Source organism: Desmodus rotundus, chromosome 2 (genome assembly GCF_022682495.2).
Source record: "Desmodus rotundus isolate HL8 chromosome 2, HLdesRot8A.1, whole genome shotgun sequence".
NCBI lineage: Eukaryota > Metazoa > Chordata > Mammalia > Chiroptera > Phyllostomidae > Desmodus > Desmodus rotundus.
The window spans coordinates 118,085,966-118,158,054 of record NC_071388.1 but is presented as its reverse complement, the minus strand read 5'-3'; the positions used below and the strand labels follow the sequence as shown (position 1 = coordinate 118,158,054).

The window sequence follows — 72,089 nt, the reverse complement described above, 5'->3', positions numbered from 1 at the left end:
GTGAGTCCTTCTTCTACACAGCCCCCAAAGCCAGACAACCTGCTGCTTGGAGCCAGGGGAGCATGTTAGCTGCTCAAGGGTGGTCCAGAGGACACAGTTGGTTGTGATCAGAAAGCTCTTGCTGCCTTATGTTCTGAGCCCTGGGATGCTGCCTGACAAATGAGCAATGAGACGTACCAGGATCTCTGCATCTAGGCCCATTTGCTCTAGCTGTCCTGAGGTTTGGTCTCTGGTACACACGAACTCACTGGATAAGAAAGACCAAGCACAGGGCTCTCTGGAAACACTGATCAGAAGTCTGCCCCAAAGATCCACAGTATCCCTGGGACTCAGATTCCAGAAGGATCTCTGACTACCTCCACTCCATCCAGCTGTGTTACCATTCCCTAAGCATTTGCTGTGTACCAAACACTTCACTCACACTTCACAATGATGACGACCATATGCTGAGTTCCTACTGTACGCCAGGTGCTGTATGAACAATTTTGCATGGTATTTCTAATCTTTCCACAGCCCTTCAAGGTTTCTGTTACCAAATAAAAAACCAGAGGCTCAGAGAGGTTCAGAAACCTGTCCATGTCCCTCAGCTTGTATGTACCCAAGACAGTATTCAAACCCGGGTCTGCTTGGCCCCCACATCACGATGACTCAGCATTTGAGACTCAGAACAGTCCCTCGAAATGAGAAGAGAGTCATAGATAGCAGTAATTTCCCAGATGAGGAAGCTGAGACCTACAGACACTGTGAATTGCCCAGGGCCTGGGCAGAATTGGAGCCCAGGCTTCCTAATGCCTCATACTTGTCCTTCTGAGGCTCTCCTTTAGAATGGCAGAACCAGGGAAGGTGTCATGCCCCTAAACCAGAGAGATGGTTCATGGAAGAAGTTGAAGAACAAATATCTGAATCAGGATAGAAATGACGCCTGAGGGCTCATCCAAGTTCCGGAATCTATCATTCTGTGCTGCTAATTATGCTTGGTACTGAAATAAAGAAGATCTGAGGGGTTTAAGCTGTGTCTAAGTGATACCAATTGGACACATGGAAATGTAAGCCACATAGTCAATTGTCTGGATGTTGATCAACACATTTTCAGGCACCAAACAATTAAAAATGATTTTGTGTTTTTATCCTGATGTTTGTTTTCTTATTGATGAGAAAGTAAGAAGGTCCAACTAAATCACTCTTGGCAGCAAGAATGCTCAACAAATTCAAGAATCCCTGTTTACATCCAACTGTGAACGAGATCTATTTATTATGAGACTCTCTCTTTTAATTAGTGGTGTTGGCTGATGCTTATGTTGGCTAAACCTCAGTTCCTGGTCTGGAGGCAAAATCTGTGTGAGAGGGACCAGCCCAGGCCAGATCAGATCAGCAGGACCTCACTTCCTTATTCCCAAAGAGTGCCAGACTCCACCTCAGTAAATAACATCTCAATAAATAACACTAAAAGTACATTTTGATTAAACTATATACCTACTGACAAAAGCATTTCAGTGCTTTATTTAACAATGCACATCATTTCAACATATTTAGCCATTTAGAAATGCACATTAAAACCATGGAAAGATACCACTACACAAATATTACAATATAATGGACAAAATAAAAAATACTGGCAATACCAAGTGCTGACGAGGATTTGAAGCAGCCAGAACCCTCATACACTGCTGGTGGGGATTCAAAATCTTACAGCCACTCTGGAAAATAGTTTGGCAGTTTCTTATGAAATTAAACATACACTTACCATAAGACTAATCAACCTCACTCCTGGGGATCTCAGAGAAATGAAAGTACATTATCCATATAAAGATCTGTATGCCAATGTTTGTAGTAGCTTTATTCATAATCACCAACAAAACCCAAATGTCCATCAAATGATAAATGGATAAATAATATTTGATCCATCCATACAATTACACAGTACTCAACAATAAAAATTGTTACAACAACTTGCATCTGACTTATATGACACTCTGAAAGGCATTATACTAAGCAGAAAAAAGTCTCAAAAGATTATAAACTGCAGGATTCCATTTATGTAACATTTTTGAGAAGACCAAAGTGTGATAATGAAGAAGTGGATCAGCGCTTGCCAGGGGTGAGGGATGGAACTGCGGAAGGACAGCACTGGGGAATTTTAGGAGGTGGTGGAGCTGTTTCGCATTCTGATTGTGGTGGTGGCAGTTATGCAAATCTATACATGTGTTAAAATTCACAGAACTGTACACCCCAAAGTCAGTTTTACTGTAATTTAAAGACTATCATTAATTTTTAAAAGAATAATATGTCTGACATAAGCAACATGTTAAGTATTTATAAAACAAACTAAGTCTCGGAAAATGAACTCATTTATGTTTTTAGGAAATGCCTGTGTGTAAGTTTACATAAGTTATGCAGAGAGTTTATAATATATAGAAAAAGGGTCAGGAAATATTAAAGCCACCTTTATTAACTGGTTAGATCTGGAGCTAGGAATGGACTATGAGGAGGATAAAAATGGACTTCCATCTTTTATTCTATATACATCTATATTTGAATTTTTTACTGACTAAGGCATGACTCTCATTAAATAAATAAATAATATAAAATGGGGAAAATGTACAGGTAGTCACTCACTGATTGTTTTAAAAATGAGTGTCATACAAGTCAGGATATATACAATACAAAGGTGGCCACTGAGAAGGGGCTCCTGGATTGGCAATGAAGGAAATGGCAGCCAAGAGAGTCCCACTGCAACTTCAAAGACCAAGAGCCAATGAATGCTATCTGCAAGCTGTGCACTGGGCTCCATGGGAAGCTAGAAGAGGCCTATGCATGTTCCTGACTGTGAAAACCTGAAAATCTCCTTGGAAGGATGACTTGAAGAATTCAAAATGAAAAGATGGAGGATGAAAAGGGTGGCAAGTGCACAGCAGCAATCTGGTGACCGTTTATCTAGACAATCATACAAGATAGCTGACATTTGTTCCGGTTTGGGGAGGAGGAATCCAGGGCTCAGTAAGGTTTAATATCCTGCCCACGGTCACACAGCCATCAAATAGAGGGACCTGTATTCAAACCAGCTCCGTCTGAGGCCAAAATCCATTCTGTTTACAAAGATTACTCTGTGACCCTTGATTAGCAGTTGATCAGCACAAAAGGCCTAGAAGACTAGGGCTGTACCCCCCACCCTTGTTGGTGGATGGAAAACAGCTGTCTGTGGGATAACTAAATGAACAAGAACAAAGACAAAGGAGACTTCCAGCCAAGATGGAAGCATAGGCAGACACACTGTACCTCCTTGCATAACCAAAAGAAGGACAACAATTTAAAAACAAAAAACAATCAGAACTGACAGAAAATTGAACTGTATGGAAGTCCGACAACCAAGGAGATAAAGAAGAAACACTCATCCAGACCAGTAGGAGGGACAGGCGGAGGGGCAGAGACAGGCAGCCGGGTGGAGAGGACTCACAGCAAGACAGTGGCTGTTGGACCCAGTGAGGCAGTGGATTGTGGAGCAGGGAGGGCAAGGCAGCAGCTGGCAGACCCAGCAACAGACAACGCAACCCAGGGATCCAGCTCAGAGAAATAAAGCCTCAAACCTCTGACTGAACACACCTGTGGGAGTTGAGGCGGCAGCAGGAGAAACTCCCAGCCTCACAGGAGAGTTCCTTGGAGAGACCCAAAGGGTCCTAGAAGGTACACAAACCCACCTACCCAGGAATCAGCACCAGAGGGACCCAATTTGCTTGTGAGTACCGGGGTAAGTAACTCAAATCCAGCAGAGAGTGGAGCAAGTGCCATTGTTCCCTATTGTACCCCTTCCCCACATAAATGCAGCAACCAGGGTTACCCCACCCTGAGGAACACCTAAGGCTCGGCCCCTTTACATAACAGGCATGCCAAGACAAAATAAAATACCCAAAAGAAAGAACAGATCAAAGCTCCAGAGAAAATACAACTAAGCAATGAAAAGAGAGCCAACCTATCAGATGCACAGTTCACAATGCTGGCAATCAACAAGCTCACAGAATTGGTTGAATTTGGTCACAAATTAGATGAAGGCTATTATTAGAAAAATGAGGGCTATGCTAGTGAAATAAAGGAAAATGCACAGGGAACCAATAGCGATGGGAAGGAAACTGGAACTCAAATCAATGCTGTGGACCAGAAGGAAGAAACAAACATCCAACCAGAAAAGAATGAAGAAACAGGAATTCAAAAAAATGAGGAGAGGCTTAGGAACCTCCAGGAAATCTTTAAATTTTCCAACATCCGAATTATAGGGGTACCAGATGGGGAAAAGGAAGAGCAAGAAATGGAAAACTTATTGGAACAAATAATGAAGGAGAACTTCCCTCATCTGGCAAAGGAAATAGACTTCCAGGAAGTCCAGGAAGCTCAGAGAGTTCCAAAGAAGCTGGAGCCAAGGAGGAACACACCAAGGCACATCATAATTACATTCCCCAAGATTAAGCAGAAGGAGAGAATCTTAGAAGCAGCAAGAGAAAAGGACACAGTTACCTAAAAGGGGTTCCCATAAGACTGTCAGCTGATTTCTCCAAAGAAACCTTACAGGCAAGAAGGGACTGGCAAGAAGTATTCCAAGTCATGAAAGGCAAGGAGCTACATCCAAGATTGCTCTGTCCAGCAAAGCTATCATTTAGAATGAAAGGGCAGATAAAGTGCTTCTCAGATAAGGTCAAGTTAAAGGAGTTCATCATCACCAAGCCCTTATTATATGAAATGTTAAAGGGACTTATCTAAGAAAAAGAAGATAAAAAATAGGAACAGTAAGAATGACAGCAAACTCACAGTTATTAACAACCACACCTAAAACAAAAAAAAAAGCAAACAACTAGAACAGGAACAGAACCACAGAAATGGAGCTCACATGGAGGGTTATCAACAGGGGAGTGGGAGGGGGAGGGGGGGAAGTACAGAGAATAAGTAGCATAAATGATAGGTGTAAAATAGACAGGAGGAGGGTAAGAATAGTGTAGGAAATGTAGAAGCCAAAGAACTTATAAGTATGACCCATGGACATGAACTATAGGGGGGGAATGTGGAAGGGAGGGGGTGGGCAGCATGGAGTGGAGTGGGGAGGAAGGGAGGGAGGGGGTGGGCAGCATGGAGTGGAGTGGGGGGGAATGGGACAACTGTAATAGCATAATCAATAAATATATTTTTAAAATGTAAAAAAAACACTCTTTAAAAAAAAGAAAAGAAAAAGTATGCTACAAAGCTCTGTACAGCATAAGAGAAACACAGATCTCAAAGACAACTAAGAGCATCCACTATCCTTTTAGATGAGGATATTTGGCTCAGAGAGGGCAATTGTTTCATTTAAGCCACACAGAAAAGCAGTTGCAGACCTAGCACTGAAGACAAGCATCCAGAGTGCTGAGGGATCCTTGCACACCACTATAGACATCCTAGGACCACTCAGGGGTTTCCCTTCTCCCAGGCCCCAATCTTCCATCATTAACCTGAGTCCCTGCTTGCCAAATAACATTTCAGTTCTTTTTTTTGATATATTTATTGATTATGCTATTACAGTTGTCCCATTTCCCCCCCTTCACTCAACTCCATCCTGCCCACCCCCTCCCTCCCACATTCCCCCCTATAGTTCATGTCCATGGGTCATACTTGTAAGTTCTTTGGCTTCTACATTTCCTACCCTATTCTTACCCTCCCCCTGTCTATTTTCTACCTATCATTTATGCTACTTATTCTCTGTACCTTTCCCCCCCTCTCCCCCTCCCACTCCCCTGTTGATAACCCTCCATGTGATCTCCATTTCTGTGGTTCTGTTTCTGTTCTAGTTGTTTGCTTAGTTTTCTTTTGTTTTGGTTTTGGGTGTGGTTGTTAATAACTGTGAGTTTGCTGTCATTTTTACTGTTTATGTTTTTTATCTTCTTTTTCTTAGATAAGTCCCTTTAACATTTCATATAATAAGGGCTTGATGATGATGAACTCCTTTAACTTGACCTTATCTGAGAAGCACTTATCTGCCCTTCCATTCTAAATGATAGTTTTGCTGGATACAGTAATCTTGGATGTAGGTCCTTGCCTTTCATGACTTGGAATACTTCTTGCCAGTCCCTTCTTGCCTGTAAGGTTTCTTTGGAGAAATCAGCTGACAGTCTTATGGGAACCCCTTTTAGGTAACTGTGTCCTTTTCTCTTGCTGCTTCTAAGATTCTCTCCTTCTGCTTAATCTTAGGTAATGTAATTATGATGTGCCTTGGTGTGTTCCTCCTTGGCTCCAGCTTCTTTGGGACTCTCGGAGCTTCCTGGACTTCCTGGAAGTCTACTTCCTTTGCCAGATTAGGGAAGTTCTCCTTCATTATTTGTTCAAATAAGTTTTCAATTTTTTGTTCTTCCTCTTCTCCTTCTGGCACCCCTATAATTCGGATGTTGGAACGTTTCAAGATATCCTGGAGGTTCCTAAGCCTCTCCTCATTTTTTGAATTCTTGTTTCTTCATTCTTTTCTGGTTGGATGTTTGTTTCTTCCTTCTGGTCCACAGCATTGATTTGAGTTCCAGTTTCCTTCCCATCACTATTGGTTCCCTGTACATTTTCCTTTGTTTCTCTTGGCATAGCCTTCGTTTTTTTATCTAGTTTTTGAACAAATTCAACCAATTCTGTGAGCGTCTTAATGACCAGTGTTTTGAACTGTGCATCTGATAGGTTGGCTATCTCTTCCTCGCTTAGTTGTATTGTTTCTGGAGCTTTGAAGTGTTCTGTCATTTGGGCCATTTTTTTTTTTTTTTTGTCTTGGCACTTCTGTTACTTAAATGGGCGGAGCCTTAGGTGTTCACTGGGGGGGCGGGGTAATGCTGGTGGCTGTGCTGTGATGTTGTACGTGGGGGAGGGGCCGAGAGGGAGCAATGGCGCCCACTCCACTCTCCACCAGATTTCAGTCTTTCACTCCACTACCCATAATCAAATTTGGCCCCTCTGGTGCTGGTTCCTGAGTGGGCAGGCCTGTGCACACTCTAGGCCCCTGTGGATCTCTCCAACGACCTCTCCTGTGAGGCTGGGAGTCTCTCCTGCTGCCACTCCAACCCCCACTGGCGCTTTCAGTCAGAGGTCTGAGGCTTTATTTCCCCTGCGCTGGAGCCCTGGGTTATGCAGTCTGCTTGGCTCCACACCGTTTGTCTGGTTTTTCTGTGTACGAATGTGGGGCTGTGGGGTGCTACCTGCCGCTCTGCCTGCCCCGTTCTCCGCCACTCTGAGTCCGGCCCTCTTGGCTTATCTGTGCGAATGTGGGGCCGCAGGGTCTGCTAGTGGTCAGACTGCCTGCCCTGTTCGTCCCACACTCCGCCAGTCTCGGTCCCGCCACAGCAACGCGAGTCCTCTCCACCCCGGTGCCTGTCTCCACCCCTCCAGTCCGGATGTATGTTTCTTTTCTATGTACTTGGTGTCGGACTTCGTTGCTGTTCGATTTTCTGTCAGTTCTGGTTGTGCGAGGAGGCGCAGTGTGTCTACCTATGCCGCCATCTTGGTTCTCTCATTTCAGTTCTTGACATTTTGCTTAATCACCCTTGCGGTGTTGAGCAGGTGCCCAGCTGAGGCTTCTGATCTCAAAGATGGCTCCCAGAAAAGATGACATGTTGCATTAATGTAAATTTTTTTCATATAATCTCTTTGAAAAAATAAGAAACATGATCCTGGTGTTGTGCTGTTTATATGCTGGCGTGAACCCCAGAACCATGTATACATATTTCTATTCACTTCAGCCTCCTTATAGTCCCTCCCACAGCCAAAGTGAGAATCCATCTCTGGGACAGGAGCTACACCCTGTGGTCCCAACTGGCTGTCTGAAGCATAATGGAAAAGAGTCCATCCATGTGGCCACTCTGTCCACCAGAACGCTGCCAGCCTGGGAGGACAAAACCTTTTTGGTGTGGGTGTTTCATGAGCTGGATGTAAGGAGGGTCCCCAGACCATCAGAACCCCAGCTGAAGCAGAGTCCAGAAGGTGTAGCAGTCTGGGGTCCCCACTTTGGGTCTGGGTCTTTTCCCTCCAATATCTACTTACAAACACTGATTCTAAATCCAGAATCAGGCTCTTGAATGTAAGGAAAAAAGGTGAGTTCCCAGGTAAGTCCTGCTGGAAGAGGTAGACTATTCCCATTAGAACCTCTGAGCCATGGCCATCCACAGATGCTTCTGCTCCTTTTTGACCCTGTTTTGTTTTGACCCTGGTTACTCTGTATTCTGTAGACAGATCCATTTCTTTTGTTCCATTGTGTCCCATGTGAATACTGCCATTACCACCAGCATCTTCATCAGCAGCAGCATCATTAAAGGTTCTGGCCTTGGAAACTGCATGACCTGGCCTGGCTCTGTCTTGACTGCCACTCCCTAACTGTGCACCCTTGACCATTTCACATTACTGCTCAGCCTTCTCCTGGGGCTGTTAGAAGCCCATAGCCCTATTCAAAATGCCACAGATTATTAGCAGTCATCTCAGACTGCCAGAACAAAAATACTCCAGACTAGGTGGCTAAAACAACAGAAATTTGTTTCTTACAGTTTTGGAGGCTAGAAATCCAAAGTGAAGATGCCAGCTGATTCCGTTTCTGGTGAGAGTCCTCCTCTTGGTTTATAGAGTGCCACCTTCTCACTGTGCACTCACATGGCAGAGAGATAAAAAGAGTGAGCTCTCTGGTGTTCTTTTCTTCTAAGGGCACTAATTCTATCAGATCAGGGCCCCACCCTTATGGCCTCATTTAATCTTAGTTATTTCCTTACAGGCTCTACTCCAAATACAGTCACATTGGGTGTTAGGGCTTCCATTTATCAGTGTTGAATGGTCACAATTCAGTCCTAACACTGATAAAAGAACCCTGGGGACTCTGTTGAGCCCTTGGTCTCCAGGAGGACTAGCATCTTCTTCCAGAGGCAGTCAGCGGCCTCCTGAACTCTCCTTTATAGGGCCAGACAGTTGTTAGTTCTTGGGCTAGGATTTGCTCAGAATTGGTTGCTTCATGACCAAAGAGAATCATTGTGGCCCAGGCTGGCACCCTTAGTTCTCTTCTCCCCCCTCACCCTCCCCACCAGCTTTATCCTTGGGAAGAAGACATGGGACAACCCCAAGTCCCCACCATTCCCTGCCCCAGAGAATTCTTGCTTGGGTCAGAGCCCAGATCACCGCCCTCACTCCAGGTCCTGAGTCCAGCTGCCCTTTCCACCTGCACTGCAATTCAACAAATACCCATCGAGCACCTGCTGTGTGCACAGGCCTGTCCCAGGCTCCATGATTCCTGGTCCCTGGCTGTGGTTTGAGCTGATGGCCCTTTCTACCTGAGCCTGGAGTGACTCTTGCTGGGGAAGTGAGTGAGGGGAGGCAGATCCACTCTCCCTCCCTGGCTACTCCAGTTTAGCATCTTAAGGAGAGTCTGCCCTGCAGCTAATTCCTAACAAGGACACGAATTTCCAAATATTGACTTGATAAATTGAAAAATAAAACAACTCAAAGCTAAGTAATTAACATATCCCTGCTTGGATTTACAGGATTAAGATTTAGAGATGAAACCATTCCTCCTCCCTTTCCGTCTCCCCAAATGTTGATATTGGCCTTGTCTTCTGAGCAGGGGCACAAAAGCCCTACATGTGATTCATGGCTTCTCTCATGCCTCCTACTTCCTGTCCAGATCATGAAACCTCCAGCCTGTGGGGTGCACTCATTCATTCACCCCTCCCTTCAGTCATTCATTCTCTTGGTGAGCACCTGCTGTGAGATGCCAGGCCCTAGCAGGCAGTAGTGAACTGAGCAAGCATGGCCCTGCCTTGAGGTGCTCCCAGTTCTGCTCTGTAATCATGCTGCCTCAGAACCCAGGAACTTGGATGCCAGAGGTGAGGGACACTCCAGCCCTCCTGACAAACAACTTGGGGGCTTGCCCCTTATCCCTGTCTCTCACTCCCACCCCCAACCCCCAAAAGCAATTTCTCTGTGGTCCTGGCAGAAAGTGTCAACATCTTCCATGCAGTCAGGTATAACTTCCTCACAGTCAGCTCTTCTCCTTGAGCTGGCAACCCACAGTGGCTGACTGAAGGAGACAGACCCCAGGAGGCATTTCCTATGACAGGAGCACTCAGGGCCTGCCTCCTTGATGTATTGTCAGCTCCATCAGACCTGGGACTTTGGCCTTTCAGTGGGGTAGGAGAAAAAAAGACATACATTTGAACTCCCACTCTGCCCTTATTAGTTATGTGCCCTGTGAAATAAGATAACAGTTACTCACCTGGTAGGGTAGTCATGGACGCTAAATGACATAATCCAGGCAAAGCACTAAGCACCAAGCCTGGTACACGCCAAGATAATGTGAGTGATCAGATAACGTAAGGCTTTTTTCTGCCTCTGGTACATGACCCCCTGGGCCTAACACAGACTTGAGCATTCAGCAGGTGCTCAGTACTAATGACTGAGTGGTCAGTGTGGGCTAGGATAGGTCTACAAGCCAAGTTGGCTGCAGCAGGCTTCAGGCAGATGCTTTTCAGGAAAGCTGCCTTTCTTAGCCTGCTCTCTGGGACACTTTCTGCCCACCAGAGCTCCTAAGACAGACAGCAAGAGCACCACTGGGCCTCTGGAAGCCTGGTGGAACCTGTATTCCCTTCACCTGTGGCACCAGTCAGATTTTGGCTCTGCCTATGCTCCCTTGGCTGAGTAAACCATCAGGAAATCAAAGGGGCAGGGTAGGGCTTTGATCTTCTTCATCTCAGGCCTCCTCTATCCCTCCCAGCCCTTCCCTGACCCTTTGATTTCCATTTCTCCCCTGCTTCCATGAAATGACTTTCCCCCTCCAGCCCCATGTGCCTAGAAGTGGGTAAATATTATTTTTAAAATCCAAAGGCAGCCCAGGGAAGTAAATACCCAAAGCCACAGAGCCCACACAGTCCCATGGCACAGACCAGGGAAAGTCAGTGCTGCTAGAGAAGAGTGGGTCCAGTCTGGTGGTCAAATAGCCCAGTATGGTGGAGGCAGGGGCTGGGAACCAGATGTGCCAGTGAATATGGTTTCATGGGGTAGGTGATGAAAGGCCACAGGAAGAAAGCAGCACCAAGGTGGTCCCTTCAGAAGATCTCTCTGCTCTGAGCCACACAACTAAAAGGGGGGGAGATTAAAAGAGAAGGAAAGTGGGAGCCACAAGGATCCAAGATGGCTGCAGAGTAGAAGGAAGCTACACTCACCACCTCCCAAGGCCAAACTGGAATTACAATTAATTATAGAACAATCATTCCAAATAACCAACTGAAGACTAACTGAAGAGAAGTCTTATAACCAAGGATTTACAGAAGACATAACAGAAATGGTAGGAAGGGTGGAGACACAAAAAGAGCTTGCCCTGCTCCTGTGGGCAGCAGCTGAGGTTCCAAAGGGATATCTCAGATGTGAGGATAGAGTTCTGCTGAAAAGTGTGGAGTCTCAACCCCAAGCCAGACTCCCCATCCCAGAGCACCAGAGCCAAAACGAAGCAACCACATAACATCTGGCTGTGAAAAGCAGTGGGGTTTCTGTCTGCCAGGGAGAGTCAGAGGCCACTGGAGATACAGGCACAATTTTAAAGGGCCAATGCACAAAGTTTCTTTTACAGCCACTCACTCTGAGCTCTAGTGGAGGGAGAGCAGAGAAGCCTAGAGTTGCATGAGAAGAGTCTGGGGTTTGAGGTTCTAGGAAGAGAGCTGAAGGGATGGACAGCAGCCAGGATTCCTGTAGCGAGTCATTCTCCAGCACCACAGACACTATCTTTCTTGGGTGGAGCACTCCCTTCAGTGTGGCATTAGCCTGGGTGAAAGCAACAGCTGCACTCCCTGGTCTCCCTGTCAATACATCCTGTGGAGCTAACATCCTGCTTAGAAGTAAAACCAGAAGCTCTTTTAGTGACTGAGCCTAATAGGCAACTGGCAGGTAGAGGAAGGGAGAGGTAATATTGTCCAGGTGCTTTGGGATTTTTCTGACCTGCTCCTGGGCCTGGTGCTGGTAAAAGTCAGCATTGATGTCCAGCTTGGTCCTTTTAATGTGAACCCAGGTCCAAAGGAGGCAATCACAAACTGTGGATCGCTGGTAGCTCCAAACAGATTGCCCACGGCCAGTCACTGGCAGTATCTGACATGGTCTGTGCTGGAGTCCCTCCCAAGATGACAATAACCAACACACCCAATGGCCAGGTTCAAACGAAAACAGAGCAAATTCCAATAAGCTTCACAAGCAGTATATTCAAAGGGAGATATTGACAAGCACCAAACCTTGCTGAAGTGAATTCAGCTTTGTGGAGTCAGCACCTACACAGCAGCTCACATGCTGTAGTTGAGGATGAGCCTCACAGTCAGCCAGCCTGAGAATGCACAAAGGAACCAATAGCAGTCAAGACTACATTACAAGAAGAGAGCCCACATAACCTACACAAGGGATATCCCGGAGCACCCAGCTCAGGTGATGAAGGAGATTGCACCACTGGACCCCACAGGACACTTACTATATAAGGCCACACCATGAATGCTGAGAGTCAAAGTAAAGTGTTCCAATACATAGAAACAAATACAAAGAGGCAACCAAAATGGGGAAACAAAGAAACAGTCCCCAAATGAGAAATCTCCAGAATAAGAGAGAACTCCAGAAAAAGAGCTAAATGAAGTGGAGGTGAGAATTTTTTAGATATGAAATTCAAAGCAATGGTTATAAGGATGCTCAGCAGCATGAAAAAGGACATAGAAGCCATAAAAATAACCAGTTAGGAATTAAGAATACAATATCTGAAATAAAGAATACACTGGAAAAAATAAACAGTAGGTTGGATAAAGCAGGGGATCAAATCAGCAATTTGGAAGACAAGGTAGAAAAAAATACCCAATCAGAGCAGCAGTTAGAAAAAACAATTTTAGCCCTGATTAGTGTGGCTCAGTTGGTTGAGTGTTGTTCAGAGAAATTAAAGATCGCTGGTTCAATTCCCTATCAGGATACATGCCTGGGTTGCAGGTCCAGTCCCTGGCACATATGAGAGGAAGCAATCGATGTTTCTCTCTCTCTTTTTCTTCTACCCTTACCATCTCTCTAAAAATAAATAAATAAAATCATTTTTAAAAAAGAATTTTAAAAAGTGAAGGTAGTTTAAGGGACTTTTGGGGCAATATGAAGCAAAACAACATCCACATCATGGAGTACTAGAAAGAGAAGAGAGAGGGCAAGGAATCAAGAACCTATTTGAAAAAAATAATGACTGAAAACTTCCTTAATCTGATGAGGGAAAAAGATACACGAGTCCAGAAAGCACAGGAAGTCCCAAACAAGATGGCCCAAGGAGACCCACACCAAGAAACAGCATAATTAAAATGGCAAAGGTTAAAGGCAAAGAGAAAATTTTAAAAGTCACCAAAGAAGAACAGAGCTACAATTACCAACAAAAGAGCTCCCTTAAGACTGTTAGCTGATTTCTTAACAGAAACATTTCAGACCAGAAGGGATTGGCATGAAATATTTAAAATGATGAAAAGCAAGGACCTACAACCAAGACTACTTTACCCAGCAAGGCTATCATTTAAAATTGAAAGAGAAATAGAGTTTTACAGACAAGAAACAGCTAAAGGAGTTTGTTACCACCAAAGGCAGTATTACAAGAAATGTTAAAGAACTTGCTTGAATAAGAAGGAAATGTCCCAGCCAGTGTGGCTCAGTTGGTTGAAGTGTCATACCATAACTGACTGGGTTTGATTCTCAGTCATGGCACATACCTAGGTTGTAGGTTCAATCCCTGTTCTGAACATGTATGATCCCCAGTTCGGAAGCATATAGGAGGTAACCAATTGATGTTTCTCTCTCTCCTTTGCTCTCTCCCTTCTTCTTTCTCTAAAAGCAATGAAAAAGTGTCCTCAGGTGAGGAGTAAAAAAATGAAAGAGAATAAGGAGGAGGAGGAGATGAAGAGAAAGAGGAAAAAGAAGGAGAAGAAGAAACAGAGGAATATTGTTAAAAGCATAAAGTGGCAATAAACTCATACTGATCAATAATCACCTTAAATGTAAATGGCTTTAATGCTCAAATCAAAAAACCTAGGATAGCTGAATGGATAAGAAAACAAGAGCCATATATATATGCTGTTTCCAAGAGACCCATCTCAGATCAAAAGATACACATAGACGAAAAGTAAAGAAATGAAAAAAGATATTTCATGCAAATTGAAAGGAAAAATGTTGGGTTAGCAATACTTATGTCTGACAAAATAGACTTTAAAACAAAGACTATAGTAAGAGACAAAGAAGGACACTACATAATGAAAAAGGGAGTGATCCAACCAAAAAATATAAGCCTTGTAAAATTTATGTACCTATGTAAACACAAGAGCACCTAAATATGTAAAGCAAATCTTAATGTACTTAAAGGAAGAATTTGACAGCAAAACAGTAAAATAGGAAATTTTAACACTTTGTTGACATCAATGGATGGATCTTCCAGACAGAAAATCAACAAGGAAATGGTGGCCTTAAATAATACAATATATTAGAAGGATTTAATTGATATCTTCAAAGCATTTCACCACAGTGCTGTAGAACATACATTGTTTTGAAGCACATATAGAACTTTACTAAAATAGACCACATTTTGGACACAAAACAAGTCTCAATAAATTTTAAAAAATTGAAATCATGTTCATCATCCCTTCTTACCATAATGGTATGGGACCGGAAATCAATCACAAGAAAAAATACTAAGAAACACACAAAGACATGGAGGCTAAATAACATGTTACTAAACAATAAATGGGTTAACAATGAGATCAGTAAATAAATCAAATGATACCTTCAAAAGATGCAAATGAAAATGAGAACACAACAATCCCAAATCCATGGACCCAGAGAAAGCAGTCCTAAGAGGGAAATACGTAGAATTAGAGGTGTATCTCAAAAAACAAGAGAAAATCTCAAATAAACAATCTAATTTTATGCTTAAATAAACTTGAAAAAGAACAACAAACAAAGCCCAAATTGAATATAAGGAAGGAAATAAAAATATCACAGCAAAAGTAAATAAAACAGAGTCTAAAAATATGATGCAAAAGATCAATACAACTAAGAGCTGGTTCTTTGAAAGGATAAACAAGATTGACAAACCCTTAACCAGACTCATCTAGAAAAAAAGAGAGAGGACTCAAATAAACAAAAGCGGAAATGAAAGATCAGAAATAACAACTGATACCAAAGAAATACAAAGGATTTTAAGAAATATCATGAACAAGTATATGCCAACAAATTGGACAATTTGGATGAAATGGATAAATTTCTAGAAACAAACAATCTTCCAAAATTGAATCAGAAAGAATCAGATAATCTGAATAGAGAGATTACACCAGTATTACCCTAATTCCAAAACAAGATAACAACATGACAAAGAAAGAAAATTATTGGCCAATATCCCTCAGAATGTAGATGCTAAAATCCTCAACAAAATATTAGCAAACTCAATCCAGCAATATATTAAAAAGATCATATGCTATAATTAAGTGGGATTTATTTCAGGGATTCAAAGTTGGTACAATGTTCACAAATCAATAAATGTGATACATCACATAAAGAAAACAAAGGATAAAAACACATGATCATATCAACAGATGCAGAAAAAGCATTTGATAAAATCCAATGTCCATTTATGATTTTTAAAAAACTCTGCAAAGTGGGAATACATGGAACATAAAGGCCATATATGACAAACCTACAGCCAACATCATACTCAATGGGCAAACATTAAAAGCATTTCCCTTAACATCAGGAACAAGACAAGCATGTTCACTCTCACCATTCTTATTCTACAGAATACTGGAAGTCCCAGACACAGCAACCAGACAAGAAGAAATAAAAGGCATCCAAATAGGAAAAAGTAAAACTGTCATTATTTGCTGATGGCAGGATACTCTATGTACAGAACCCCAAAGCTTCCATCAAAACAACTACTAGTACCAATAAATGAATTCAGGTCAGTAAAATAGCAGGGTACAAAATAAATATACAGAAATCAGTTGCATTTTTTCTATACCAATAATGAACTATCAGAAAGGGAGACTAAAAAACAATCCCATTCACAATTTTCAAGAAAAAAGAAAAAGAAAAGAATAAAATACCTTGGAATGAATTTAACCAAGGATGTAAAAACTTGTACCCAGAAAATTATGGCACTGAAGAAAGAAACTGAGGATGATACAGATAAGTGAAAGCATATACTGTGCTCACAGATTGGAAGAATTAACATCATTAAAATGTCCATATTACCCAAAGTAATCTATAGATTCAATAAAATTCCTATCAAGATACCAATAGCATATTTCACAGAACTAGAACAAATATTCCAAAAACTTATATGGAACTACAAAAGACCCTGAATAGTCACAGCATTCTTGAGAAAGAAGAACAAAGTTGGAGGAATTATGCTACCTGATAACAAACTATACTACAAGGCCATAATACTCAAAACAGCATGGTACTGGTATAAAAACAGACATATAGATTAATAGAACAAAATTGGGATGCCAGAAATAAACTCATGCTTTTATAGTCAATTAATATTTGTCAAAGGAGGCAATTGACAAATATTAATTGAAAAATACTAGTTGAAAATATTAATTTTAAAAAGAGGGTAAAGATAGTCAATTCCATAAGTGGTTTGGGGAACACTGGACAAATACATGCAACAAAAAGAAACTAGACCACCTTCCACCATACATAGGAATAAGCTCAAAATGGATTAAAGACTTAAGTGTTAGTCTCGAAAATAAATAAAAATCCTAGAAGAAAACACTCAGTAAAATCTGACACTTCTTTTTTTTAAGTATATTTTATTGATTATGCTATTACAGTTTTCCCAATTTTCCCTCTTTATCCCCCCTCCACCGCCAGCTCTCCAGCATCCCCCCACTTAGTTCATGTCCATGGGTTGTATATATAAGTTGTTTGAGTTCTCTGTTTCCTACACCATTTTTTACCTCTCCCCATCTATTTAATGCCTACCAATTATGCTTCTTCTTCCCTGTACCTTTTCCTTCCTATTATTCCCTTCCCCCTTCCCACTGAAAACCCTCCATATTGTGTCCATTTCTCTGATTCTGTTCCTGTTCTAGTTGTTTGCTTAGTTTATGTTTTCGTTGTTTTTCTTTATTTTTTTAGTTTCACTTGTTGATAGTTGTGAGTTTGTTGTCATTTTACTGTTCATATTTTTGATCTTCTTTTTCTTAGATAAGTCCCTTTAACATTTCGTACAATAAGGGCTTGGTGATGATGAACTACTTTAACTTGACCTTATCTGGGAAGCACTTTATCTGCCCCTCCATTCCAAATGATAGCTTTGCTGGATAGAGTAATCTTGGATGTAGGTCCTTACCTTTCATACTTGGAATACTTCTTTCTAGTCCCTTCTTGCCTGCAAGGTTTCTTTTGAGAAATCAGCTGAGAGCCTTATGGGCACTCCTTTGTAGGTAACTCTTTCCTTTCCTCTTGCTGCTTTTAAGATTCTCTCTTTGTCTTTAGCCTTGGGTAACTTAATAATGATGTGTCTTGGTGTGTTGCTCTTTAGGTCCAGCTTCTTTGGGACTCTCTGGGCTTCCTGGACTTCCTGGAAGTCTATTTCCTTCACCAGATTGGGGAAGTTTTCTTCCATTATTTGTTCAAATAAGTTTTCAATTTCCTGCTGTTGATCTTCTCCTTCTGGCACCCCTATACTTCAGATATTGGATGTTTCAGGTTGCCCCAGAGGTTTGTAAGACTCTTCACTTTTTTGAATTCTTGTTTCTTCCTTCTGTTCCAGTTGGATGTTTATTTCTTCCTTTTGTTTCAAACTGTTGATTTGAGTCCTGGTTTCCTTCCTGTCACTGTTGGTTCCCTGAATATTTTGCTTTACTTCATTTTTGGTATCTTTCATTTGTTCTTTCATTTTTTGACCAAGCTCAATCAGTTCTGTGAGCCTTTTGATTACCAGGGCTTTAAATTCTCCATCAGATAGGTTGGCTATATCCTCATCGCTTAGCTCTTTCTGAGGTTTTGCTCTGTTCTTTCATTTTGGCCCTATTTCTTTGTTTGGGGCCCCTGTTAAGTTGTAAGGGGGTGGGGCCTTAGGTATTCATCCAGGCAGGGAAATCTCCTTGCTGCACTGAGGCACTGCCTGTGGGGGAGGGGCCAGAGAGGGAACAGTGCAGCTCACCTGTTCTTCTCTAGTGCATTTTTCCACGAACTCTCATGTGAGACTGGGCGTTTCTCCCACCACGGCAACTGCAGTAGTCCACAGTCATCTCTGAATCTCAGTTTCCCCTTAAGTCAGCCCCTCCCTTGCAGCCTGCCACCTCACGGCAGCTGGCCCTGTCCACACGGCCTGCTGCCTCACCATGGTTTCTCTCCGTCCGTTGACTTACTGCTCTGGTTGTTTTGTTTGACTGTTTCTTTAATTGCATGGTTGTCAGAGTTCCATGCAGTTCGATTTTCTGGCACTTCTGGTTATTTATTGATTTTTGATTGGTTGTTATCCTCCTTTGGGTTGTGGGAGGAAGTGAAGGGTCTCTACCTACGCCTCCACCTTGGCTGGAACTCCTGAAATTTCTCATAGCAATATATTTTTCTGATATATCTTCTTTGTCAAGGGAAACAGAAAAAATAACAAATGGGGATACATCAAACTAAAAAGCTTTTGCAAAGCAAAGGAAACAATCATCAAAATGAAAAGACAACCCACTGAATATGAGAACATATTTGCCAGTATGTGTGATAAGGGGTTAATATTCAAAACTTAAGGAAAACTTATAAAACTCACCACCAAAACTATAAACAATCCAATTAAAAAAATGGGCAAAAGACCTGAATAGACGCTTCTCCAAAGAGGGCATATGAGATGGCCAATAGACATGAAAAGATGATCAATGTCACTAATCATCAGAAAAATGCAAATTAAAACCACAATGAGATATCACCTCACACCTGTCAGGATGGTTGACATCAATAAATCATCAAACAACAAGTTTGGCAAGGGTGTAGAGAAAAGAGAACTCTTGTACACTGGTGGTGGGAATGCAGATTGGTAGTCATTGTGGAAAGCAGTGTGGAGTTACCTCAAAAAATTAAAAATGAACCTGTCTTGTGACCTCAATTCTACTTCTGGGAATTTATCCAAAGAAACCTGAAGCACATTCAAAAGAACATATGCATCCCTATGTTCATCGCAGCATTATTTATAACAACCAGGATTTGGAAGCGGCCCAAGTGCCTATCAGTAGATGAATGGGTTAAAAAGCAGTGGTACATTTATACAATGGAATACTACTCTGCCATAAAAAAGGAAATCTTACCCTTTGCAACATCATGGATGCACCTGGAGAGTATTATGCTAAGTGAAATAAGCCAGCCAGTGAAAGAAAAGTACTACATGATTTCATCCACATGTGGAAATTGTCGGGGTTGGGCTAGTGTTCTGGGGAAGTGGAGGGACTGAGCAAAAAAGAGAAAGAACTCATGGACATAGACAACAGTGTGGTGACTGCTGGAGAAGGAGGTGGGGAGCTGGACGGGGAGGGTATGGGGATAAATGGTGATGGTCGGAGACTTGACTTGGGGTGGTGAGCACACAATACAGTGTACAGACGATGTGTTGTGGAACTGTGCACCTGAAACCTGTATAACTAATAAATTCAATTGAAAAAACAACAATGAAAGAAAGTCAGAGCCATCAGTCAGGTTTGAGTGAGAGAAGATTGGGGAGTTAAGAGACGGTGATGGGGTTGGAGAACCAAGATGGCGGCGTAGGTAGACGCACTGCGCCTTCTCGCACAACCGGAACTGACAGAAAATCGAATGGCAAGGAAGTCCAACACCAAGGAAATAAAAAATAAACAGTCATACAGACCGGTAGGAGGGGTGGAGATGGGCAGCCGGGGTGGAGAGGACTCGAGTTGCCCTGGTGGGACCGAGACTGGCGGAATGTGGGACGAACGGGGCAGGCAGTCGGACCACAGGAAGACCCTGCAGCCCCACATTCATGCAGATAAACCGAGAGGACCGAACTCAGAGTGGCAGAGAACCGGGCAGGCAGAGCAGCGGGTAGTACCCCGCGGCCCCACACTCGCACAGATAAACCGGGACGAACAGCAGGGAGTGAAGCAGACTGCGTGACCCAGGGCTCCAGCATGGGGAAATAAAGCCTCAAACCGCTGATTGAAAACGCCCGTGGGGGCTGGGGCGGCAGCAGGAGAGACTCCCAGCCTCACAGGAGAGGTCTTTGTAGAGATCCACAGGGGCCTAGAGTGTGCACAAGCCCACCCACTTGGGAACCATCACCAGAGGGGCCCAGTTTGATTCTGGGTAGTGGAGGGAGTGGCTGAAATCTGGTGGAGAGTGCAGCGGGCGCCATTGCTCCGTCTGGGCCCCTCCCCCACATACAGCATCACAGCACAGCCACCAGCATTACCCTGCCCCCCCAGTGAACACCTAAGGCTCCGCCCCTTTAAGTAACAGACCCGCCAATACAAAAAAAAAAAAAAAATGGCCCAAATGACAGAACACTTCAAAGCTCCAGAAAAAATACAACTAAGCGAGGAACAGATAGCCAACCTATCGGATGCACAGTTCAAAACACTGGTTATCAAGATGCTCACAGAATTGGTTGAATCTGTTCAAAAACCAGATGAAAAAATGAAGGCTATGCTAAGAGAAACAAAGGAAAATGTACAGGGAACCAATAGTGATGCGAAGGAAACTGGGACTCAAATCAACAGTGTGGGCCAGAAGGAAGAAAGAAACATCCAACCAGAAAAGAATGAAGAAACAAGAACTCAGAAAAATGAGGAGAGGCTTAGGAACCTCCAGGACATCTTGAAACGTTCCAACATCCAAATTATAGGGGTGCCAGAAGGAGAAGAGGAAGAACAAAAAAATGAAAACTTATTTGAACAAATAATGAAGGAGAACTTCCCCAGTCTGGCAAAGGAAATAGACTTCCAGGAAGTCCAGGAAGCTCAGAGAGTCCCAAAGAAGCTGGACCCAAGGAGGAACACACCAAGGCACATCATAATTACATTACCCAAGATTAAGCAGAAGGAGAGAATCTTAGAAGCAGTAAGAGAAAAGGACACAGTTACTTACAAAGGGTTCCCATAAGACTGTCAGCTGATTTCTCCAAAGAGACCTTACAGGCAAGAAGGGGCTGGCAAGAAGTATTCCAAGTCATGAAAGGCAAGGACCTACATCCAAGATTACTGTATCCAGCAAAGCTATCATTTAGAATGGAAGGGAAGATAAAGTGCTTCTCAGATAAGGTCAAGTTAAAGTAGTTCATCATCACCAAGCCCTTATTATATGAAATGTTAAAGGGACTTATCTAAGAAAAAAAGATAAAAAATATGAACAGTAAAAATGACAGCAAACTCACAGTTATTAATAACCACACATAAAACCAAAACAAAAGAAAACTAAGCAAACAACTAGAACAGGAACAGAACCACAGAAATGGAGATCACATGGAGGGTTATCAATAGGGGACTGGGAGGGGGAGAGAGGGGGGAAAGGTACAGAGAATAAGTAGCATAGATGATAGGTGGAAAATAGACAGGGGGAGGGTAAGAATAGTGTAGAAAATGTAGAAGCCAAAGAACTTACAAGTATGACCCATGGACATGAACTATAGGGGGGGAATGTGGGATGGTGGGGTGGGCAGGATGGAGTTGAGTGAAGGGGTGGAAATGGGACAACTGTAATAGCATAATCAATAAATATATCAAAAAAAACCAAAAACAAAGAGACGGTGATAGCTTTGGGGAGGGAGAAAAAGGGTAGTATCACGGAGTCTACAAGAAGAACCCACAGAATTGAGGATATTAGAAGGGAAGGCTCAAAGCTGTAGTGGCCAGCCATAGAGGCAGCAGAGGAGCAGGGAGTGGGAGCCAAGGGGGTTTGGAGAGAGAAAGTAGTAGTGCTGGGCTCCATACCCCCCCAAAAGCAATATCATTTCCATAGTGTCCCAATTTTCTCCAGTGAACATGTAGAACTTCAAAGATCCAGAGAAAAATCATAAAAGCCATTCTTAGTATAGGAAAATAAAGGACATCCTTGCCCCTTATTTGCTTATATAAGGGGAGACCCCCAGGAAAAAGGAATTATCTTCTGGAGGGCCAACCTCTTGTAGTACAGTCTTCCCCACGAGGTGAGTGTTCTAGGAACCCATCTGTGTCAGTGTACCATTTGGTATTGTTGTGAGAGGCTCCATTCAGTTTCAGTGAATTTTCTTTTGAAGACTCTTTCAATACATTTGCCCATTTCACGATGGGTGACTTATGAGCGCACCTGCCTACACCGCACTGAGTGTTCAGCAGCTTTTGACCAAAAACAGCATTACCTCATGCGTCACCCTCCCTATTCACCTGATCTTACCCCACCAACTTTTTTTTGTTTACCTGTATGAAAAAAGTCCTCAAAGAGAAATGTTTTGCCGATGCAGAAGGGGTGGAAAAAAATCAGAAGCACTAAAAGGCATCAGAATTGATGGGTTCAGGAGAGTCTCTAAGATGGCGGCGAGATAGGTGAGAGCGGAGTCCACTTTCCCTAAACACCAGTGAAACTCCTAGCTGATCTGAGGAGCAGAGCGAACAGTCAACGGTATTCCAGCATATATGAAGATCGGAGACCAAAGATAGAGGACATTGAAAGATCAGACGGTAAGAGGAGTGCTTAAGGACAATAAGGTCCCAGGGACCTGCTCGGGAACCAGGGCGGCTGAAGCCCCAGCCAGGGCGCAGGGTCTGCTGCAGGATTCTCGGGAGAGAGCCAGGCTGGGCTGTGTGAGCAGCCAGGTACTTGTTTGGACCAGGGGGGCTTGAATAGGAAAAATTTCTCAAAAAGAAAAAGAAAATAGAGGCACTCAGCGGCTAATTAGAGAACTCTCGGCATCAGCCGCGGCCTCTGGCGCCCCTCCCCCCTCAGCCCCTGGACGGTGAATGCAGATAAGCAGCCCCGGCGCTCACCTGAAGCCGGGTTGCCCAGGACCCAGATTAGCAGACTGGGGGCCCACACCTGAAACCTCGGGTGGGTGCGCACCGGGAGCAGAGGCTAGCTGCCCCACGCACAGGCCCAAGGCGGCAGACTGGCCAGCCCCACAACTCAGGCCCAGACCTGCGGACAGGCTGGCCGCACAACTGAAGCCCAGAGCGGGGGACCAGCCAGCCGAGCTCAACTCAGGCCCAAAGCAGCAGATCGGCTGATCAAAGGCCTGGCTGCCTGTGACGGACCACGCCTAAAAACACCGGTTCTGAACAACTCCTACCTAGCCCCTACCCACACAGCCATGCAGGGTCTACTGGCTCTCTAGGACTAAGGCAAAACACCCAGCAGAGAGGAGCTGCAGGGCTAGGGGAGACTGCATTCCCCCGAAAGACTCGACCCAGTAGGGGGCTGAACTACCCCATAGCAGCACCGAGAGCCCCTAGCATCTAAGACAGCAAAGAGCAAGAAGAAGGAGTGTGAGTTGCCCCTAACTGGTGCAGCTCAAGGACAGCACAACCGGTGAACTAAAGGCCTAGTGGGGAGCAGAAGGACCCTGAGGAACTGGACTGAAGGCTGAACAACAGCGAAGAGTGTGGCTCAGGAAGGGAGAAAAGTGAAACTAATCCTTCCAACCACCCCCTCCCATTCCACAAACAGGAAGACGAGCAGAACTAACCTGACCAGTTTAAAGCCAGCAGAAGACTTTTTTTTTTTCCTTTCCTACTTTCCCCCTGAATTCCTTCTTCCTTTCTGTCCTTCTTTCTTTTTTTATTCCTTCTTCCTTCCATCCTTTACCTTTTTTATTCCTTCTTCCTGCCTTCTTTTATTTATTCTTTTGTTTTAATTTTTGTTAAAATTCCTTCTTATCTTGCCTCCAATCTTTCTTTATTCCTTCTTCCTTCCTTCCTTTCCTTTTCTATTCCCTTTTTCCCTCCTTCCCTTCTTTTTTTTTCTTCTCCCCCGCCCTTTCTCTTTTTCCCACAGGTGAGACAAGAAAACCTGAAGTGCTGAAAAGACCAGAGGTAGACCGTGTTAAACCCATAAACGTCAGCTCAAGACCAGTGAGCACAGGAGATTAAGGAGACAGCACCACTGAATCCCATTGGTATTCTACCATAGAAGTTCATACCATAAACCCAGGGAGTCAGAATTGATCAATTTAAGAAGCAGAGGCTAACAAGAAGAGTCTCACAAACAAAGGGAAGACAAAGAAACAATCCCCAAATGAAAGGAAAGGAGGAAGCCTCAGAAAGAATTCTAACTGAAAAAGAGGCAAGTCAACTATCAGATACTGAGTTCAATGCAATGGTTATCAGGAAGCTCACTGAGCTCTCTGAGCTCACAAAGAAATATAAGAAACTACACGGAAACTACAATGAACTCACTGCAAAGTATATCAACATAAAAAAGGAAATAGAAACTATCAACAAGAGCCAAGAGGAAATGAGTAATACAATTTCTGAATTGAAGAAGACAGTAGAAGGAATGAAAAGCAGACTTGATGAAGCAGAGAATTGGAAGAGTGAGCTGGACGACAAAGTAGAAAAAAACACCCAGAAAGAGCAAGAAAAGGAAAAGAGGCTCAGAAAAAATGAAGATGGAATAACGGAAATGCAGGACAACATGAAACATAACATTATCTGTATAATAGGAATACCAGAAGGAGAAGAAGAAGAGCAAGGGATAGAAAACCTGTTTGAAAAAGTAATGATGGAAAATTTCCCTAATCTGAGGAGAGAAAAAGTCACACAAATTCAGGAAACACAGAGAGTCCCAAGCAAGAGGAACCCAAAGAGGCCCACTGCAAGACACATGATAATTAAAATGGCAAAATTCCAAGACAAAGAGAGGATCTTAAAGGTAGCAAGGGAGAAAAAGGAAGTAACATACAAGGGAGCCCCAATAAGGTTAGCAACTGACTTCTCAATGGAAACGCTCCAAGCCAGAAGAGAATGGCAAGAAATATTCCAAGTAATGAGAACCAGAGGCCTCCAACCAAGACTACTTTACCCAGCAAGGCTCTCAATCAAGATAGAAGGCCAAATAAAGAATTTCCCAGAAAAAAGAAGTCTAAAAGAATACACTTCCACCAAACCAGCTCTGCAAGAGATGCTAAAGGGACTGCTTTAAGGAAAGGAAAGGAAAGAGAAAGAGAGAGGAACACAGGTAGGAAAAAATGGCAATGAATAACTACCTATCGATAATAACCTTAAACGTAAATGGATTAAATGCTCCAATCAAAAGACATAGAATAGCTGAATGGATAAGAAAACATGACCCACACATATGCTGCCTACAAGAGACCCATCTCAGGACAAAAGACCTACACAGACTGAAAGTGAAGGGCTGGAAACAAATTTTCCAAGCAAACAGGGAAAAAAAGCAGGGGTAGCAATACTCATATCAGACAAAATAGACTTCCAAAAAAGGGCCATAAGGAGAGACCCAGAAGGTCACTTCATAATGCTCAAAGGAAGAATCCACCAAGAAGACATAAACATTGTATACATATATGCACCCAACATAGGAGCACCCAAATACATAAAGAAAATCTTGGAGGACTTCAAGAAAGATATTGACAGCAACACAATTATAGTAGGGGACTTTAACACCCCACTGTCAAAAATGGACAGGTCTTCCAAACAAAATATCAACAAGGATATTGTGTCACTTAACCATACCCTAGATGAAATGGACTTAACTGATATATATAGAGCTTTTCATCCCAAAGAAGCAAAATACACATTCTTTTCAAGTGTCCATGGAACTTTTTCAAAGATAGACCACATGATAGGACACAAAGCAAGCCTCAACAAATTCAAGAAAATTGAAATCATATCAAGCATATTTGCTGACCACAAGGGGCTGAAACTAGAAACCAACAACCAACCCCAAAGGAAAAAACCCAAAACACTCAAAATCATGGAGACTAAATAGCATGCTATTAAACAATGAATGGGTCAAGAACGAGATTAGGGAAGAAATCAAAAACTTTCTGGAAACAAATGAAAATGAACTCACAACAACCCAAAACCTATGGGACACAGCAAAGGCAGTCCTAACAGGGAAGTTCATAGCAATACAGGCCTACCTTAAAAAGATAGAAACATTTCAAACAAACAACCTAACCCTACGCCTACAAGAACTGGAGGAACAACAACAAAGACAGCCCAGAGCAAGCAGAAGGAAGGAAATAACCAAGATCACAGCAGAGTTAAATGACACAGAGACTAAAAGCACAATTGTAAGGATCAATGAATCCAGGAGCTGGTTCTTTGAAAAGATAAACAAAATCGACAAGCCTTTAAGTAGGCTCATCAAGAAAAAAAAGAGAGAGGATCCAAATAAACAGATTTAGAAATGAAAGAGGAGAGCTTACAACTGATACCACAGAAATACAAAGGATTGTAAGAAATTACTATGAAGAACTGTATGCCAAGAAATTTGAAAACCTAGGTGAAATGGACACATTTCTAGAAAAATATAATCTTCCAAAACTGAATGAAGAAGAAGCAGAAAACCTGAACAGACCGATAACAGCAGAGGAAATTGAAGCAGTCCTAAAAAAACTCCCATCACACAAAAGCCCTGACCAGATGGTTTCACAGGAGAATTCTTCAAAGCCTTTATGGAAGAGCTAATCCCTATCCTTCACAGACTATTCAAAAAAAATCCAAACTGATGGAATACTCCCAAACTCTTTTTATGAAGCCAGCATCATCCTAATCCCAAAACCAGATAAAGACACAACGAAGAAAGAAAACTTCAGGCCAATATCGCTGATGAACATAGACGCTAAAATTCTCAACAAAATATTGGCAAACCACATCCAGCAATACATTAAAATGATCATACACCGTGACCAAGTGGGATTCATCCCAGGGATGCAAGGATGGTACAGTATTCGCAAATCAATAAACATAATACATCACATCAACAACAGCAAAGACAAAAATCACATGATCACATCATAGATGTGGAAAAAGCATTTGATAAGATACAGCACCCATTACTGATAAAAACACTCAGCAAAGTGGGAATAGAGGGAGCATTCCTCAACATAATAAAGGCCCTATATGAGAGACCTACAGCCAACATCATACTCAATGGACAAAAACTTAGAGCTTTCCCACTAAGATCAGGAATAAGACAAGGATGCCCTCTCTCACCACTCCTATTCAACATAGAATTGGAAGTCCTAGCCACAGCAATCAGACAAGAAAAAGCAATAAAAGGCATCCAAATTGGAAAGGAGGAAATGAAACTGTCACTGTTTGCAGATGACATAATAGTGTACATGGAAAATCCTATAGACTCCACCAAAAAACTACTCGACCTAATAAATGAATTTGGCGAAACAGCTGGATACAAAGTCAATACTCAGAAATCAAAGGCATTCCTGTACACCAACAACGAAACTGCAGAAACAGAAATCAGGAAAAAAAATCCCATTTGATATAGCAACAAGAAAAATAAAGTACCTAGGAATAAACCTAACCAAGGAGGTAAAAGACCTGTACTCAGAAAACTACACAACACTGAAGAATGAAATTAAGGAAGATACAAGCAAGTGGAAGCATGTACCATGCTCATGGATTGGGAGAATTAACATCGTCAAAATGGCCATGCTACCCAAAGCGATTTACAGATTCAATGCAGTCCCTATTAGAGTACCCATGGCATATTTCACAGATATAGAACAAACATTTCAGAAATTCATATGGAACCATAAATGACCCCGAATAGCTGCAGCAATTTTGAGAAAGAAGAACAAAGCAGGAGGGATCACAATACCTGATATCAACCTGTATTACAAGGCCACTTTAATCAAAACAGCCTGGTAGTGGCATAAAAACAAACACATAGACCAATGGAACAGAACAGAGAGCCCAGAAATAACCTCAAGTCTTTACGGTCAATTAATATTTGACAAAGGAGGCAGGAGCATAAAATGGAGCAAAAACAGCCTCTTCAACAGATGGTGTTGGGAGACCTGGACAGCTACGTGCAAAAAAATGAAACTCGATCACCAACTTACGCCATACACAAAAATAAACTCAAGATGGATAAAAGACTTAAATATAAGTTGTAACACCATAAAAGTCCTCAAGGAAAACATTGGCAGGAAAATCTCAGACATTCCACGCAGCAACACCCTCACAGACATGTCCCCCAAAGCAAGGGACATAAAGGAAAGAATAAACAAATGGGACCTCATGAGAATAAAAAGCTTCTGCATGGCTAAAGAAAACAGCACCAAATTACAAAGAGAACCAACAGTATGGGAAAACATATTTGCTAATGATACCTCAGACAAGGGCCTGATCTCCAAAATATATAAAGAACTCACACAACTCCACTCCAGGAAGACAAACAACCCAATTAAAAAATGGGCAAACGACTTGAACAGACACTTCTCCAAGGAAGACATACAGAGGGCCCAGAGACATATGAAAAGATGCTCAGCATCACTAGCCATCAGAGAGATGCAAATTAAAACCACAGTGAAGTACCATCTCACACCAGTCAGAGTGGCCAACATAAACAAATCCACAAACAAATGTTGGGGAGAATGCGGAGAAAAGGGAACCCTCGTGCACTGTTGGTGGGAATGCAGACTGGTGAGGCCACTGTGGAAAACAGTATGGAATTTCCTCAGAAAACTAAAAATGGAACTGCCCTTTGACCCAGCAATTCCGCTGCTGGGATTATACCCTAAAAACCCTGAAACACCCATCCAAAAGAACCTATGCACCCCAATGTTCATAGCAGCACAATTTACAATAGCCAAGTACTGGAAGCAACCTAAGTGCCCTTCAGCAAACGAGTGGATCCAAAATCCATGGTATATTTACACAATGGAATTCTACGCAGCAGAGAGAAAGAAGGAGCTTATACCCTTTGCAACAGCATGGATGGAACTGGAGAGCGTTATGTCAAGTGAAATAAGCTAGATGGTGAGGGACAAATACCATATGATCTCACCTTTAACTGGAACATAATAAGTAGGAGAAAAAAGGAAACAAAATATAACCAGAGACATTGAAGTTAAGAACAATCTAACAATGGTCAAGGGGGAGTGGTGAGGGGACAGTGAGGAGAGGGGATTACAGGAACTACTATAAAGGACACTTGGACAAAACCAAGGGGGTGGGTGGAGGTGGGGGAGGGAGGGGTGTTCAGCTGGGGTGGGGTGGAGGGATGGGGAGAAAAGGCACACAACTGTAATTGAATAACAATACAAAATTAAATTTAAAAAAAGAAGAAAAGTATAGTAATTCTCAGATTATAGAAGTGATGTTACAAAAAATTTGAGAAATAATTTTTAACAAAAAATTTAATTATAACATCATAGTGCATTGGTAATATTCTAATTAGGTGTATGAATTAACTATAAATATTAATAAAGGATATATATTCTGGATACATGTTTATATTTTGAGATTATATATATGCATCTACCTAAAAATTTTACATTATAATGTGAAGTTTTTCTGATCTAGAATGTGTGTACCTTTCTCTTCATTATATGGATACACTTTAATTTACTGTACTGCTATTATCTGACTGCTGATATGTATTATGACATCTAGGGTGAAGATCCTGTTACATGATTTTATGTGTATTTTTATTTTTATTATTATTATTAGAATAAGATTCAAAAAGCTTGAAAAGCATATAGATAAGGTTTTATGTTTTGAAATAGTACCATTCTTTTTGCCAGCAATGTTCTATTAGTTTACATTTTAGTAGCAGGGTTTTATAGTTCCATTTTCAGCCAAACATGACAAACATTTGTTTTCTAATTTAATTGTTTACAAATTATGTTTTAATTTGTGTATTTGGAAACTAGTTGTTTTAGTGTCAAATTATAGCAATCTTTTACTTTTTCCTTCTGAATCAAATTTCATAACTTTTTAAAAATTAAATGTATTGCAGTGACATTATTTACTAACATCATATAAGTTTGAAGTGTACATTTCTACAATACATGATTTATATATTGAAAAAAAATTGATGAGCTCAAAAACTGTTTTGGGCAGTGGGAAAAATGTCTCAGTAGGTATATTGCATCATATGGAGAGTACTTTGAAGGTGACTGAAGTTTAAACTTGTAACAGTGAATACACAATTTTTTTCAAGTTCTGCAACTGCAAACATTTATTTTTTTAAATTATTTTACTCTTGTTCAATTACATTTGTCTGCATTTACCCCCCACCACTCCCCTCCACCCCAGCCAAACCCACCTCCCTCCCTTGCTTTCACACCCCTCTTGGTTTTGTCCATGTGTCCTTTATAGTTGTTCTTTGAATACACAATTTTTTATAAATAAATTCTGAGGGGTTGGGGTCCCCCTTCATACGTATTATCTAGAAAATGTCAGATACTAAGAAAAAATCCCCATAGGATTATAGGAAAAAACAGCAGGTTGAAAATATGTTTTATCTAATTTGTAACTAAAATATGCAAGTAAATACCTAGAAGGTACCAGGAGCAGAGTTGAGGAGTTCAGGCCTCTTTCTTCCCCATAGTGGATCTACAGCAGGCTCAGACAAGCCACAGGTGTCCACACCTGCTCTGCCAGATGGATGGAAGTCACTGAGTCATGTTTCACTGAATGTAAGTCACAAGTCCCAGCTGTGGCCAGCTGGGTATGAGCCTAGCCTGTGACTGGAGGTAGGGAAGAGAGGAGGGATGGAGGAAGTTATAGGTTCAGCATGGGGGCACCCCTCCCAGGTGGTGAAGGACATGAACAATATCTCAGTTCAGTCAGCACTGCAGCTGGGACAACACTATGGACTATGGAGGCAGGAACCAAGCCACAGGGCCAGCAGGGGAAGAACTTCTGGTCTGGCTTTAAGAAAAAGGGAAAGGTAATTCCCCAGCAATAGTGATTGATTTAGGACTAAGGCACTAAGGAGTTAGAGTGTGTAGCATGAGACGGGGGAAAATGAAAATGTCAGTGGTTTGGCTTGAGTGACATGTGGGGTGTGTGGGGACCTGGGAGAAAAGGACCCCACGGGCCAGCAGGTCCAGTCACAAGGTGCCAGCTCAAAGCCTCAGGCAACCCAGGTAAAAGGGAGCTGGAATGAAGTTTACAGGACAGAGAATGGGTGAGAGGAACATGAGTGGTTTGGTATTTGCAAAAGATTGTGGGCCACGGTCCTGAGCAGTTTTCTTAGCCACAGTGTCATGACCTACCTGGATTTACCAGATGGTCAAGATGAGTTGGGTGTGAGTACTAGTTTCCTATGGCTGCTGTAACAAATTAACACAAAACCAGTGGCTTTTAATAACCAAAACTCATTCTGTTACAGTTCTGAGGAATAGACATCTGAATTGAGTCTTGCTAGGGCTGGGGCCAAGGGCTAAAATCAAGGTGTCGGCAGGATTGATAGGTTTCTTTAGAGGACCCAGGGGAGTATCTGTTCCTGGCCTCTTCCAGCTGCTGGAAGCTGCCTGTGTTCCCAGGCTTGCAGCTGCATCATTCTCATCTCTACCTCCGTGATCACATGGCCTTTTCCTCTTTTGTTTCCTCCCTCTGCCTCACTCTTTTAAGGACCTTTGAGATTATGTTGGGCCCACCTAAATCCAGGATAATCTCCCCCCTCTCAAAGTCCTTAATTTAATCTGATCTGCAAAATTCCTTTTTCCATATAAAGTAACTTTCACAGGTTCTGGATTCCCAGAGACTAGGCTGTGAATATCTTTGGTGCATTATTCAACCAACCACAGTGCATCCACCTATCAAGAACCAACTGAGTGCCAGGCCTCAGGCTGGGGATTCAGCAATGAATAGGCAAGCATAGTGCCTGACATCAGGGAGTCTCAGAGCTGATGCAAGACCCTGGATCTGCCTTGTGTGTGTAGGTGTATGATGGGGTGGGGGTATGTCCATGACCGCCCCACCAGATGTTTCCTTGCACACCTGTGCTGATGGCATGCCATTTACATGCACTGGAGAGGAAGAGTAGGTTGTGGGTGTGAATAAGTAGCTTGGAGTAGGGGAGACAGTCAATATATTTAGAAACCCATTGGCATTGACACTGATCAGTCAGAAGAGACTTTCTCAAAGATTCTAATTGGGACGGTGGTTGACCCTTCAGTAACTGTCACATGGGGAGGTCCAAGGGTCCCAGAGGAGAGATCAGACCAGCTGGAGCCTCAGTGCAATGGCTATTTATTAATCAATATTAAAGCTTTTAATATGTAAGTATTTAAATAAAATATGTAAAAATATATAAATCAAATGTGTAAGTATTTTAACCCACAATTATAACCCTACTTTTATCTACTAGCTCGCCATCAGCTCTGGGTGAGGGGGTTCAGGAGTTTATTTTGAACTTGTTAAAATTGATGTGGCAGTTCAACAGCTGAGTGGAGCTGGGCAGGAACCTGAGAACAGAGGTTACCAGAGTTGGGTGTGGGTGGGGAATAGGTATAGTGAAGAGGCTTGCACCCCAGCCCCACCCCTGGAACAGTATGTCATTGAAATGAATTCTTCTTAGGCACTGATGGAATGTTTTAGTTGTGGTTGTTAATAACTGTGAGTTTGCTGTCATTTTACTGTTCATATTTTTGCTCTTGTTTTTCTGAGATAAATCCCTTTAATATTTCATGTAATAAGGGCTTGGTGGTGATGAACTCCTTTAACTTGACCTTATCTGGGAAGCACTTTATCTGCCCTTCCATTCTAAATGAAAGCTTTGCTGGATAGAGTAATCTTGGATGTAGACCCTTGCCTTTCATGACTTGGAATACTTCTTGCCAGCCCCTTCTTGACTGCAAGGTCACTTGTGAGAAATCAGCTGACAGTCTTATGGGAACTCCTTTGTAGGTAACTGTGTCCTTTTCTCTTACTGCTTCTAAGATTCTCTCCTTCTGTTTCATCTTGGGGAATGTAATTATGATGTGCCTTGGTGTGTTCCTCCTTGGGTCCAGCTTCTTTGCAACTCTCTGAGCTTACTGGACTTCCTGGAAGTCTATTTTCTTTGCCAGATTCGGGAAGTTCTCCTTCATTATTTGTTCAAATAAGTTTTCATTTTTTTTTGCTCCTCCTCTTCTCCTTCTGGTACCCCTATAATTCGGATGTTGGAACATTTAAAGATGTCCTGGGAGTTCCTAAGTCTCTCCTCAATGTTTTGAATTCTTGTTTCTTCATTCTTTTCTGATTGGATGTTTCTTTCTTCCTTCTGGTCCACACTGTTGATTTGAGTTCCAGTTTCCTTCCCATCACTATTGGTTCCCTGTACATTTTCCTTTGTTTCTCTTAGCATAGCCTCCATTTTTTCATCTAATTTGCGACCAAATTCAACCAATTCTGTGAGCTTCCTGATTACCAGTGTTTTGAACTGTGCATTTGATAGGTTGGCTATCTCTTCGTCTCTTAGTTGTATTTTTTCTGGAGCTTTGATCTGTTCTTTCATTTGGGCCATATTTTTGTCTTGGTGAGCCTGTTATGTAAAGGGGCAAAGCCTTAGGTATTCACTAGGGCGGGGTCCTGCTTCTCCCTGGGGTGTGATGCTATACGTGGGGGAGGGGTCCAATAGGGAGCAATGGCGCTTGCTCTACTCTCTGCAAGTTTTCATGCTCTCCCTCTGCTACCCACAATCAAATTGGGCCCTTCTGGTGCTGCTTCCCGAGTGGGTGGGTTTTTGTACCTTCTAGGACCCTGTGGGTCTCTCCAAGAAACTCTCCTGTGAGGCTGGGAGTTTCTCCTGCAGCTGCCTCAACCCCCACAGGTGTTTTCAATCAGTGGTTTGAGGCTTTATTTCCCCACGCTGGAACTCTGGGTTGCGCAGTCTGTTGCCAGGTCCACCAGCTACTGTCTCACCCACCAGCTGCAGCTTTGTCCACCCGGCTCCACAATCTGCCACCTCGCTGGGTCCGCCAGGCGCCGCCTTTCCACAAGTCCTTTCCACCCAGCTGCCCATCTTTGCCCCTCCTACTGGTCTTGATGAATATTTCTTCTTTATCTCCTTGGTTGTTGGACTTCCATACAGTTTCATTTTCTGTCAGTTCTGGTTATTTTTTGTTTTTAAATTGTTGCTGTCCTTCTTTGGGTTGTGGGAGGGGGCACAGTGTGTCTACCTATGCCTCCATCTTGGCCGGAAGTTGTATCTGCATTTTTGTTTTTTTCTTTTTTTTAAATATATTTATTGATTATGCTATTACAGTTGTCCCATTTCCCCCCCCCACTCCACTCCATCATGCCCAGCCCTTCCCTCCCACATTCCCCCCCTATAGTTCATGTCCATGGGTCATACTTATAAGTTCTTTGGCTTCTACATTTCCTACACTATTTTTACCCTCCCCCTATTTTCCACCTATCATCTATGCTACTTATTCTCTGTACCTTTCCCCCCTTCTCCCCCTCCCAATTCCCTATTGACAACCCTCCATGTGATCTCCATCTCTATGGTTCTGTTCCTGTTCTAGTTGTTTGCCTAGTTTGCTCTTGTTTTTGTTTTAGGTGTGGTCGTTAATAACTGTGAATTTGCTGTCATTTTTACTGTTCCTATTTTTGATCTTCTCTTTCTTAGGTAACTCCCTTTAACATTTCATATAATAAGGGCTTGGTGATGATGAACTTCTTTAACTTGACCTTATCTGAGAAGCACTTTATCTTCCCTTCCATTCTAAATGATAGCTTTGCTGGATACAGTAATCTTGGATGTAGGCCCTTGCGTTTAATCTTGGGTAATGTAATTATGATGTGCCTTGGTGTGTTCCTCCTTGGGTCCAGCTTCTTTGGGACTCTCTGAGCTTCCTGGACTTCCTGGAAGTCTATTTCCTTTGCCAGACTGGGGAAGTTCTCCTTCATTATTTGTTCAAATAAGTTTTCAATTTTTTGTTCTTCCTCTTCTCCTTCTGGCACCCCTATAATTTGGATGTTGGAACGTTTCAAGATGTCCTGGAGGTTCCTAAGCCTCTCCTCATTTTTCTGAGTTCTTGTTTCTTCATTCTTTTCTGGTTGGATGTTTCTTTCTTCCTTCTGGCCCACACTGTTGATTTGAGTCCCAGTTTCCTTCGCATCACTATTGGTTCCCTGTACATTTTCCTTTGTTTCTCTTAGCGTAGCCTTCATTTTTTCATCTGGTTTTTGAACAGATTCAACCAATTCTGTGAGCATCTTGATAACCAGTGTTTTGAACTGTGCATCCGATAGGTTGGCTATCTGTTCCTCGCTTAGTTGTATTTTTTCTGGAGCTTTGAAGTGTTCTGTCATTTGGGCCTTTTTTTTTTGTCTATTACTTTAAGGGGCAGAGCCTTAGGTCTTCACTGGGGGGACGGGGTAACGCTGGTCGCTGTGCTGTGATGCTGTACATGGGGGAGGGGCCGAGAGGGAGCAGTGGCGCCCACCTCACTCTCCTCCTGATTTCAATCTTTTACTCTGCTAACCACAATCAAACTGGGCCCCTCTGGTGATGGTTCCCGAGTGGGTGGGCTTGTGCAAACTCCAGACCCCTGTGGGTCTCTCCAACGACCTCTCCCGTGAGGCTGGGAGTCTCTCCTGCTGCCGCCCCAACCCCCACGGGCGTTTTCAATCAGCGGTTTGAGGCTTTATTTCCCTGAGATGGAGTTCTGGGTTGCGCAGTCTGCTTAGCTCCCCGCCGTTCATCCGGTTTATCTGTGCGCGAATGTGGTGCCGCGGGTGCTACCCGCTGCTCTGCCTGCCCCGTTCTCCACCACTCTGAGTCCGGCCCTCTTGGTTCACCTGCGCGAATGTGGGGCCACAGGGTCTGCTAGTGGTCAGACTGCCTGCCCTGTTGGTCCCACACTCTGCCAGTCTCGGTCCCGCCACGGCAACTCGAGTCCTCTCCACCCCGGTGCCCATCTCTGCCCCTCCTACCGGTCTGGATGAATGTTTATTTTTTATCTCCTTGGTGTGGACTTCCTTGCCGTTTGATCCTCTGTCAGTTCTGGTTGTGTGAGGAGGCGCAGTGTGTCTACCTATGCCGCCATCTTGGTTCTCTCTGTTTTTTTCTTAAAGCCCTTTTATTTTTAATAAAATGTATTGTCATATGCCTGCATTTACTGGAGCCAGCTCTCAGGACTGCAACTCTGCCTGCTCTTGGCCAAGTCCTTTGTCCCTCACTTTGACTCTCTGAAGCCAAAGGGGCCTTAGCCCTAGGACCCAGGCACTCTGGGGGGAGAAAATTGGGGGAGATTTCTATCATCTCCCATTCCAGCACAGAGCTGAGCACTTAGCAGGGAGAAGAAAGGAATGTGAATTCCAGGCTGACTTCCCCTGGAAGGAGTGACAGAAATGTCAAGCTTCATGAGCTAAGTAAAATCAGGAAGTTTCCGATCACTTTGTTACTTGGTAAACCGAGACCTATAGCTCTGGATATGAGCATTACCACAGACTGTCTATAATGAAGGTTGATCTTCTGGGCCATGTTAGATGCAATCTGCACGTTTGCCATTTCAGATGCAACCTCTACATTTGTTGATGCTCCACACTCATTCTAAAGTGCACCTGAGCATACCATGGGCAAAGCCATCTGTCAGAGCCTGAGTTCTCTACACATTCCACTTCCTCCACCATCAACCACTGCTGCAGTGGACAGAGTCCCAGACTGTCTTTCATTTCTGAGTAAAGCTCTCACATACATTGATAGGGCCTTTGTCACACTGGCAAGTTGGTGAAAGCCCAAGAGCCTATGTCCCCAGCACACTGTGAATTAGCTCCTATGGAGAGAGATCATCTTGGATCCAAGGACAAGGCCATGTGCCTGGGGGCACTCAGCATGCATTCACTCAACAGACATTTACCAAATGCAGCAAGACAGGAAATGACGTGCACAAGCAAACAAAGTCCCTGCCCTCCTGGAACTTACTTTCTAGTGGAGGAGACAGATACTACACAAGTGAAGAAATAGCAGTGTAAGGGTAAATGCTGTAAAGAAAACTAAAGCTGGAGAGGGGAATGGGGCAAAGGGATATGCCACATAAGTGGGAGGTCAGAGAAGGCCTTTCTGAGAAGGGGACATTTCAGTGGAGACCTGAATAAAGTAAGGGAAGGAACTGTGCTGATACCTGTGGGGAAAGCATTCCAGACAGAGGAGCAGCAAGGGCAAAGGCCATGAACAGGAGAATGCTTGTCTAGCTACAAGATGTTAGGGAGGCCAGTGTGCCCAGCAACAGTGAATGAGGACAGGAAGCCCAGAGGGGTGGTGCCACATGGCAGTGACAATGCAATGGATGAGTGAATGAGTGGATGAGTAAATGGAGCCTCAGGAGAACAAAATCTAAATTCAGGCCTTGGGTCATCTATATGATCTTGAGTGAGTCACTCTTAACCCTCTATTCCCCATTCCCCACGTATAAAATCATTATAGATGCCCAACTCATTACACTGAGAATTAAACCCAAAAGGGCCTGGACTAAAAATTAAGAGGACTTGATCTGGAGTCAAGTTCTATCATTTTCTAGCTGAGTGACCTTGAGGAGGTCACTTTACCTCTCTGAGCCTCAGTTTCCACATCTGTAAAATGGGAGTTACAGTGACTACCCTGCCAATCTCAGAGGACTGTAGTCTGGATCGAATTACATGATCAATGTGGAAATGGTTTGTAAATAGCACGTGTCATACAAATAGAGGGGCTTGTTGAATACCTCACCCAGGGTTCCCCCAGAGGACTCAGGACTGAAGCTCTCACTCCCCGTCAGCTCTTCCTGGGCAGCTCTTCCTTTTCTCGCCCTCTGTATTCTCTAGTTCCTGTTTGTTCCTCAGCCCATGTCCTGCATCATTCACAGTGTACCCAACTTGCCCTATAGAAAATGGGGTGCTCATTCTTTAAAGGAGAATGAAGTCATCTTGCCTTCCTCCCTCTACTCTCCCTCCACGCTGTGTCCTGGAAGATCTTTCAGCACAGACATCTGACCTGACATCTTTTCTTACCACACTTCCCTGGATCCCCATGTGTTTAGAAGAACACCTCAGCTCCCTTTCATGTCACACAGGCCATATGGCCCCCCACTGAACTCCTCAGCCTCCCTTTTGCTAGTATGTGACTACAAAAAACTAATTTTAATTTCTCTAGACAGTACCCAGCCTTATGCATCCACATCTTTGTATATGCCATGCCCTTTGCCTGGAATGTGCTCTCCTGTGCTGCCAACTCCTACCCAGCTGTCCAGAAAACTCCTATTCATCCTGCAAAACCCAGTATAGGTGTCTCTTTTGAAGGCAAGACTTCCTGGATCATGTGTTCTTTCCTTCACAGATGACATTAGCCCTTCCCTCTGCTGTGCTGCCCTAGATCTTGTACATGCTTCTCTCATTGTCCTTATACCATGATGCCCTGTGATATGTCCATGTATGGACTCCTAGGTCATCCCTGACACACCACCACCTACTAGAGAACCTAGAACATAGTAGGTGGCCATGAAACTCTTATTAAGAGAAAATGAAATCACCTTGTGGGAAATAGCCCCTCTGCCCTGGAACTCAAAGTAGTTTAGAGCGATCTCGCCAAATTGGGCAGGTGTGCACAGGCTGTCTCTTCCATCCTGCTGAACATGACAGCTCTGAAGTGAAAAGAAGGCCAGGAATCTACTTTCTGAACTTAGTGAATATTACAAATAACCACATTAGTGAGAGAGGCATTTTAGAGGCACTCCTATTGACCCAGGAAAGAAAGGCTCTAAATTTAGTGTCCCCAAAACTGAGGCTGCTGAATTTGTAGCTTCACAAATGGCACAAGTTGGGTAGGAAGCTGAATTCAATTTGCATGTCAGAGGAGCGTTATCTGGTACCTGATGTAAGACTAATTTTATTATTAAATTATCAACAGTGATTTACTGAGAAATACGGTACTGCCAGGAGCTATTTTTAACCTCCCGCCTCAGCCTTACTCGGCAAACAAATCATCCTTTGAAGGACACTGCATTTGCAAAAGTGAATTAGGTGAATAAATATCCATCTATTCATGAAGTTTCTTTATTGAGAAATAAATAAATAACGGCCCTGAATGCCTTCATTGTCCCCCTGGCAGGTTTCCACGAAGATGAGGGCTTTTACTCAGCATGAAAGAGACAGAGGAAGGGGCCTCTGTGTGAGTGGGTGGGAAAGACACCAGCCTGGGTGCCTGTAGAAGACTCTGTGAGGCTCCAGACCAGGGTTGGTGGCATTACCCAAGTCTTCCCCACCCCAGCACATAGGCAGGGACAGTCCTGATCCCGATCAGCACCTTCCTCAGCAGGAAGGATTGGGCTCTGGTACCAGCCCGCGGTGGTTTTGCCACTTACTGTCTCTGGGACCTTGGTCAACTCACTTGACTTTTCTGCGCCTCAATCTCCTCGTATAAAAAATGGGTATAATTCCTACACCATTCTTTGGTGGTTGGGAGGATTAAATGAGATAATACATTTAAAGCACTTAGAAGAGTACCTGACACATAGCGAGGGTCTGGTAAAGTTTACCTATTAATATAGTCATCATCATTGTTGGGGCAGGGAGAAAAGTAAGAATGAAAGTATCCTTCAGGGGGGATATGCTGTATGATATCTTAGAAGAGGACAGGATTCGAAGTCAGACCTGGATGCCAGTTCCAGTTCCACCCCTCCCAGCCGTGTGTCTCTGGGCAAGTTTCTTGATCTATTCCTCAGTTTCCAAGTCCATGAAATAAATGGGATCACACCTGACTCTGCAGGGGGGAGAAAATGAGATCATAAATTAAAAGTATACAAAATGGTACCTAGCACTGAGTGCTCAATAAACAATGGATGATTAGTAGCAGGAGGTAAAGATTAATACAGTCAAGCATCCCATTTCTGAACCCTTAGCACTCCCTCTTCCCTCTTCTTTCTTCCCCACCTACAATCTGGTGTTTGTCTGGGATCAAATAGGAATCAGGAATCCACCCTCAAGAAAAATGATACGTTCCTTTTCCTGAACTGATGGCATCTTTATTTAAAAGTTTGATATTTTGTTTCTTATGGATTGAGTTGTTTTTTTTAATCCTCACCCAAGGAAATGCTTATTGATTTTAAAGAGAAAGGAAGAGGGAGAGAGAAACAGATCAGTTGCCTCCGCATGTGTCCTGTCCAAGGATCAAACCTGCAAACTTTTAGTGTACAGGATGATGCTCCAACCAACTAAGCCACCTAGCCAGGGCAGGATTGCACTGATTTTTATGTTTTCAATGTGCATTAAAATTACTTATCTTGATTACTGAGGGTCTTTTGGCAATCTTCTCAAATTTTCTCCTCAATTGGGACTCAGTCTTGCATAGAAGCAAAAAGAGCCTCCATATTAGGGAACAATAAACCCCATTTGGCCAGGGAGCAAGGTGGAGGGAGAGAGGTGAGCTGGAGGAGGTGGGGCTGAAGCAAGATCCACCAGTCCCCTGGCTTTGGGACTTGGAAGTTATAAGCACTGGTTGACACAAGAAGTTTACCAAGCAAGGAGCCGAGGGGACTGCCATTTGAAAGTGCTTGGACTTCCTTTGCCCATCTGCCTGGTATGGGAATGATAGAGAGTAAATTAGGAAAACTCTTCCTGGGCATCTGGGCCCCTGGACCCCAGCAGCTGTCAAACACCCATAGAGTGATGTTGGCTCACACAGTGGAAACAATGACTTGTTGTTTGAGGGCTGGGGCCACAGAGTCTCTAACTTGGCAACCTCAGTAGTACAGCAATATGCCCACAGCTGGCAGTGGGCATTGAAGACTAGTTAGCCAGTTCCCCAAAATACAGATCTTAGAGACAAGCCCTCACAACCCTCAGGTCCTAGAGCTCAGCTCTGAAAGTGCTTCGTCCTGTGCACCAGGCTGAGGGCATCCTTCTTTATTTCCACAGGAAGCCCTACCCTCCAATGGTTACTAAGCAGCAGAAATAGAGTAGACATAGGCCTAAGTTTCTCCTTCTGCAGCCAGACCTCCCAACACGGCTACATAGTGTAGGACTCATGAAATGCCCCTCCAGAAAGGGGGGTGCATATGCAGTACCCTCCACACACCCCTCAGCAAAGGTGGCCAGCTGAGCAGAGGGTACAACCTGTGGCCAGGGGCCAGACAAGGACTCAGATAAATCCCACACATGGCACATGGCATATCCAAATTCAAGGCAAAAAGGCTTGTTGTGCCCCAAACTCTCACCTTCCTGCAGAGGTGCCAGAAGCACCTTGGGTTGCCTCCCAGGGAGAAGCCAGGTCCCCAGCTACCTCACATACAGGTAAGAGAGATCTTGAGCTTTGCCTCACAATTTCAGCACTACAAGTGGGGAGCTTCTTGTGCTCTAATGCCAGTCACATGGATAAATGGAGATGTCATAGCCAACCTACCCAGCGACCAGTGTCGTTACCGAAATCAAATGGGAAGGAGCTCTCTGTAATCTCACCATGCTGGTGAGTATGGGGGCCAGAGCGTCACTACAAATGAAAGAAAACAGCTGCCAGTGTGCCTTAGAAAATGTCCATCAAATCAAGTTCGTAAAAATGTTAAGTTGCTGCTGCTACCTGTCCAAGTATCTGCATCTGTGTTTCCAGAACTTACTTTCCATCCTTTAGGCAACTTCAGTCCTTCAGTTCTGAGATATTCTTTGTCCCCAGCCCCTCACTCCCCAATCACCCAGCCCTTGGCCCTGCACACCCCCTCTCTAACCCACCCCAATATAAACTACAAATACATATCAAAGCAAGTCAGCCACAACATTTATTATATGCTTTGAGGGCAAGGGCCCAATGACATAAAATTCTTCCATCTTTCCAGTGGGAGGTAAGAAGAGCCCAAGTAATGGGGGGTTCTTGGCCAGGTAGCACCATTGCAATCAATCCTATCACCACCCCCCAATATGTACAAGCACCCAAATACACACACATACAAGCACTCTGGCCACAATAAACCTACACACACATACATGCTCACACAAGGAGAGGCTCCAGGAGACCCCTTCCAGAGGCAAGCCCCACTTCCATGACTTTGTTCATCCTGGTCCTTTCCCACTAGATTGGCTCTGGGCTCATTGACTCCCCTCTTGCTGCTGTCTCCTCCCTGCTCCAGGTGACACTTTCCTGGACTGGGCCCTGGTCTGGCTCCTCTCCTCCACTGAGAGTTCCTGCTATGCTGGGATGCATCTCAGGACATTTTATACTCTGGGGCCCAGCACAGAGCTCAACGTAGATAGAGTAGACACTCAATAAATTTTGGGAAAATTAATAAATAACGAGTAAATTTTCAGTGCATGTGTCTTTTCTGCTCAGCCTCATTACAAGCCCATTAAGGATGATAACTAGCCCTGGCTGGTGTGGCTCAGTGGACTGAGTACCGGCCTGTGAACCACAGGGTCACCAGTTCAATTCCCAGTCAGGGCACATGTCTGGGTTGCAGGCCAGGTCCCCAGTAGGGGATTCATGAGAGGCAACAACACACTGATGTTTCTCTCCTTCTCTTTCTCCCTCCCTTCCCCTCTGTCTAAAAATAAAATGAATAAATAACTCTTAAAACAAGAAAAGTTTAAAAAATTTATTTATTTATTTTTTTAAAGATGATGACTATAATTCATATGGCATTACTCCTGATTACTCTAACCATTCCTGGCCTTCTATCTTCCAGATGGACATCCCCTGTGCCTAGCGGAGCCATCCGAACAACCTTTCCTCATGTGCGCAAAGTCTCACCACACACCTCAGCATCTCTGTTGTACATTCTGGCCAGAGAGATCTGGGCTTGAACTCAGGCCCCACCATTTCTTAGCTATAGGGCTGTATCATAGGTCAGTTAACCTCTCAAGTCCCAGTTCTTCGGCTATTAGATGGAAAGAATAATGCCCGTATTACAGGGCCACAGAGAGTTTCACATGAGGTCACATGAGTCATGTGTGCCTCCCAGTAGGTACTGAAAGGAGTATTATCTCTTATCATTGATAATTATTATTCCTGTCACCAGCCAGATTCAACAAGGGTAGCAACCAGGTATCCTGCCACCGTGCTAGGAGCACAATGAATACCCATTAAGCAGATTTTGAATGGAACATGTGGTAAAGCTGGGTTCCAAAGTCTGAAGGCCAGCAGATTTCTGCCATCAGACTCTGTGTCCATGGTCAGGGTCTGAGCTTCCATGTGCATCCCGTAGCTGGGAATAAAAAGAAGGCTGCTTTCCAAAGACTTGCAAAATCCATATCAATCTCACAGAAGCAGGGCAAGCCTTGAAAGAGGCCACGGCCTGGACTGCATGCCCTCAGTGTACCCTCTCACCCAGCCATAGGAATTTCAATGGGGATTAGCGGGTGCTCTTACTATGCGTGGCGACAGGCCCTGAGCCACCAGGATGTGCCTGTCAATTTGAAATCAGTGGTGATAGAGCAGGGAGTCAATGGGAGTTTGCATATTCATGTAGCAGAACCGTGAGACTTAGTTACGGCTCCAGGCTCAATTATACAGGGGCTTATTAGCCTGGGAGTCAACAAGGGATCTAGCCAGGAATTGTACCAGATCGTTGCACACATACCAGCATATGGGAACCAGCTCAGCAATGCTTCCCATGGGGCTCTCCTCACTAGGAGGCCAAGGCCTGAACAGTGGTAAAGGCACCAGGTTGAATCCTGGCTTTTACACACAATTGTTGATAATATCTTCTCACTTCCTCATCTGTGAAATGGGTAGAATTATTCTTACCTCACAGACTTATTGAAAGGATTGTAGACACATTTGGGAAATGCCCATGGTGGCTCCTGAACCACTGGTGTGCTCATAAGTGCCAGCTATTGACACTGAAATCCTGCCCCTTCCCATTCCAAATGGCCTGGATTTTATGCTTCCTGAAATGTTCCGGAGAAAACAGCACCCTCCCTAAGAATGATTTCAACAACAACACTTACCATCCTTGGGCCTCAGGCACTGACTCTGTGCCTCATACTGTGTTGTGACATCTCATTAAAATCTTCCCCCTGTGGTAGGAACACTGGCCCCATTTTACAGTTGGGGAAAGTAAGGCTGAGCAAGTTAAATATCTGTCAAAGTATTGCAGAGCCAGCTTAGGGTAAAGGTGAGCCTAAATCCAAGTTCCAAAGCCATTATTGCACTCCACCAAATATCAGTAGTGTGAAGAACTTGCCAACTGGTATAGAAGAAAAAGTGACATTTTTGAAATAAATGTTTGAATGCTGATATCACCACTTTTATTGAGCACTTCCATTAACATAGTGACTTCCATTAGCTCACTCGTTCACCCATCCGCCTTAAGGAATAAGTGGCGCTTCAGAAGAAGAAATCATAGCTTAGAGAGGTTATGTGACAAGCCTCAAATGCCCAACAGGCCATTATGAGAAACACGGCATTGGATTACAAGAGACAGGACCTTCAAATCAGACAGACCTGGGCCTCAGACTGGGGAAATTTTTTGCTGTATGATCTTGGGTAAATCACTAGCCCTCTCTGTGACTTAGTTTCATCCCTCACAGATTGCCATAACTTTTGAGCCATCTAACTAGCTGAGCCTCGATTTCCTTCATTGATGAAATTAAGGAAGATAACACAGATATAAAGCTCAGCTTAATAAAAAATGGAAAAAGGTTAAAACCACCTTTTTTTATTCTCTTTCCACTGTGCGTTGTAACCTGGCTGCTTTTAATGGGCTGGGCTATTTCGGTGCACTCAGCTGCTGCTCACCACTCAGTCTAGTTGCAAGGTGCACATCAGATGCCCAGAGTGGCCTGGCTTCCCTGTTCCTGCGTCAATCTCTGCAGCTGGCCAAGAGTCCATGGGCATCAGAGCAGACCACCCTGCCTTTCCCTACTTTCCTCCCCACTCCCAGGGGCAATGCCTGGGGAGAGACAGCCACACCCAGCCCTGTACCCAGGACTATAATGCAGGAGGAGAGAGGAGAAGGGGGCCATTCTCCAAACCTCAGGTCTAGGGACAACAGAGTAATCAATGGAAGTCAGATTCCTGCCTCCTTTGCACTCAGGAAACTGTGACCCTGTGAAATGCTGCCTCCACCTGAAGAAAAAGGATTCATTTACTAATTTCCACAAAAGCCCTTGTGGGGAAGAAGAAAAACACCATTAAAAAGCACCACTCTGCCAATCAGTTGCCCAAGAGTCAAAATCAGGAATGGTATTTTCTCTAGGAAATCCCCCAGCACCATCAGGCCCCAGAGTCCAGAGGCCTTGCCTCCATGAACCTTCACCTTCCCTCGGATATAATGCATTTTTCACAAGGTTTGAAAAGCTGGAAGTAAAGCACAGGCAGCAGCAAGGCCCATCCTAACTGGAGCACAGAATGCTCCCCCCAGCCACACACACACACACACAAACACAGCTGAAAGTCCCTTCCTACTCCTTGTGCCACCAGAAGCAAAACTAGTCCGGCTCGTTGATTTCTTTCCTTAATTCACTCAGTTCCAGTTCAGGGACTGCTGGTGTAGATAATACACCGAGAGGTAGACAATGAGTACCAAAGGAAGAGAAGCACTTGAGTAACCTGTAAATTGGATAAAGACACCATTTATATTGCTTTGAAAGTACAGTGGGGTTTTCCCGCATGAGGGCAGAAATGGATGGCCAATATCTAAGTGGCAAAGCAATGCTGTTTACAGAGGCTGTACCTCTGCTAGAGCAGGAACATCAGGAACAGCTCCCAGGTCATTTAACCCACTGAAGTTCATGGTCGGTGATACAAAGGTGTACACCTCGGTCAAAAGAGACTCGTTCAAGAGGATCATTCTGGGAAATAGCCGGTACAGAACAGTGTTTAGAGTGTTATGTTCCTTATTTTTTCTAGGAAAGGAGATTGCATAAGGAGGAAGGGAATTTTTACTTTCTCTCTTATATTTCTATATAACTTGTTTACATCTTTGTAAATGCATATCACATCAACAGTTTTTCAAAAGATGTTATTTATTTGAGGAAAGTAAAAGAATCTCAACAGCAAAAGAGCCAACCAAGAGACGCCACTGGAAGTGAGGCTACTGTCAAGCAGCCCCAGAAGACTACGTGACATCCTGGATGACCTGGGGAGGGGGCCCAAAGCAGCCCTCTTTGGCAGTGGTCATAAGCTCATGTCAACCAAAAGCTTCTGTCCATGTGGGAGGTGTAACAAGAGCCTTAAAGGTTGAAATATATGTGCTTTTTTTGCACACTGTCTTCCCACTCACCTAAACCTTACAAATTCAGGACCGGGGTGGAGGGGGTGGGGGCCCATTGGTTAAGGGCAGTATTCATCTTTCTTAGATCTCCCCTGATACCACTATCAAGCCAGACACCCAGGTGGAAAACTTTCTAAGATCTACTCTGGATCCCCAGTATTCCTCATCCATCCATTTCATAAATATTGATTGAGCATTCACAGTATACCAGGCACCATTCTAATTTCAGGGGATGGAGTGTTCATTGGTGACCCACACAGATGCTGAGTCTGCCCTGGTGAAGCCTACAATCCATAGGAAGACAGACGACCAAACATGTGATTACAGCAGTGTGACGGGTACCATGGGAGGAAAGATCAGGGTTCCATGGACCTTCAGGGAAAAGGAGAAGAGGAAACTGTTGGGCACCAGGGTGAGAGCTAGGGGTTACTAGAAGTGATGAGCCAGCTGAGGGGTAGGAGCTGACCTAGAGGAGAGGATCAAGCAGAGGGAACAACAAGAAGGGGGAGAGGGAAAAGTCCTGGAGAGAGACTGATTACAGTACCCAGGGGAGCAGACACTTAAGAGGCCTCTACAGAACAGCTTTGGATTCACCTTCATAGTACTTGACTCAGAGGGGAGGCTTGTCATACCCATGAACCCATGCTGTGATTCATTTGTAAGGACTCACTTCCCTGTCCTGGCCATATTCCCAAAAGAGTCTGGGCTCTGGAGTCAGACAAACCTTGGTCCTTACCTTGAGCAAGTCATTTCACCTCTCTGAGCCTCAGTTTCCTCATCTGTAAGGTAGCATTAAAGCAATACTTACTTCTCAGGGGTGTCGTGAGGAATCAGCTGTGCCCTCATACCAATTCCTGGCACATGATAAAGTCTGAATAAATACAGACTGTAGTTCTGCCTGACTGACTGTGATGCAGTAAGTGGCAGGCATATGGGGGCTCACTACTCTCTTCTTTTTACTTTTGATTATTTTTGGAATTATTATAAGAAAACTTATTTTTTTAACTCCTGCTCATATAACTTTCTGCAACTGCTGCTATGATGCATGCTCCTTTGGGAAGTGCTCTCATTCATTAGAATATGATGGTAACAGGACACCAAAGCATTCCTCCAAAATTCCCCACTTTCACCTGCCAGGTTCATCCTCCCCAGTAGTCAGAGGCTCCCTGTCCTGCCCCGTGGCCCATCCTGATTCTATGAGCATTCCAATGCCAGCATCAGAGCTTCAAAATCAGGTGTAAGAAGGAAATATTGAAACTTTAGTTTTACTTATTTTAAATCTAGAAAAGAGAGAGTCAAGCATTACTAATACTTAAAATATGGATTAAAACTGTACACTCCAAGAGTTAAAGTGCACAGCCTTACCTATGACTCATGAAAGAACAAATTTTCTTGTCTAAGATTCTGGAAAAATGGCAAGTTGAAGGGAAACACATGGACTAACTCTTGTTTCTCTTTGTTCCCATGAGAGGAGACCCTCTCCGGACTTGGTTAGCCAGCTGCAATATAGATACTGACTTGAATGTACAAGTCCTCTGATGAATATAAATACAAAAAAGATAGAAATTTTTAAAGGTACAGATTGACAGGATACATAAAGTTATTCATCAATCAAAAACACATTGGGTGTGAGTGCTTCAAAGTGTTTGCTCAATAGAATCAGTGAAGTTTGGAGCAACTGGTCTTCACAATACACAATGTGGTCCCTCCATAGTGGGATCATGGCTTAATGCAGAGGGATGCCTGATGTTTTTGTCTTTGGTGCCCAAGAAAACCATCTGCTCACACAGATTAGAGGAAAATGTAGGAAAAGCCATAACATCTATCTGAATTTCCAGGGCCAGGTGAGTATCTCATGCACACAGGCAGTCCTGAAAAAAAAAATGAATCACATAGAAGCAGACCCTGGGAATGAAGAAAGAGCCCCCTTGCCAATTAGGGACCACCATGCTCACTTCAGCTAAACTCTCTGCACCTGAAAGATGTCCCCTCTCCACCCCAAGAGGGGGAAAGGAGAGCTGTTACAGGAGAAAGGGTCAGTGGGTCCTAAGAGTAGGGGATTGCTGATGGAGACAGGTCCAGATGACGTATTTGGAGTTTGTGACCTAAGGGTCCTGCTGGACTATCAACTCTGACCCCAAGGCCAGGATATTCAGACAAATTCCTCAGAAGTGGGTGGTCTCTGAGAGAGTCCAGGCCAAAGAATCAGAGCTGGCTCTTCTCATCTAACACTGCAGAGGGTCCTGCAACTCCCTGCAGAGAAGAAGGGATGGGAAGTGAGCCTGACCCATCTGCTCTCCTCTCAAAGGCTTGGGAACTCTGGAAGGTGGATGTGCCTATTTGTGCAGTCAGGCAGAGGCTTGGCCTAGAGATCTGGGTTCAAGTCCCAGCTCAGTCTCTTATATAAAAGTTTTGTGAACATGGACCAGTTATTCACCAGACCTCTCTGAGCCCTTGTTTCCCCACCTTCCACATGGACAGAATAATACCTCTCCTACTTCCTGAGAGATGACAGCATGGTAAACCCAACCTAAGAACACAGTTAGAAATGGACCTGAAAGCATTTAGGAAACTTAAACAATTCTTTATATATATGATGAATAATAATTCTCTACTCAACCAGAAGCAAGAATGATAAGTGTTTGGGACAAAGGGTTTCTTGCATTCCACATGCACCCCAAGAATAATGTCAAACAAAGTTGGTGGAGGTGGGAAGCCTAGTCTCCCCCTCCCTCCCTGCTTCCTTCTCAGGAGTCCTGCAGAAAGATCATAAGATCATGGACCTCAGTGGACCACCAGGGTCCTGTCTGGGACATGGAGTGTGTGCAGACAGAAAGAGGCTGCTCCTGAGCTGGCCCTGCCTCCTGCCGGCTGCCTCATCAATCCATCATCCTCTTAGCAGCTGACACCTCTGGCAGCACCTCCCGGCAGCCCAGCATTAGAATTGCAAGAAGCCTGTTTGCACCAGGGAATACAGATGGAGGAATCTCAGATTCAAATTTGTCTAAGTATTATGAACAGCCAGACCCAGGCAAGGCGTTTCTACTGCCCTTCCACCAAAGGGGAGCAATGGGGGTTTTGTTAGAAGTACAAATTGCTTCTTAATGCAGAGGGTAAAGCTGGGCACTGGCACCTCCTTAGAAATTCCTCCTGCTCCCAGGAAAGCCACTGCTGCATGTCAATTTTAATTTTTGAAATTTAAACCAAGGGCTTTGTGTGTAATCTCCATCTCATCGAGGAAGTAAAAGAATAAGTCAAAAAGAATTAGGGACCCACTGGGGATTGCAGATCCATAGCAATTAGACTTCATTTGGGTCTCAGACATTTGGTTTTAATCGCATTTCTGGATGACACAATCGACAAGCCATCAGAAATTGATACATGTGCAACTGTAGATGGGGCCCAACTCTGCCCTCCCCAGTTTCTGGGCTCAGCTGGGTTTGGACTCCACTATCAGCAGGGGTGGGGTGTGGCTGAGGAATTGGGCTTCAGGTTTGGTCTAGAACTGGGGAAATGGTGTTTTTTGTGAGTGTGTGTGTATACATATACATAAGATATATATCAGATATATATATACACATAAACATACATGTATGTATATATACATATATGCATGTACATATACATATATGTATGTATGTTTTCCACCTTGCTGTTTTTAAGCTCCTTATCCCTGGACTCAAAGCAACTGCAATCATTGTTAATACTCAAGTGAATGACAATGAAACATTATTCAAATAAAATAAGAGCATAAAGAGAAATAGTGACAGTGACAGGACATGAAGCATGGGATATAATTGTCTTTTCAATGGGAATCAGCTTTCACATCCTCCAGGAACTAAAGTCAATCACAATGTCATACAACCAGTAACATTGTCACACACATGGACCTATGAATGCATGAGTGTGTGTGCATGTGTAACATGGATTAGTGATGACAACCACAACAATATATCCATATGAGTGTGTGTGTGTGTGTCTCCTTTAAACAGGTACACACTGTGGGGTTACCCCTGTGTACACACATTTCTTCAAACAACTGGTCAAAGTGAACTCAGTAAGTACTAACAGGTTGTTAACTGGTTATTTTATAGATAATTTATTGTTTATTGGAATTTAATGATCTAAAAACAAAACAAAAAAAGTAAAGCAAAACCAGGTAGAGTGTTTCCTCCCTTGTGTGTGTGGAATGCTGACAGAGGAGACCAAACACATTCGGGCTCAGAGCAGGTACCCACAGTACCAGGCATTTGGGGAGGGAAGACCCTGGAAAAGGGTGTCCCTGACAAAGGGATTGTATCCATCTCTTCCCACACAGTCCTGGGTGAATTCAGAGAGTTGGATGATTCTTAGATTGCCTCAGTTTACCAGCTCTTTTGAGAGCTGGGGCCCTAGCTGGTGGTGTGAGCAAATGGACAGGTGCTGAGTATACTTTGTGTCTGGGTGGGTTTATTTCTGATGGAACTTCTGCACTTCCTTTAAGGGACAAACATCTCAGAGATGACCTGCTGACAAGTGGCTCATTCCTGCCTCCCACTCTGCATCCTCTACCCCTTCCTTCTCCACAAACTCCTGCCCTTTAACCTCCCCCCACAAGGCTGGGAACTTGAAGATTCAGCCACCCTTCTCCTGTCTACATCTAATTTTCTCTCCCCCACCTCATCTGGGCCTCTCCGGTTCAGGGGAGAAATACTCCGGGAAGGGTTGGATGCTGCTATTCCTTCGCCCCACATCTTTTTACCCACCTCAGGTGGCAGGGACAAGGCAGTGGCTAACAAGCAGGCATAGATGAGGCTATTCAGGACTCAGTTAAGGTCTTTATGCCAAAGTGGACATCTGGAGGTCTGGCCTTGGGGCCACCCTGACAAAAACATCAGAACCTGTAGTCTAGAAACATAATTTAATGCATCGCAGTTAGTCTGAGTCAGGAGTACAGAGAAGAAGCGAATTTTCCCTTTGCTGGGATTCTTCAGCGGTGGGGTTTTGATTGATGGACAGGGATATTTGCACAAGTATTTAGAGTCTCAAAGGACGCCCCAGGGAGGTCATGCTCATTTTGGCCTACCTCGCTGGCCAGGATTGGAAGGCCTCGGTCTCAGGGCACTCGGAGAAGGAGGGGGACTGGAAGAGGGCAGTTATTCCGCCCAGCCTGTTCAGTCCAATCAGGTTTGCAAACTGTGCTGCCGCCATCACTGCCGCTGTCCACCGCCTCTGGAGTTCAGGTCACACTCATCCCCCCCACGTTGGCGTTGCCCTCCCCCTCCCAAGGTTGGGGACAGGGACCAGGAGCACTGCCCAGAGCGTAGTGAGTCGCAGACACACCGAGGATGGGAGCGGGGCAGGGAGGACAGCAGGAATGTGTCTTTTCCAACAATATCAGAATTGTCATGAAGCGAGAGTGGTCCTTGCTAGGGAACAGCGCGCCCCCATGAGTATGGGGCGGCCTGAAGCCACCTCACCTCGCGCTCCCTGCGACTCTAGTCCGGGTACAGAAGAAAGCCGGAGAAAGTGCTGTACTTGTTGTTATTTCCTCCATGCGCCTTCCCGCCGTCCAGCTTCACATACACTTCGTCCCCAGCATCCAGGTGAAGCACCACGCTGTTACTGGCGTAGTCGTAGTTCTGGTCAGCGTCCTGCGCGATGGCGCTGGCCCGAACCTGGGGGCAAACCACGGGAGCTGTTGGGTTGGGTCACTTCTGCCTAGGCCCTCACCTGGCCCACACCTGGCCGCCTTCTGCCCTTGGCTCGGGGGTCCACGCTCCCACCCAGGCTCCACCTTCTCTCTCCAATTTAGCTAACTCCTTCTCGGTCCCCTCTTCTCTGCCGGCAAGTCCGGAAAAGAGAAGAGAACGGGCTTCATGAACACTGACCTAGCAGGGAAGCGTGGAGACTGTAGGGCAAAGGGGTGAGCTGGGTGCACAGGAGGAGCTAAAAGAAGAAAGGTTTCTTCTTTAGGAGCCCAAAAGACTGCAGGCAAAGTACGCGAGTAGCCAGGGAGAGCAGTTTGAGTAGTGGGCCTCTGGACGCTCGGGGCACAACCTCCCGCGCTACATTCAGATAAACGCGACCAGGGTACATTGGGAAGAAGGATCCTGTGGCGCGCTCCCTCCTCGGGCTCGCTGGGGCGCTCGCAAGCGAGAACAGAGGACGTTGGTTCCCAAGTAATTCGGGCACCGGGTGAAGACAAGGGTCTGCGGGGACTTGCGTAGCCGACAGGGGTGGGGTGGGAGTGAGGGTCACTGACCTGCCCGTTCTTGCAAAGGTCCGCCCACATGCTGGTGCCGTCGCCGCCGCGCATTAGGATGTGGTAGGTGAAGAAGTAGATGCCCCGTACCTGGCAGCTGAACTTGCCGGTAGTGGGGTCGTAGTGATTACCGAGATTGGTAACTACGTCGTCGAACTTGAGCACCTCGTACCCTTCGTGGGGGCTCTTCAGACCCACGTAGAAGGCGATCTTTGGACCGCTGAAGGCGGCGCTGAGCGCGCCGGTCACTTCACCCTCTGATCCGTCGCCACCCCGGGTTCCGCCACCCAACACCCCATCACCTCCCGACGCTCCAGCCGTAAGCTGCAGCCCTGGCAGGCCGGGCCGCCCCGAGTCGCCCTTCTCCCCTGGAGGACCCCTGGGACCAGGCGGGCCCGGTTCTCCAGGGGGCCCCCGCGGCCCCGGCTTGCCAGGTCGCCCAGGGTCGCCCTTGGGTCCCTGGATGAAAGGGGGAGGAGGGTTGGCGCTCAGGTCTTGCATGACTTCTAGGGCGGCAGTGCTGGGTCCAGGTGGGGATGCCTTGGCGCCCGCGGGGCCCCCGCCTGGCGCGGCGCTGTATGGATCGCAGATCATGCGGCAGGTGCCCATCATCTCATAGTGCGCTGCTCCGGGGGTTGTCGCCTGCAGCAGCAGCGGCACCGCTATGAGCAGCCCCAGTGCCATGGCCAGGAGCACGCCGACGGCTGCCAGGCAGGCACGCCGCCGACGCTGCCACTGCCGGGAAGCGACCGCCACCAGCTCCTCCTTGCCGCCTGGGGAGGTAATGGTGGGGCGGTGCGGGCGGCCCCGCTCCCCACTCTCGGGGACCGACTCCGCCGGTCCTGGCCGCACCTCCGACGTGGTGATCCCCTACTCTGGACGCTCAACTACTACAGCGAGAAGTGCCCCGGCCCAGGCGCAGGTGCTCACTGTGTTAGGGCTGTCCGGGAGAGCCACGAAGCTCCGCGTGCAAGGCGAGGGCGCACAGGACAAGCCAGGTGTCCTACGGGTCTGGCCACCGGCGGCAAGGGAACAGGGTGAGGATGCTGCGTCTGGCGTGGGCTCGGCGACTCTGACTATTGGTTCGGCGGGGCTCAGCGTGCAGTGAGGGCTCCGGGTGTCTGCGGTGCGTTCTGCTCTGCTCTCCCTCCGCTCACTGGCTGCAGCGCAGACTGGGGACCCAGCTACCCTGACGTAAGTAGTCCAGGGCTGAGATGCGGAGGCGGCGAAGTAACGCGCGCTGCCATCACTCGGGAGACGGGAGACTGCGCCCTCAAGTCACCAGCCTTCCTTACTCTTCCTTTAGGGCGACGTCCCTGGAAGAGATGGGAAAGGATCATTTCTTTCTGGCAGTGCCTGGGAGCCACAAGTGGGCGCAGCGGGCACAGCCGGGAGCCCTGCGCTCCAGACACACCCATCACAGGCCACTCTCACGCACCTCCCACCAACAACACGTGAACGCTCACGGGCGCTCTTATGGACGCACACAGGCACCTCCACATGGCCACGAAGGCGCCCAGAATCTTGATGCCAGCAAGGTCTTCAAGAGTCACCAATCCATTCCCCTACCTCCATTCAGGACCAGACCTTAGCCCAACAAGGAGAACCTCAGTCCCGTGAGGCCCTGTGCAAAGGACTTTCTGAATGCCCTCCCAAGCTACTTCCTCAGAATAAATCACCCTTCTAAGTAGACTGAGTAAGCTGTTATAGAGGATCCAGAAAACCACCCCATCAACTCTTTTCATGACTCTTTGAAAAGCCCTCAGCCCCCTTCTTCCACCCAGAAAATGCCTGGCCCTTGTCTGCTGTATAAGGTTCATTTAGAGATGCAAATGCTGAACACCCAGCACTTGAGGGTAACTTTGGTGCACTCTGCCCCCACTCCCAGCTGGCCACTACCAGTCAGATCCTCAGGCAAGTGCCTGTGGACATCCGAAGCTCCCTCCTACTGAGGTGAGTTTAGTTAAAAATAACACAAAAACAAAAAACTTCAAAGCCATTCTGAGCTGAAGTCTCAACTAAGTGGTAACACCAGATTTAGAGAATTATTTATCTCCTGGACATCATGAAAGGATAAAGGAAGGGTGTGAATACTCCTGTGTATTGGGAAGACCTCCAGCTCAGAAATCAAAAGTTCTGTCTTCTAGCTCTGCTCTTGCCCTCAGTAGCTATGTGACTTTGGACAGGTTGTCTCCTGATCCAGCCCTCCCTGATGTGGAGAATACACCTGGCCAACCCTGGGAGAAAAGTCCACCCATAGGCTGATATCAGTGTCTGGCAGAGCATAAGCATCTCTGAAACAATCTTGTGCCCTCTTGAGGCTATTGCTTTGAAGAGAACATTCATTTATCAGGTATTGTGCTCTCGTGGGTTACTTTAAAATCCATTTTGTTTCTCTGTGGTCACTCTAGGCCATTTCCCCACCCCATCCCACATTGTTCCAGTCTCTTCCTTCATCAGTGTATTTCCCTGAGATTAACAGAAGATATGGCTCCTGGCACTCCCTCAGTACATATTTCTAGAAAAGATGACTAAACTGAGCTTGAAGCAAACTTTACCTAGGAGAGAAGTGGGACAAGGAACTCATTTTACTGGGCACTTGCTAAAATGCATCAGGCACTTTGCATGTTTTCCTTCACTTACTCCTCCCAACAGTCCTATGCATTAGCAATTCCCCCATTATACAGATGAGAAAACAAAGGCTTTGAAAATGTATGTTGCTTGCCAGTGTTCTCCACCCATATGACAGAGCCAGGCTCCTCCTCACACTCAGTCCAGGGGCTGTCAGTGAGTGTAGCATTGACAATTAGCTCCTGGTCACAGTCTTCATTGGGTTGTTGGGTTCTGGGGACAGCCTTTTCCCTTCTCTAGGGCCACACCTAGAACTAATGAGCCACAGTGACTCCAGGAGCCACACCACCTGGTTCCAATCTTGGCTCTGCAACTTTGTGTCTGTGTGACCTTGGACAAATTGCTTCACCTCTCTGAGCCTCAGTCCCCATGTGTGTTGAACAGGAATGACAAAAGTACCTACCTCAGAGTTATTTAGAGGTTAAATGAGTAAATTAATATAAGGGCCTTAGCAAAATAGCTGGCTCAACAAAGGTTAGTTATTATTATTAACACTGATACTTTAGACCTCTCCCATCATGCTTAAGACCACTAAAATGAGATATGTTGTCAGTAAGCAGGGTTGGGGAGGTGAGTTTATGATTTATAAGAGAGAGACCCAGAGATCACCTACATACCCTGTATTTCTCTAAAGTCAAGAAACGGGACCACACTGTCCTTCCCACCTTGCCCTCAAGCTGCCATGCTCTGGCTTCCTGCCCTCTATCAAGACTGACCAGACCATTTCTGGTCATCAGCTCCACCTGGACAAACATTTTCAGGAAGATACTTACTCTGTTTGAATTTCCCAGCCCTGCAGGCCATCATCCCCAAATCCCAGTGCTCTTGGCCCTGCAGGATCTGTCAGGGAAGAAGCAAGGAGGAACAAATGTATGAGATCCAGCTTTCATCCCTGCAGACCTCAAGCAAAGCCACGTGTCCTGAGGATCAGCATTCCCAGGAGCACCTACAGCCCAATGGAGAGGGAGCCTTCTTCCGAGTCCAGCCCTCCACCAGGGTCAGGGACAGCCACAGCTAGAGAAAACAGAGCAGGCAGCCTCCCATCCCAGACCACATAATTCATGAGACCCTCCCCTGCCCTTTCTCCCTCTCTCCCTCCCTCCCTTCCTCCCACAGTGAGAGCCAGACAGAGTGGCCTGCTGGAGCATTTGACACACCTCCTCATCCACCTGGCTTCTGCTCCCCATGAGTGATTCACATCATCAGTGACTATCTTCTCATTACTATTATAATCTTTATTAGCATATTGTCTTCCATTTTGACTGTAGTTTTACATTTCAAGGCCCAGTAATGACTCAAATCTGCCCAAAACTGCCCTTAGTAATCCAACCTGCATTTCTTCCACCAGCATCCATTGACAACTAACTAGTCACCTCCAACTTTTTACCCACCAAAGCCCTTGTGGTCTATGACATGTAGTTTGACACTTGATCACAGGCTGTTTTGTTTGCTGCTCAAATGGCCAGCAACAGGTACCATCCTCATTCGTCTGTACTACAGTGTCTTCTACTTGGGATGCTTGTCTCTACTCATCCCTCTAGACTCATCCCTAAGTATCCTTTCAGTCCCAGCTAAGTGCCACATTCTTGTCCAAAGTCTTCCCTGAACCCTCCCCAAGAAGAGCTGATAATTCCTGAGGATAAAAAGTACCTTGAACGTACATATCCTTGCCATCATGTACCATGATGAAATGTTTGTTTACTTGTTAGCCTCCCACAACAGGCTTTGAGTTCCCATAGGGCAGAAATCAGATCATTCATTCATGCATGCATGTGTCATTCATTTGTTCAATAAATATTTATTGAATTTTATTGTGCTGCATGCTGAGTGCGTAGTGGTGAACAATACAGGGATATCTCCCCTCCATTCTGGCTGTCCAGTAAGCCTTCCTCAACCTCCTCCAACTCTTTCTACTTACGTCCTTGGGTTTGCATCTGAGCTGCCACTATCTGGCATGGCTGTTTATCGGCATACTTTCTTTGAATGAGACCTGTGCCCCCAACTAGACTGTAAGCCCTTTAGAGACATCATGTTGAATACATTGGCCAATATCTTGGCTCCAGGCACAAGGGGAAGGGCAGCATGACATAAAAGGCCACATCATACAAGGCCTTGGGGGCCACATTAAAAGATGTGGCTTTTATCCTGAACACAATTGAGAGACTCTAAAGAGTTTTAAGTAGGGGAGTGACATGATGCACATTTTTCAAAGATTACCCTGGCTGCTGTGGTGAATAGTGTAGGGGAGGGAGTAGAAATGAAGAAACTAGTCTGAAAGCTATTGCATTATCCAATCAAGAGGTAATGGTGGTTTGGTGTGAGTTAGTAGAAGAGAAGTGGGTGAATTCTAGATGTATTTTGAACATGGAATACAGTGCTCTTGCTAATGGATTTGAGAAGAAAATTAAGAGAGGAGGAGGAGAAATCAGGGTTAACCCCTTAGATATGGCTTAAGCCTTGTCCCCTTTCTCATATTCATTATGGGTGAATATTCTTTTGAGGAAGAGTAATGTATTGCAGGAGATGGAAGGTGGGAGGTGAAAGGATTTGCAAGCTCACTTTAGTAAATATTAAATTTGAGATGCCAGTAAAATATCTAATGAAATTACTACATGGCCAGTAGACTCAGAGGTGAGGTCAAATCTGTAGCCTTGAGAATGAAGAATGAGGAATTGGTAGAGCGAGTGGGAGAACCCAGTCTCCCCAGGGAAAACCCAGGGAAGAACAACCCCTCCACCCTAGTCATCACAAAGCTGAATAGAGGAGAAAGGGAAATCTTCACCAGAGACTGAGAAGCAGCAGCCAGGCTAAGGAATAAACCTAGCAGAGTGGTTTACAGAGGAGAGCATCTCAAGAAGGAAGATATGACCATTTACTTAGAAATATGCTAAGAGATAGAGTAAGATGAGGACAAAAAGGTATCCAGTGGGTATGGCAACATAGAAGTAGCTCAGGACTGTGGCAGAGATAATTCTGTATGCTCACAAAACCATTTCCTTTTTTTTCTTGGGCAGAGCCAAACTATATTTCCCATTTTCTCCTTCAGAATGGTGGGGACATGAGACTGAACTCTGGCCAATAGAACATGGAGTGATGTAAGCCATTTTCAGGCCTGGCCCCTAAAATCTCCCATGAAATCTTCTAAGCTCTCTTTTACTTTATTTGATAGCTAAACACAGAGGCTTTGGAGGTTCCTGGAGATGCAGAGCCACTTGATAAATGGTGCCTGGACTTCTGAATGACTGTGTGGAGCAGAGCTCTCTCTTCCCTCAGGCTCATGCCACCCCACACTGAACCATGACCTGCGTGAGAAATCAATCTAAATTATGTTAAGCTACTGAAATTTGGTGGTTATTTGTTATAGCAGTTGGCCCAGCCTGACTAATACAGAAACTGTACGAAGATCCTTTCCAATTGAGTAATGGGAGAAAAAGCTGGACTTCGGTGGACTGAAGAGTAAATGTGAGAGAAGAAATGGAAACATTGTGTGTAGTCAACTCTTGAGAAGCTTGAGAGGAAAATAACAGAAATGGGTGACAGCCAAATGCTGTGGGATCACGAAGCTAAGGTTAGAGATAGGAGAAATGTGAGCACGTTTATTTGCTAATGAAATGATACAGCATGGCAGAGGAAATCAACAATCAAGAAAGAGGTGGAATAAGGCAAAGTCTGACTCATAACAAAAATTCAATAAATGTTTGATGTTTTTAGGAGTAATAATAATAGGCAATATTTATTTAGCACTAACTATGTACCAAGCACTATGCCAAAAATTTTAGATGTATATTCTTTTAATGTTCTATAAGATATGAGACCTTACTTTACAGATGAGGAAACTCAGATAAGTCTATGTATGTACAAATGTATGTAATTTTTTGAGTAGTTGCTCCAAGGCATGGTGGGACCCCAGACAGGTGTCTCTCAGAGCCTGGAGTTCCAGCCACTTGGCCATTCTGGCTGAAGTCTTCATGTATGCATTACGCTTATCTCCCAACTAGATTGTAAGCCTCTGGAGAACAGAAACTATCACAAGGACATAGTAAGTGTTCAATAAACATTTCTAATTCTTGAGTATTTTATATTGCTTGAAAGAAGTGAAAATTTTTAAAAGACGTTATGACAGAAGAGTAAGTACGGAGGGTAAAGAACGAACACCGACCTTAGCAGCTGTGCAAGTTCCCTTTAGCCTGATAAAAACCAGAATGGGTTGCCTTCTTTCCTTTCTTTATTCCTTCCCTCCTTCCTTCCCTCTTTCATTATTCATGTATTTGCTCACTCATTCTCTCAGCAAGAATGTTATTGAGCATCTACCATATACAGAATACTGTGCTGAGAGAGGAGGATTCAAGATGATGTCCTTGTTAGAGCACATACAGTCTATTTGAGAGGATGAGACTAACAAATAGAAAGCACCAAGCAACAGTGTAAGATATCTATTTAGGTGGTGTAGACAAGGAGTAAACAGAAAGGGGCTGGTAAAAGCAAGTCATTGTGGCCATAGTACTTCAGGAAGTCTATTCCAGGATGAATAGACATAGCATAACCTTGAAGGACAGGTGACATTTGAACCAGTAAGAGATCTGGATAGATAACAGAGGTGGAGACATCCACCAAAGGGTATTTAGAGCACAATGAAGAGGCTGGTCTGTATAGGGAGCACAGAGCAAAGGGGTCTGTACAGGGCTGGTGAGACTGTAAGTTGCATGGCCCATCAAGCCCCAACTCCCCAGAAACAATGATTATGCTGACTTCCAGGTCCATTTTCCTTATCCATCATTTTTGCAACATTCTGGAGCTATTATAGTAGGCCTTGCCCTGTGTCTCTCTTTGTGAACCCAGCCCCCAGCCCCTAGACTTTCATTTTGTATATTGAGCAATTGCTTTGAAAGAAAGATAAAGGAAATAACATTTTGTACTCTGTGCTGGGCTCTGGCTCAGTGTTCTATGCAGTTTGGGCACTGCAGCCTCTCCAGTCTTTTCAGGCAGGAACAAGGCTGAGTACAAAGCTTCCACTGTTCTGGGAGGCTGGGCCACCATGACCTGTGGGCACTTTTCTGTTTCCAGCTCTAGCTCCTTAGAGCTTACAGAGCTGAGGGGGTAGGGGAAGAATACTCCAGCCCCTGAAGATATTCAGACAGTTCTACTCAGGGGCCAATGAGGAAGTGCCCACCAGGCCCATTAGCCCAGAAACAGCAGCAATACAGTTGAATCAAGAGTGTTAGCCAGCCGGGCAAGTCCTTGCCTGGCCCCCTCAGAAACTGGCTGCAGCCCTAGTTATTGCTTTTCCAAGGAGCTGGCTTTGTTCTGCTTTCTCCAGGGCCCGAGTCCCCTGCATTGCCCCCAACTGCCAAAGACAGCTCCCTCAGAACCCCCAGGTGATAGTGATTTAAGCTGGGGTCCTCACTGAGCCAGCCTTATCCCGACAATGTGCCAGATATTCAAGCCACACTGCCCACCCTGCTTCTCTCAGTCCTTCAGCAGGTAGGGTGGCGTGGTTTCATTATTCATCCATGGAACAAATATTGAATGCCTACTGTGTACAAGATATGGGGTATCCAGCTAAAAGAGACACTCTGCACTTGCTGGCTGAGTAAGCTTACACAGATTATCTTTCCAACCTCCTCTTTTGCCTTCCTGATAACATTCACCAACACGGATCTTGTCTCACTGGAGTCACCTATGCCCCAGGGCTGGGGTGACACATGTGACCAGTGACAATCTCAAATAACCCTTGCAGTATCTTACTTCTCTGAGTGACTTTTTCCCTGAAGGAGAGTGGCTGTTCTTCAAAGACCATGATCCCGCAGAACTGGCTCTGGGACTGGATCCTCAATATGCCAGTGTGAGGTGGAGCAGAATGAGACAGGAGAGCCCACTTCTGAGTGTGTGCCTATCCCGGGCAGCACAGCAAGCCATCAACAGCCCCTGATACCACCAGAGGGGTGTGGCTTCTTGTTTTGTTTTGTTTTTCAGGACTGTGCTTATTTTGTGCTGTTAATAAAGCAAGTTTCCATGTCTGGAAACATACCTATTAACCAAAAAAGGAAACAGACTTTTGATTCAAAAGTTCATCAGAGACCATAAGGATTTCCCCTAGAGGAAGATGCAGTCTTTTGTTCATGCAGATGGAGAACTTGGCCATGGAGCAGAGCCCTCCTCCCACCTCTCCGACATTAATGGAGCAGCTACTCCAGGCTAAGTAATGAATACATTTCCTGGCCCTGAAGACATTGACAAGGCAGGGGAAAAAATAATACAGTGCTACAGTGCTCCTGGGACCTCAGCCATCTCTGTGCCCTCCTGGAGAACATGGTTATATCTTCTGCTACCATCAGTCTCCCCTTGTGACCATCTTGTGGGCCCCTGGCAAGTGTTTCTTTTCTCAGGGACTCTGCGTCCATTTGATGGGATATCTGGGGGTGGTGGGAGGGTTTAGTGGGAAGATGACAGCAAATTTAGCTAAGACACCATCTAAGCAGTGCAAAAATACTCTGTGATCCTATCAAAAATCAGGCCCACCGATGTCTCCTTGAGTGAAAGAAGTCCAGCCTTTTCTTTCCCTTCCATAGGGTGCACCTGAAGGGTCTGTCGCTGTCCATGGTGCTAATGCTTGTGGCTGCCTGAGTTCCCTTGGCAGGAAGGGATTGTGTTTCAGTAATCCAAGAATTCACTCATGTTCTCAGGCTTTGATGTGAGGCTATAGTGCTGTATGGAAACACTGGACAGTCCATGCATGCCCTTCCTCTCCTGGCCTCACCCCTACACAAGAGGCATGACCCCTGGCCAGGCCAGAGGTTGTATAGCTGAGAGAAACCATTCTCTCTGGCTCCCAGCTTTCCTTCTTCTTGGCTACTCACTCTGTGTACCCACTCTGCCACACACACACACATCCCGTGAAACGTAGCTGTAACGAGGCAACCTCTCACTGTCTGCGACAGCCACATTCCTCCCAGTCAGGAGACAGAAATCAAGCATAAGGCTGAAAGTGCAGCTTTGACAACACAAAAGGTGCTTCCTCTACAGTGGAATGTGTTTGATTTTCTGGTGTTGTGAAGACATGGAAGGAGCACATGGTCCAGGCAGATTAGCTGAGGGAGGGCTATAGCTCTGGGAGATGGTGGCCACCCAGTGGGCCTGACTGGCAGTCATCAGGATCCAGAAATGCCCTCCGGTGCCCACCTCAATCAAAGGTCTGGCCTCCATTACAGTCACTCTTAGGAACAAAACAGCAATTGTCAAAGAGTTTTCCATAAGCTCATACTTGAAAGAAAAAAAAAAGTATTCTTAAGTAGAATCTGTTTGGGAAATTCTGGATCAAAATATTTGCAGTGTGTGTTTGTTTCACTGATGCACTTTTCAGAACCTTTACTATGCCAAGAGTCATCCTGCTATTTCTCCCTGACATAGTTAGCCAGCTTTTATATAGTACATGGAGTACACAGAGCATGGATTCTAGAACATTCTGACTCAGTTTTCAACCCTGCCTCTGCCATTGACTACCTATGCTGCCTTGAGCAACTTCCTTAATCTCTCTGTGCCACTATCTCCTCATCTCTGAAATGGGGATAATAGTAGTACCTACCTCATAGGGTTGTTGTTAAATGAATTAAATGTGGAGAGCTCTTAAAAGGGTGTCTGGCATAAGATAAACCCTGAGACACTATTGTCTAACACTATTATCAGCAGGGGCACTAATATTCCTGAAACCCAATCTGGGAAGTGCTGGGTTAAGGCACTGTCTTTGGAAGGCTCCCACAGAAATGCCACAACTTTTGCACAAGTTGTTTCATTTTCCCCACCTGGAACATCCTTCTCACTGTTTCAAACTCCTAATGAATTCCTTTTACTCTTCAAAAGCCAGCTCAAAAGTTCCTCCTAAGAGAAGCCTTCCATGAATGTCTCAAGCGAAAGTTAGTCACTCTCTAAAAACTTAGAACAGTATTTTGGCTTGGAGTGGTCTTTGATGGGTGAATTTGTTACAGTAAATTGGAATGATTACCTTATGTGTGTGTCTCTCCTCTGTTATGCCACAAGCTCTTTAAGAGCAAGAACTACAGCCTATCTCTAGGGCCCAAGTGCATAGCACAAGGGACACACAGAGTGCTCATCATGGGCATAATGAATTAGTTAATTGTGCAAGCTTGCATGTTGCCTGGGAAGGTGACATGTGACACAATCCACCATTCACTAGCACAATGAAGTGAAAAGCATGAATGGCTCATGCCTCCTCTACTTACAAGATGTGTGACCTTGAGCAAGTTGCATCACTTCCCTGAACCTATTCCTCATCTTAACAAGTTACCAATACTTATTACTTCTTAAATCTGAAGGAGGATTACAGGTAAACCTCAACCCTGCCCATTCCTTTGACCCCACTTCACACACACATACACACACACACACACACACACACACACATATCTTGGGCTTTCTTGGGTAAAGGAAAGAGAAAAAAGGAAAGCAGGATCCAGGGATTTGCAAGAGGAAGTGAGAGGTTGGTTACTATAACATTCCCAATTTCAAATTCCCTGAGAGTTGCCCCCTAAGCACACCTAACCTGACTGCCCTGGCCTGTCAACTCCATGCAGGATTGGAGAGCATGCATGGAGAGGAGGAAATCTTTTCAAAGCTCATGCTTCTCAAAAATGAGGGAAAGGAATTAATGTCACCAAAGGAAGCCCCCCCTCCCACTCCACTGTGCTCCCACCTGCAAGTCCAGGCTTCAGCAAGAGTCTACAGTCACTCCCTCACTCCAGGCCTCAGTTCCCTCCTCTGACAGATGGGTGCAATCACTTGAGCCCTGTTTACTCAGAAGTGGGGTGGGGGGAGAGTAAGAATTACATTGGATGGGCCCTAGGAGGCAGCAAAGGAACAGACATTCTCTCCTGGGCCATGGCCCCTGTCCCCCAGCCACTCCAATCCCCAAGTCACAGAGTAGAGGCACCTTTCCCACTCTTTCCACCTCTCTTTCCAGTGAAAGCAAAAATGGAATCATAGCTATAGGCTGTGGATTCAGTGGCCCCTCCCATCAGAGGAAGGGGGCTTCCCCAGAGGCTAGCATAATTCAGTCACAAATACCTGAGGCTCGAAGTGGGGACTGGTAGGAGCAGCTCAGTCCAAATAGTGGTTCAAGTGGAGCTGGTCATGGTGGTCTCTGCCATCCCACCTGCTCAGCTCTACCCCGCCAAACCCAAGCTTCACACACATTTCCTGTTGTTTTTTAAAAATTTTTATTAGAGGTTATTTGAGCCAAACTGACAACATATGCAGGGGAGCAAGATCTCAAATGTTCCCCACCTTTCCTGCCCTTTAAAATGCCAAAGGATTCTGCTCAGCCTTTGTGTACATGACAGAGTGATTCTCTGAGACTTGAGCACAGCTACCTTTCAAATACCTAGCAGACGGTAAACCATTGAGTCACAAACACAAATTAGTATGATCAAGGCCTTCTGAATGATCAAAAATGCCCTGTGAAGCCTGGCAGCTGGCAACATGTGAGTGGAAAGAGAACGGATCTTGGCACCAGAGCTGGGTTCAGATTCTGGCCTCTTACTGCTCAGTGACATATCTCTGAGCCTGAGTTTTCTCACTGTCAAACTGACATCGTAGCATCACTTCCCTGAGTGCTGGACAGGAGTAGATGACATCATGTGTCCAAGGTGCCTGGCCCTTAATAATCACTCAGAGCATTTAGTCCCCTCTCCCTTGCCTTCTTGTCAGTGAAAGAAGTAACATGAAGGGCGCAGGGGATAGTGGTGGGAGTGAGGCTAAGGCTGGAATCAGGCCATCATGCTGGGACATTTATTTTCATCAGGGCTGGCCTGGTTGTTTCAGGGTTTGGGGAGGTAGTGTGGGGTGCAGAGGGCCTCTCAGGCTGCTGTTCATGAGGTACCTGGGAGGTGGGAGGGAAGTTGGGCTAGCTTACCTTTCCTTGACTCCATCCTGGCTCTCCACCTGAAGATGCTCTGCCTGCTCCTTCTCAGCCACCAGTTGACAAAGCTACTCTCCGCACAAGAGGGTGAGCCAGATGGCTGAGTGTGGCCCATGTTGACACAAACACGGGAAGAATCTGTGGGAAACATGAGCAGTCATGGCCTCTGTCTACATAAGAACAGTGAAGGGCTTCCAGGCCAGGCATCCCCATGGCAGGGATGTGTGGGGAATACAAGTGGGCCCAGGCCCTTGGGGGTTGTCAGGGCTGAGCTGGCTCAGAAGGCACTCCAGCTGCCTGTGTCTTCCTCTGGGACCCTCACTCCTCCTGCTCACCTGAGTCTTGAAGTGGAGACAGGAAAAGACATGTCTGCTGTGTGCCCAATGTGTTCCAGGGCTTCATTCGGGACCATGAACTTATTCTATTGTCAGTCCTGCAAAGCAAGTACCCACAAGGGCTGGGGGCTGGTGATGTCTGTCCTTAAATGGGGGCTGATTCAGGGGATCTTGGAACCTTGATGGGGAAGAAACTCATCTCTGTTATCACTCTAATTGCAATTTAACATTTCCTTGCATTAGGAAGGTAAGCAAGAAATGATATATAGTGTTAACAATACTTGTGACTTTGTCACCAAGAAGAACCACAGGCATTTTCATAGCATAGTATAGTAATTATAGATATGATATGCAGTCATGTGATATGTAGATGGTCACTAGTATAGTTAATGAAATGCTTTAATGTAAAAGCACATGTATTACCATATTATAAATTTGTGTTCTAAAACATTTTGATAGCCCTGATCAGTGTGGCTCACTTTTGGTTGAGCATTGGCCTACAAAGCGAAAGGTCACACGTTCAATTCCTTGTCAGAATATATGCCTGGGTTGCGGGCCTGTCCCTGTTGGAGCACATGCTAGAGACAACCAATTGATGTTTCTCTCACACCTTAATGTTTCTCTCCCTCTCTTTTTCCCTCCCTTCCCCTCTCTCTAAGAATGAACAAATAAAATATTTTTAAAATATCCTGATAATTATTTAAATCATTATTTCCACTGTAACCCTGTGCATTTTACTTTATACATGTTAAAGAATCTTTTCAGGAGAGGTCCATGGCTTCAGCAGGCTGCAAAAGGAGTTGTTGGTACAAAAAAGATTAGGAGCTTGAGCTCTGGAGCCAGGAGTTTCTGATCTTGGCCTGCAGAATGTTGTGTGGCCTTGATCATAGAACTTAACTCACCTGTGTCTTGTTGCTTTATCTAAAAAAATGGGGATGATAATAGTACCTGTGACATATGATACTCAGAAGGTTCAATGTGATACAAGTCTTGGCACACTGCCTGACATACAGTGATATCAAAATAAGTCTATCACCCAAATTCATCCTCCCCTTCCTAGCACAGGGAGCTTCCCCAGCCCACCTGGCACAGGTAGAATTCCACTAGAGAAACAGAAGTAGTAGAAGACACATAGTAAGGGATCTGCTGCAAAGAATTGGCTCACACTACTGTGTGGGCTGACAACACAAGTCCAAAATCTGCAGGGCAGGATTCAGGAAAGGTGGGCTAGAACTCTCTGGCACAGGTGGGAGCTGCTGTCTGACCACAGGTAGAATTCCTTCTTTTCATGGAAGCCTCAGCTCTTAAGAGCTTAAGGTCTTTTTGTATATATATACTTCTGTCATTAGTATTTATTTCAATTAAAGAAATGTGAATTCAGAACTAATGTAAGATCTTTTAACTGATTGAATCAGGCCCACCCAGATTGTCGAGGTAATTGCCTCTGTTTAAAGTTAACTAATTATAAACCTTAATTGCATCTACAAAATACCTTCACATCAACACCTAAATTAGTGTTTGTTTAAACAATAGGGATCTACAGTTTAGTCAAGGTAACATAAGACCAAACATCATACCACCCAAGAGAGGATAAGGGAGGTCTAGACTACTTCATGCGGAGAAAGGTAACTCAATTGAGAGGCAGTGAAAGTGGACACATCCATTAATTCCACCAGAGCTCATTGAGTCCTGCTCTACCTCTCATTCAGAGCATTGCCCAGGGTGCTCCCCCTCACCTCTCTTATGTGGAACATTTAGGCCCATCCAATGTGCCCATAGTGCAAAGATGCAGTCCTCCAGCTAAGGAGAAAAGAAACAGAAGTATGTGGCCCTGCCTGAGTAGCTCAGTTGGTTGGAGCATCCTCCCAATATGCCAAGGTTGTAGGTTCAATCCCCAGTCAGGGAACATAAAAGAATCAACCAATTAATGCATAAATAAGTGGAACAACAAATCAGTGTTTCTCTTTCTCTCTCTCTCTCAAAAAAAAATCAACAAAAAGATTTTTTTTTAAAAAAGGAAAGAAACATGGAAGCATGTACCATGCTCATGGATTGGAAGAATTAACATCGTCAAAATGGCCATACTACACAAAGCAATTTATAGATTCAATGCAATCCCTATTAGAGTACGCATGACATGTTTCACAGATATAGAACAAACATTTCAGAAATTTATATGGAACCATAAATGACCCCGAATAGCTGCAGCAATTTTGAGAAAGAAGAACAAAGCAGGAGGGATCACAATACCTGATATCAAACTGTATTACAAGGCCACTGTAATCAAAACAGCCTGGTACTGGCATAAAAACAGGCACATAGACCAATGGAACAGAACAGAGAGCCCAGAAATAAACTCAAGTCTTCACGGTCAATTAATATTTGACAAAGGAGGCAGGAGCATAAAATGGAGCAAAAACAGCCTCTTCAACAGATGGTGTTGGGAGATCTGGACAGCTACATGCAAAAAAATGAAACTCGATCACCAACTTATGCCATACACGAAAATAAACTCAAGATGGATAAAAGACTTAAATATAAGTCGTAACACCATAAAAGTCCTCGAGGAAAACATTGGCAGGAAAATCTCAGACATTCCACGCAGCAACATCTTCACAGACATGTCCCCTAAAGCAAGGGACATAAAGGAAAGAATAAACAAATGGGACCTCATCAAAATACAAAGCTTCTGCATGGCTAAAGAAAACAGCACCAAATTACAAAGAGAACCAACAGTATGAGAAAACATATTTGCTAATGATACCTCAGACAAGGGCCTGATCTCCAAAATATATAAAGAACTCACACGACTCCACTCCAGGAAGACAAACAACCCAATTAAAAAATGGGCAAAGGACTTGAACAGACACTTCTCCAAGGAAGACATACAAAGGGCCCAGAGACATATGAAAAGATGCTCAGCATCACTAGCCATCAGAGAGATGCAAATTAAAACCACAATGAGGTACCATCTCACACCAGTCAGAGTGGCCAACATAAACAAATCCACAAACAAATGTTGGAGAGGATGGGGAGAAAAGGGAACCCTAGTGCACTGTTGGTGGGAATGCAGACTGGTGAGGCCACTGTGGAAAACAGTATGGAATTTCCTCAGAAAACTAAAAAATGGAACTGCCCTTTGACCCAGCAATTCTGCTGCTGGGATTATACCCTAAGAACCCTGAAACACCAATCCAAAAGAACCTGTGCACCCCAATGTTCATAGCAGCACAATTTACAGTAGCCAAGTACTGGAAGCAACCTAAGTGCCCATCAGCAAACGAGTGGATCCAAAAACCATGGTATATTTACACAATGGAATTCTACGCAGCAGAGAGAAAGAAGGAGCTTATACCCTTTGCAACAGCATGGATGGAACTGGAGAGCATTATGCTAAGTGAAATAAGCCAGGCGGTGAGGGACAAATACCATATGATCTCACCCTTAACTGGAACATAATCAATAGAAGAAAAAAGCAAACAAAATACAACCAGAGACATTGAGGGGGGGAACAGTCTAGCAGTGGCCAGGGGGAGTGGGGTGGGGACAGTGGGAAGAGGGGATTGCAGGAACTATTATAAAGGACACATGGACAAAATCGGGGGGAATGGTGGAGGTGGGGGAAGGAGGTGGGCTCAGCTGGGGTGGGGTGGAGGGATGGGGAGAAAAGGCATACAACTGTAATTGAATAACAATAAAATTTTTTTTTTTTAAAAAAGGAAAGAAACAGAAGCATAGGGCTACAAAGCATGCACAGAATATGTGCCCACAGAATTTGGTGAACTCTGGGAGGGCAGGACTCAAAGAGGCATTTATAGGACATGAACTTGGGCCCACCTAGGACATGAGAGTGAACAAGATATGATCTTGAGGGGCCCCCACCTGGTGAGCGTGACCGACAAGTAGGGACAAGAGCCCCTGAGAAGTACATAGTAGGTACAGCCATCACCCAGAGAGACAAGAGCTTCTTCAGGATGGAATTTGGGGAGGGATCTACTGGGCTGGTTTTGCCCGCTCCAGACCAGAATCTTGATTCTAACTGCCAGGTAGACTTTATCCTATCAGGGCCCCTCGCTGAAAATTTTATGAAGAAGATTTTTTAAGCCTCCCTGACCTGCTGTCTCTGCTGAGAAACCTGGATGAACTCCTGACTGGGTATATTTCTGCTTCGGCGCATCTTCAGGAAAGGGAAGTGGGAAGCCCTGATCCATATCAGTTTTTCTGTGAACTGCTACAGACGCTGGCTGGGCCGAAATCCCTGTCTCTGCCTGAGGACAGTGTCCACAGATATTCCAATTGCTGTCCCTGTACCTAGTCACTTCCTGCTTGGAATCCAAACTGGTACAAGACCTTACGTGTGTGGCCCCTTGATTCTTTCTATGTGGGCACCCCCTGGTGGCAGTGGGCTGTTATTACTGTCTAGTCCCTTGCCCAGGATCATCATGGTTAGCAGCTGGGATGGAGAGGTGGGATGTAGGGTGGGGCCTTGGTTCTGTCTAGGGATGGAAGGGGCTGGTTCTCAGAGAAAAGAGAACATTTGATACACATTTTGTAAACCAGAGTATAAAGAAAGGAAGGCATTCTGGACCTCAGAAAACCACATGCAAAAGCAAGTGGGCATTAAGGAGAGGGGATCTTAAACCTCAGAGTCTGGTAAAATATGGGAAGGCAGAGAGAGGAAGGGGATTACTTCTGGTGGTAGAATAAAGTAGGAATGAGAAGAAGCATGAGGGAGCCTGTTGGCAATGCTGAAAGTGAGGACCAGCCTTTGCAAAATCCAAGGGTCAACGCGGACCCTCATTAATGTGGAAACTGGAGAGTTAGATCCGTTACAGATAAGGAAAAACTTTGTTCTAAAGTATCCCTTCTGCATCTCAGTTTATGTGACTCATAAAGTGGCCTCAGAGACAAAGAAACCCAGCCCACCAGTAACAGAGAGCTCCGGGACCAGGAGGGAACTGGGCAGGGAACCACCACCCACGTCAGCACTGGCTCATTCCTTAGGATAAGGAAGCCCGAACCCTGATAGATAGCATTTCTACCCAGAGGTATCCAAGAGTAGAAATTCCCCATCTTCCATCAAAATCATAAGAGGGTTTGAAGGTGCAAAGGGGAACAGGAAAGAAGGGTGCAAATTGTGTATATAGTCCTTTGGGGACAACAGCCACATTGCCTGTTTTCTTATGTAATCTTCTTAACAACCCCTCCAGAAATTTATAATTAGCTCTACTTCACAGATGAGGAACCTGAAGCTCAGAGAGGCTAAGTAGCCTTCCCAGGGTCACCCTGCAGTTAGTGGTATATTTAAACCAAGCTCTACATGTAGCCTCTAACACCCTTTTTGCTGGGTCCCACAAGGGTTTGAATGTCCAAAGCAAGTTTGCAGTGGCCATCACAGCCCATTACCCTCACACTATGATCCTAGACTCCATGATCTCCATTTGACACTCAATAAGACTAGACCTGGAGGAGAGTCACTGAGTCTTTCTGTGATGATGCTGGATCACCCTCACCATCTGCTCCTCACCAACCCAAGATCTTCCAGGTCTGTAGGGGTGGTGCCTTCATCAGCTTCTTGTTGCTGCCTTTTCCCATTTCACAGTCCAGAAAACTGAGCCTGGCCCCAGGCCTCCTCCTCGTGGTGGGAGACAAGAGCACTGATGGGGGTCTGGCAGTGCCAGCCTAAAGGTGATGTCATAGGTACCTTTGTTTTTTTCTGGGGGTGAAGAGCCAGGACTCCTGACACCCTGAGGTCCAAGCCACCCTGACCTATGGCAGACAGGAAATCCCTAAGGGTCTTTAAACCTCCAAGCCTGGATGCTTACATACCAGGGTTAGGGGGGAAGGGGCAGGCGAGATGTGACTGCCTTACTCTAAGCACACCCGGGTTATGAGAAAATTAGTTTTTTCTCTGCCCCTAACTCTACTTATATATACATCTAAGTACATTAGGCTCCAACCCAGGGGTATGGCCTCTTCTGTAAAATAAGAGGGTGGGAGGGGTCATTTTTAAGTTATCTTCAAGCTCAAGCATTACACAAACTCTAGGCAGATGAAACACTGTATTAGACAGCTAATACCACATACCTGCTGTACCAAATACCACAGACTGGGTGGCTTACACAACAGAAATGTATTCTTTCACAGCTCTGGGGGCTACAAGTCTCCTTGGATATCTTCTCTCTGTTGTCTTCACCCGGCCTTTCCTTTGTGTCCTTATCTCTTTCTGTAAGGACAGTCCTATTGGACTGAGGTCCATCCATATGACCTCATTTAACCTTGATCACCTCTTTATCTCCAAATATGGTCACATCCCAGGGTTTAGGACATCAGTATATGAGTTTTGAGGGGGCACAATTCAGCCCATAACACAGATGGAACACACCCTCCATTTTATAACAGAAATTGCAACACTAGCCCTTTAAAAGTGAGCTCCCTGGTGCATTTAAAAGAGAATTTGATTCACACCGTTTCTCCAGGTCCACATCAATGGCCCTAACAAGGCCTATCTGTCTGCAATCTTATTTTAGAGGCCAGAAATAATATTTCTATTTGCCAATTACTGGGTACCAACCTCATGCCACTGGCTGGCTGTTGGAGTTTGATACAGACACACTGCCCTTGGCCAACTATTAGACAGAGAGTAAAATGTACCAGGATTAGAGTACAAAGAGCACAGGCTTCAGAGTCAGGTCCCAGCACAGCTATCACCTGCTTGACCTCAGATGAGAGAGCTCTGTGAGCCTCTGTTTCATCATCTGGGCAATGGGACTATAGCGCCACAGCAGACATCCTGGCCCACACCATTTCAGTGCACACAAGCCACCCTTCCAACTGCCAGTGCCTGCGTCTCTGTGTTTGAGGTAC

The 72,089-nt window shown here is 44.9% G+C and overlaps 1 protein-coding gene across 2 annotated transcripts; it reads right to left on the bottom strand.

Annotated features, from left to right (window-relative positions):
- Positions 1–50,966: 50,966 nt before the first annotated feature.
- Positions 50,967–64,951, bottom strand: C1QL2 (complement C1q like 2). Of its 2 annotated transcripts, XM_024569752.3 has the most exons (4): positions 64,882–64,951; positions 55,730–55,796; positions 52,326–53,641; positions 50,967–51,738 (listed from the first exon to the last, which is right to left on the bottom strand). In XM_024569752.3, exons 3-4 carry the CDS (start codon positions 53,007–53,009, stop codon positions 51,559–51,561), a joined length of 864 nt encoding a protein of 287 aa, XP_024425520.2. In that variant the 5' UTR covers positions 53,010–53,641; positions 55,730–55,796; positions 64,882–64,951; the 3' UTR covers positions 50,967–51,558. The 2 variants fall into 2 exon arrangements, with proteins under 2 accessions (XP_024425520.2, XP_053775406.1); XM_053919431.1 differs by lacking the exons at positions 55,730–55,796; positions 64,882–64,951 and having other exon boundaries at positions 52,326–53,652.
- Between the last annotated feature and the right edge of the window lie 7,138 nt (positions 64,952–72,089).

Bases quoted from the DNA above. Each gene is read 5' to 3' on its own strand.
- C1QL2 (XM_024569752.3), bottom strand. From the start codon at position 53,009: ATGGCACTGGGGCTGCTCATAGCGGTGCCGCTGCTGCTGCAGGCGACA. The intron at 51,739-52,325 runs GTCAGTGACCCT...GTTTGCCCCCAG, and splicing joins ACCTTTGCAAGAACGGGCAG to GTTCGGGCCAGCGCCATCGC.